The sequence below is a fragment of the Microtus oregoni genome, unplaced genomic scaffold (genome assembly GCF_018167655.1).
Source record: "Microtus oregoni isolate MIOR12 unplaced genomic scaffold, Mior012 000025F_ref0000491, whole genome shotgun sequence".
NCBI lineage: Eukaryota > Metazoa > Chordata > Mammalia > Rodentia > Cricetidae > Microtus > Microtus oregoni.
The window spans coordinates 17,546,294-17,613,211 of NW_024543084.1; the positions used below are offsets into that span (position 1 = coordinate 17,546,294).

General features: G+C 52.3%; 1 protein-coding gene across 2 annotated transcripts; it reads right to left on the reverse strand.

Moving 5' to 3' along the window:
* Positions 1 to 18,983: 18,983 nt before the first annotated feature.
* LOC121462839 (LIM homeobox transcription factor 1-beta) lies at positions 18,984 to 27,098 on the reverse strand. Of its 2 annotated transcripts, none has more exons than XM_041674798.1 (6): positions 26,888 to 27,098; positions 25,100 to 25,281; positions 24,862 to 24,939; positions 24,652 to 24,718; positions 23,073 to 23,216; positions 18,984 to 22,770 (listed from the first exon to the last, which is right to left on the reverse strand). In XM_041674798.1, the coding sequence occupies exons 1-6, from the start codon at positions 27,090 to 27,092 to the stop codon at positions 22,613 to 22,615; spliced, it is 834 nt and encodes a 277-aa protein (XP_041530732.1). In that variant the 5' UTR covers positions 27,093 to 27,098; the 3' UTR covers positions 18,984 to 22,612. The 2 variants fall into 2 exon arrangements, with proteins under 2 accessions (XP_041530732.1, XP_041530731.1); XM_041674797.1 differs by having other exon boundaries at positions 23,052 to 23,216.
* Positions 27,099 to 66,918: the final 39,820 nt, after the last annotated feature.

Below are 66,918 nucleotides of genomic sequence, written 5' to 3' on the forward strand. Positions count from 1 at the left end.
GTCCTGACTTGACCACCTTGGTTTCCCCAGCTGGTGAATAAATCGAGGGGTAAACGCATACTGAAGCGAATGGAAGAATGGTAATGGCGATAGAAATCAGAAAGTGAGCCACGGAGTCGGGAAGGATGCGGCTCCTGTAACTATAGCAACGGTGATGCGGATGCATGATACTGCTTGGAAGATGGTAGCCATGGTAACCTTGATGTTGAGGCGTTGTTTGGACTGACTGGCCTTTCAGCTGCCCCTGTCTATGCCAAGTCTGACCAGTTTACTGTCCTGACAAGATAATGACACAATTACCAGCCACTGTTCCAACACACTGGCCACACCCTTTCTCTTGAGTGGCCCATGAACCTCAGTAGCTCCTGCAGCAGGGAGGGCACAAAGCCTGCGTGGATGTGAGTGCACGTGGAGGGAAGAGAGGCAGGGTGGAGGGCAATGGGTAGGGTGTGGTTTGCGCAAAGGCCGGGGACAGCCAGAGAGGTGGGTGTGAAGCGGGTGCGTGGGTGCGTTCAGCGCAGATAGTCCCAAGCGTGTGCAAGCCCCACGGTCAGACGTATGGGAGGCACGGTGTGTGTGGTCGCTGTGCGGGGTCTCTCTCTGGAGGGTGTGTGCACTCCCGCCCTCGGCTGTCGGTGCAGGGAACTTCGGGGGGCGGGGGGCTGCTCCGTCCCATCCATCACCCGGAGCGCATTGAGCCGGGCGGATATGGCGGTGTCACGGGCGCCTCGGCTCCCAGATCTTATCCTCTTCATTTCCGCCCGAGCCGAGCCCGCCCGCGCCGGCTCCCTGAAAGCTCCATCCATCACCGTGGGAGGGGGCACGGGGGGGGGATGCGGGAGGTGTGCAGGGGGAGGGGCGGCGGGATGCAGAGCCTTCAGGCGGACACCCGGGAAAAGCGCAGGGTACGTCGAGCACAGGCGACAAGGCCTGGAGACGCGTGCGGAGCGCAGGGCCCACAGGCGGGCTTCGCGGGGTGACCTTGCCTTCTGCCCCGGAGGGAGGCCTTATTTCATTTCCCCGCGCTGCTGAGGTTTCTGCGAAGTGTCTCTCTCACCTCTTTAAATTTTACGGCGTTTGGCCCGTGGCCGCCGGGCTCCGCCCCGGGAGGAAGCGGGTGCCGGGGCAGAGAGGCTCCGCGGGCCGAGGGTGGCTCCTCCAGGCAGGGCGCGGGTCAGGAGCGGGTCCCAAGCCCTCAGAGCTGTTTGGACCCCAGGGCGGGGCTTCCATGAGATTCTTTGAAGGCTCCCCCCCCACCCCGCCGCCCCTTTCCCTTGGCCCCTTCCCAACCGCACCCCATCCTCCTGCTCTCGGGGAGGTATGGGTTTGTGATGACACCCTGATCGTTGAAGAAGGAGAAGAGGGAGCAGGTGGGGCCGAGTGGAAGCCAGTCTTAAAGCCCCAGGGGACACTAGACTCCTGGTAGGCTGTTGTTCCGAGGTCTGAATCAGGGTCAGGGGTACTGGGCCAGCCAGACAACACACTGAGTGTGAGTGATCAGGTTGGCACCTGACTGGAGAGACCAATTTGAGAGTTGGGAAATTAAGGACTAGAAAGAGTGAGTCTCTAGGCCTCTGCTATTCCTCCCGTCCAGGATAAATCCATAAGGGAAAGCCGTCTGAGGTGTGGGCAGAAGGCAGTGTAGCCTTGGAGTTGCTATGACAAAAAAGCGTGGGAGGAGGAGCTAGAGCAAACGGAAGGTACGTGTGAACAGTGGAGGGCTTGAAGGGGCCAAGTGTGAACAGATGATGGGGATTGAAGTGGGGCGTTGGAAAGCAGAGGGGCCATGAGAGAGAAAAGTGTGAATAGGGGAGGGACTTAAGGGGGAGGAGCATGGAGAGCAGAGGGAGAGTAGGGAGGGATACGAACGGAGGGGTTGGAAAGGGAGGGGTGTGGAGAGCAGAGGGGACAAGAGGGACGGGAGTAGGAGGAAAAGAGGGGGGCGGATGTGAAGTATAGAGAGGGCTTGAAGAAATGGGTGCGATAAAAGGATTTGGGGTCAGGAGGAAGGGAAGCAGAAGGAAGGGTGCAGGGTGTCCTTAGCTGAGTGTCTTAGGGACTGGGCTGTCAAGTTTGTGCACCCGGGCAGGTGGGGAGGCACTGTCCCAGTGCGAGCAGCCCATTCCAGGGGAGTTAGGATCAGAACACAGTTCTTCGGTCTGCAGACCCCCACTTGGTGTTTGCTCCACTCCAGCTGAAGCACTCACAATTGAGCAGTCATGGACACAGCTTGTGACAGGCATGGAACCAGAACCAGGAAACCAGACACTTAGCCCAGGGGACGAGGGAGTCGGTGGCTGAGGTGTGTCCTGCAACTCTGGAACGCTAGGTGTGAGGCGGGATGGGGGTAGGGGGTGCGGGGCGGCAGAAGGGGACCACAGCTGGAAATGGACACTTAGTTGGAACTCGCTGGAAACCTCAAGGGCTGGATGAAGCTTTGGAACATTCTCTTTTTCTCTATTGAGTCGGAAGGAAATGTCCTGGGTCTCATGCCCTAGGGAACTCAAACACTGGCATCTTGTTAGGAGTGCTGGTCACCTAATCATGACCCAGCAGGAGTCAGCCTCCCTGGCATAGCCTCCTTGCCCACTTCCCAGCCTGGCTGCTGGGTCCTTCCCTCTTGGGTTAAAGTCGCAGTCTTTATTACAGCAGGCCATCTTTTGCCAAGTCCTGTCCATCCACCCCTCTATACATCCCCCATCTGTCCCCTCCTCTTCTCTGTCCTGTGGTCCTTCCTTTTCATTACTGCATAGTTTCCTTCCCCGGGCCTCTGACGTCACGCTCTGGTGACAATGGAGCCCGGCCAGGCCTCCTCGAAGCATTTAAATGTTGCCCGCTGTGCCTAGGCTAAAGCTGGAGCTCCCAGCTTATTCATGGCTCAGACCTGTCTGCTTTCGGCTTGTTCCCCTCACTTTACTAACCAGTAAAGACTCTTTCGCGCCTCTGGAGACTATGGCTCTTTCTGCCTCCACTGCTCTCCTGCCCTTCCTTGACAGGCTAACTTCTCATTACTTCACCTTCTAATCCTGCTCAAATACCCCTGCTTGCCGCGGGCACCAGTTCCGCCGTGCTCCCACGGCCTCCGTGGCCCCTTATCTCTGTTAGGGTTTGTCTGATCTTGCACTAGACTGATTGTTTGCTGAAGGCTGGGAAAGGGGAACTCACCTAGCAGGAACCATAGGACCCGGATAGAGGAGCGAGGAAACTGGCTGGATGTAAAAGGGAACCGGGCACCGAGTGGGCCCAGAGCCAGGCCGACTGCAGCCTGCTCGTAGCCTCCCCTGCGCCTGCGCCTCTAGGGCAGCAGAACTGGGGCGTGGGTGAACAGAAAGGGCCTGGTGTGCAGCTCTCACCTGTACACACGTTGTTCTGAGCACCCTCACGCTGTCGTCAAAGGCCCTGGGACAGCCACCTGGAAATGAGGACTCAAGATTCAGGAATGTTCCACTTACTGCTTGTGGCTTTTGCATCTCATCTCAGAGGAGGACTGGTTGTCATGGAAACCGGGGTGCAAGAAGTGCCAGCTGGCTCTTTCCCAGGGTGGGAAGCTCATGCTGAGCAGGCTGCACAGCAGACTGGTTGAGCTGTGGAGGGCACCTGGTGCTGACTGACTCTTGGCTGGGCTGGGGCTCCTTTCATCCCCACAGGAATGTGAGAGCCCATCCCTGACCAAGCTACAACGCTCTACCCCCTCCTCCGCCTCTGAGTGAGCTTTCAGACCCCGCCCCCAGCTCTGTGTGAGCTCTCAGCTCTGGAGAGCCCCGCACCAGTCCTCGTCAGACTTTTCTGGTCGGCTGTGTAATCTGCAATGGGACATTTAATCAGTTTGCTTCTCTCTAAAATGGGGTTGGCAGATGCAGCCACAATATCCACTTAGGAGAAGATGATGGGCTTTGCAACCAAAATACGAGAATATGGTGCATGAATGATAAGAGCAGAGCAGGAGGAGACACTCTTAGTGAACTCTGGAGCCTGTACGATAGAAAGGAAGAAAAGGAAGAAACGCCCACAGCCAAAACAAACAAGCAACCACAAAACAAAAACACAAACCTCCGTGTGATGGTTAGTTTTTACCTATCGGCTTGCTCTGACCTAGGATCGCCTGAGAAGAGAGGCGCAAGTGATGAACTCTCTGGATCAGGCTGACCTGTGAGTGTGTCTGTGGGAAGATTTGTCTGAATTAACTGGTGTAGGAAGAGCATGCTCATTGTGGGCAGCACCATTCCCTAGTCAGGTGGCCCTGAACTATAGGAGACCGAAGGCTAGACGGTAGCAAGTAGGAAGTGAGGGTCCACGTGTTTGCTCCTTCCGCTCCTGACTGTGGGTGTAAAGCTCTCAGCTTCTACCTTGTCCCCACAACCATGGACTGTAACCTGGAATTTAAGCCAAGTGAGTCCTTTCCCTGAAGTTGACTTTTGCCATTGCATTTTATCACAGCAACAGAACCCAAACTAGGCCACATGGCAAGATGACGTAGAGCTGAACTTTAAGCATGGAGTGGTGGCAAACTGGTATTAGAAAAGTCAAGCCGAGGGCTGGAGAGATGGCTCAGTGGTTAAGAGCACTGGTTGCTCTTCCAGAGGTCTTGAGTTCAATTCCCAGCAACCACATGGTGGCTCACAACCATCTGTAATGAGATCTGGCGCCCTCCTCTGGTGTAGGAGCATAAACAGAGGCAGAATGTTGTATACATAATAAATAAATCTTTAAAAAAAAAGAAAAGAAAAGTCAAGCCAAAGGTTGCCATGAATGTAGCCCAGAGGCTGGGTGAGAGGGGTGGACTTGAAACTTCTGCTCCTGGCCAGAGTCTCTTAAAGGTGACTTAAGTCATCCAGGTTAGTGGCAGTCCCAGCTCCCAGCAGGAGCACATAGAAATGCCTCACTGTGCTTCCAAAATGCCCACAGACTGACCCTCCACAAAAGAGCACAGTCAGTGGTTATCAAACTACAAAGAAAGGAACCATGCTGGATGACAAGAAAACAGGTGCCTAATACTTCAGCGCTTGGGATTAGCAAATATAGAATATAAAATCAAGTATAAAATATTTGAAGAAATTCAAGGTGGACACACACACACGTACACACACACACACAGAAAGAGAGAGCATTCAAGCATGTGCAAACATTGTCGTTGATGGTGTAAGGGTCTCCTTCACTTGGTACACAAGTTTCACCTGAGGTCAGAGCCCCAGAACCCGCGTGACAGCTGGACTCAGTGCCCCAGCAGTGGAAGCCGTTGCTATGCAAGAGTGGGGACAGGAGCTCAGTTCTGTGGAGCCTCGTTAAATGCTGTGTGGGTGTGGTGGTCCCATTGCAATTCCAACTTTGGAAACAGTGATGTGACCCTGTGCTGGTTAGCATTTTTGTTTATTTTTTGTCCCTTTGAAGTAAGGTAGGGTCATTTGGGAAGAGGGCATTTCAATTGAGAAAATGCCTTAATCAGATTGGCATGGTGGCAGGTCTGGGAGGTATTTTTTCATGATTGATGTGGGAGGGCCCAGCCTGCTGTGGGCAGTGCCATCCTGGGTGTGCCGTCCAGAATTGTATAAGAAAGCAGGCTGACTAAGCTGTGGAGCATAAACCAGTAAGCAGAGATCCTCCATGGCCTCTGCTTCAGTTCCTGCCCTCAACTTCCTGCTCGGACTTTCTTTCATGATAGGCTTTAAACTGTAAGCTGAAATAAACCCTTTCCTCCCCAAGTTGCTTTTGGTCATGGTGTTTATCACAGCAATGGAAAACAAGCAATGCAAACAAAAATTTCCACCCCAGAGCAAGTTGTCTGGGGAGACTAACTAGCATATTGGCAGTGTGCCTCACTGAATAGAGGACGAGCTCAAGGTTGGTTCTGATGGCAACCTTGTGCCTCCATATGTGCACTGCAAGCCCATATACGTGTGCCCACGTACATGCAAATGTGCATACACACCACACACATAAAAATGGAAAAAGAGAACAAGAGGTGGACGCAGCAGCACAAGCATTTTGTGCCAGCATACTCCAGGGGGCAGAATCTTCCAGGGAGATGGGAGGTATCTCCAGAAACTTACTGACCAGTTAGCCTGACTTCCACAGTGGCAAAGAGACTCTGTTTCGGACAAGGCAGAAAAAGTAGACACCAGTATCTGAAAGTGGTCCTCAGCCTCCATACGGGTTCAGTAGTATGTGCACATTTTCACCCCCAAGTGTGAACAAGCACCTGCTCGTGCATGTGCGGGTAGACATACACGCATACACACACACACACACACACACACACACACACACACACACACACAGTTTCATCAGATAAGTTCAATAGCAGGTTCTATACAGCTAAAGACATAATCATGAACTAGAAATAGATATATAAAAATTACCTAGAACACAAAATATCAGAGGGGTTGGTACAGGGGGATGCCCGTTGGCAGAGTGGAATGGGAAGGGCTGTTATACAAGACCCACCAGGAAAAGAACAAAGGGGGGGGGCGATGACTGAGAAATTTTCACAACTTATGAGATTTGAGTTCACACCTGAATACATCGTAATAGGCTTGCAGAATATCAAAAACAAGGAGAATATCAGAATGAACCAGAGAGCCAGGACTGGTGGTGTGCACCTGTAATCTTTACACTTGGAAGGGGAAGGCAGGAGAACCAGGAGTTCCAGGTTACCCTTGGCTACACAGCAAGTTCCAGACCAGTCTGGGATATATGATACTATGAAACCTGTCTTCTCCCTGACCTGAAAGAACTGACCAGAGAAAAGAAAAACTTGAGCACCAAACAAGGCCATTTGGAATGACAGCAGAGGCATCCACAGCTCTAGCAGGAATCGTAAGGAAGTCCAGGCTGGAGAGATGCCTTGTGGTTTCCAGAGGACCAGAGTTCAGTTCCCAGCACCCAATGGCAGCTCGCCACCACCTGTAGCTCCAGCTCAATGGAATCCAATGGCCTTTTCTGTCTTCTACAGGCACTGCACTCATATGCATAAACCCAAACACAAGGATATACACACAACACATAACTTAATATGAAAATAAAATCTAAAAAAAAACCCGAAAGTTATCTTTAAGGAATTTCAACTATTAAACCAATCCAAAGTAGACAATGTAACCATCAAGTGAAAGGATTATTAACTTAGATGTTTATACTTGACACAAATCTTTCAAGGACGAGAATGAAGTAAAGCCTCTTTACTTGGACCGAAACAGAAACTTGCCCAGGATTAGAATGCTTGCCTAGACAGGATTCATGAGACCCGGGATCTGATCCCTCATACCCAACCGTGCAGAAAAAAAAGTAAAATTTAAAAGGAAAAGATAAAGAATATTAAATTAAACATTATTATAAGAAATAAAGAAGCTCCTAACAATAATAAATGTTTTAGTACTATAAATGGACAACAATAGCCAGGAAAATAATTTCAAAATATGCAAAGTGATAATGGACAGGAGTCTGGAGTCGGTAGAGCTAAGATCGAGGTGGATCTCAATGTATCTCTTCCCATTGTGCTACTCCAAGCAAAGACACAATGGAAACTGTGAAGGGTTTTTTTGTTGCTGTTGCTGTTTTGTTGTTTTTGATTTTTCAAGACAGGGTCTGTCTCTGTAGCCTTGACTGTCCTGGAACTAGCTCTGTAGACAGGATGGCCTCGAATTCAGAGACCTGCCTGCCTCTGCCTCCCAAGTGCTGGGGCTAAAGGCACGTGCCGCCACCACCCAGATAACATTAAAGTTTTTAAATTACACAATAAACTTTAATTTGCTAAATCAAATTTGTTAGGAGTTCTAAAGGCTTACACTCAACAGTTGGGAAAATAAGTCTTTTCAGGCACATGTGGGGGACTGGAGAAAGTAAGCACACTAGAACACGGTAGACTGTGTTTTACATATCAAAATTTAGAAAGTGGCTCAGGGGGTAAAACACTTGCTGACAAACCTGATGGTCTGAACTCAATCCCTAGAATCTATGGAAGGAAAAACCTAACTCCCGAATGTTGTCCTTTGACCTCCACACTCACAATACGGCAATGTACAGCCCCTCATACACTCACAATACGGCAATGTACAGCCACACAGATACTCACAATACAACATGTACAGCCTCACAGACACCCACAATATAACATGTACAGTCTCACAGATACTCACAATACAACATGTACAGTCTCACAGACACAATACGGCATGTACAGCCTCACAGACACTCACAATACAACATGTACAGCCCCTCATACACTCACAATACAACATGTACAGCCTCACAGACACTCACAATACAACATGTACAGTCTCACAGACACTCACAATACAACATGTACAGCCTCACAGACACCCACAATACAACATGTACAGCCTCACAGACACCCACAATATAACATGTACAGCCTCACAGACACCCACAATACAACATGTACAGCCTCACAGACACCCACAATACAACATGTACAGCCCCACAGACACCCACAATACAACATGTACAGCCTCACAGACACCCACAATACAACATGTACAGCCCCACAGACACCCACAATACAACATGTACAGTCTCACAGACACCCACAATACAACATGTACAGTCTCACAGACACCCACAATAAAACATGTACAGTCTCACAGACACAATACGGCATGTACAGCCTCACAGACACCCACAATACAACATGAACAGTCTCACAGACACAATACGGCATGTACAGCCTCACAGACACAATACAACATGTACAGTCTCACAGACACAATACGGCATGTACAGCCTCACAGACACAATACAACATGTACAGTCTCACAGACACAATACGGCATGTACAGCCTCACAGACACAATACAACATGTACAGTCTCACAGACACAATACGGCATGTACAGCCCCACAGACACCCACAATACAACATGTACAGTCTCACAGACACAATACAACATGTACAGTCTCACAGACACAATACAACATGTACAGCCTCACAGACACAATACGGCATGTACAGCCTCACAGACACTCACAATTCGGCATGTACAGCCCCACAGACACTCACAATTCAGCATGTACAGCCCCACAGACACTCACAGAGACATATAAATGTGAAAAAATACAATTAATGCATTTAGAGATATAAAAATCATCATGAAAAATGTAAAAGTAGTTGGGAGTGAGTGAACACCCGTGTATCAGAGTGTATGCAGTGGAGCAAAAGTGGTCGTTTGAGAGAAGCCGAGAGCCTGCGAGCGGGTAGGCACTCGGGCTGTGAACTGGTGCATTACAGGCTAGCCTCGGGGCTTAAGACATTACTAAAGGAAAGAAAGAAAAGCCAGTAGCAATAGAACCATAGAAGGAGAAAGCCTCAGAAATTAATTAAAAAAATAAAGGTGTTAGTTTAAGACCAGCCTGGTCTATATAGTATGTTTCAGACTAACCAGAGCTACACTGTGAGGCCCTACCCCCAAAAAGCAAAAACAATGCAGCAACAAAAAACCCATATTCAAGCATTTGTCCTTTAAGTATGCTGGATGATGGTGGCGCACGCCTTTAATCCCTGCACTCAGGAGGCAGAGGCAGGTGGATCTCTGTGAGTTCGAGGCCAGCCTGGACTTCAGAGTGAGTTCCAGGACAAGCTCCAAAGCTACACAGAGAAACCCTCTCTCGAAAAAACAAACAAACAAACAAACAAAAATAGATAAGCATGCAGCAAAATGTATATAGAATATAAAGATACAAGAAATAAACAATATCATAATTTTAAATAGAAATATTACTATAGAGATTAGATATAACAAGAAAACATTCAGTATAATTTGTACAAATTGCTTTATTAAAAGGTAAAATGTGAAAAATTACTTGAACTACATAACTTATTAAAGAAAAAAATAAAGAAAAGAATTGATTGAAGAAGAAGCAGAAATCCTGCTGCCGCCCTATAACTCTATGAAAACACCTCACACAGAACACACTGAGCTCTGAGGATCTGAAATGTTTGTGACCCAGCACTACAAAGTAATAAACATAGTATTATTAATCATAACACATTTTAAAAGTTCTTATCTTGCCAGGAATAAAAGGAAATTTTAAACTTGCAAAATTTATCCAGTAATGAGCAAAAATCATCCATTCTCCCTACCAGAACAAGACAAGGATCCATGCTGGCAGGGATCCATGAAATATATACTGCAAGCTCTGGCTAAAGAGTTTAAGAATAAAAGAAAAGAAAGAGAAAAAAGTAGAAAACCTCATCATGCCTTTAGATTGTAGAATTTCCTATCCATAAAAATCTCAGTCTATCTAATCTAGCTAGCTGGCTGCTCAGAATTGTTTATGAAGGTGGCAGGGTATTAGATCACTATTTGAACTTTTTAAAAGATTAATTTAGGCATATGCATGTGTGCTTGAGTATATTATGTGCGCCACGTGGTGTGGGTGCCAGAAGAGGCCAGAAGAGGGCACCAGATCCCCTGGCACTAAAGCTACAAGAGCTTGTGAGTCACCTAGGAGTGACTCACCTAGGTCCTCTGCAGTGAATGTTTTTAACCACTGAGTCATCTCTAGCCCCCAGTATTCAAACTTAAATTGCTTTTCTCCACAAATACCTACAAAAGTATCAACTCAGAAAAAGGTAAAACTGAGAATAGTGGTGGAAAGATCCAAACATAAGTCCAGGAAAAGAGTGCAGAGAATGATTCAGCTTTCCTGAAAAATAACAGAAGACACAAATGCACAGGGCTATTAACCATGATTCATCAACTCTAAGCAGATTACCTAAAATAACCAACCACACTTCCAACCAAAACTTTAAAAGCATTCAACAGGGCTGGAGAGATGGCTCAGAGGTTAAGAGCACTGATTCTTTTTCCAGAGGACGTGGGTTCAATTCTCAGCAACTACCTGTTGTCTCACAACCATATGTAATGAGGTCTGGTGTGCAAACATACATGCAGATAGGGACTGGAGAGATGGGTCAGCAGTTAAGAGCACTGACTGCTCTTCCAGAAGTCCTGAGTTCAATTCCCATCAACCACATGGGAGCCATCTATAATGAGATCTGGTGCCCTCTTCTGGCATGCAAGCATACATGGAAGGCATGTTGTATACATAATAAATAAGTAAATCTTTAAAAAAGATACATGCAGATAGAACATTGTATGCATAATAAATAAGTAAACCTTTTTTAAAAAGAAAGAAAAAAACAACTCAGCTATTGACAGCACTTGCTGCTCTCCGAAGATCTGAGTACTGTCACCAGCACCCACATCAGGCAGCTTACCACCCCTGGAGCTCCACCTCCAGAGGATCCAACATGTTCTGGACTCTATGGGCACCTACAGTCACAAGTGCACATGCATGTATAAAACTAAAAAATAAATACAAGGGGCTGGAGAGACCCAGGTTCAATTACAAGCATCCACATGGCAGCTCACAACTGTCTGTAACTGCAAGATCTACACCCTCACACAGACATATGTGCAGGCAAAAAGCCAATGCATATAAAAGAAAAATAAATTATTTTATATTTTTATTTTTTTCTATTTATTTATTTATTTATTAAAGATTTCTGCCTCCTCCCCACCACTGCCTCCCATTTCCCTCCCCCTGCCCCAATCAAGTCCAGCAATCAGGGTTCCCTGCCCTGTGGGAAGTCCAAGGACCACCCACCTCCATCCAGGTCTAGTAAGTTGAGCATCCAAACTGCCTAGGCTCCCACAAAGCCAGTACGTGCAGTAGGATCAAAAACCCATTGCCATTGTTCTTGAGTTCTCAGTAGTCCTCATTGTCTGCTATGTTCAGCGAGTCTGGTTTTATCCCAGGCTTTTTCAGACCCACGCCAGCTGGCCTTGGTGAGGTCCCGATAGAACATCCCCATTGTCTCGGTGTGTGGGTGCACCCCTCGCGGTCCTGAGTTCCTTGCTCGTGCTCTCTTTCCTTTTGCTCCTGATTTGGACCTTGAGATTTCTGTCTGGTGCTCCAATGTGGATCTCTGTCTCTGTCTCCTTTCATCGCCTGATAGGATGATGCCTATATGTTTTTCTTTGGGTTCACCTTCTTATTTAGCTTCTCTAGGATCACGAATTATAGGCTCAATGTCCTTTATTTATGGCTAGAAACCAAATATGAGTGAGTACATCCCATGTTCCTCTATTTGGGTCTGGCTTAGCTCACTCAGGATAGTGTTTTCTATTTCCATCCATTTGCATGCAAAATTTAAGAAGTCCTTGTTTTTTACTGCTGAGTAGTACTCTAATGTGTATATATTCCATACTTTCTTCATCCATTCTTCCATTGAAGGGCATCTAGGTTGTTTCCAGGTTCTGGCTATTACAAACAATGCTGCTATGAACATAGTTGAGCATATACTTTTGTTGTATGATAGGGCCTCTCTTGGGTATATTCCCAAGAGTGGTATTGCTGGGTCCAGGGGTAGGTTGATCCCGAATTTCCTGAGAAACCGAAACACTGCTTTCCAAAGTGGTTGTACAAGTTTGCATTCCCACCAGCAATGGATGAGTGTACCCCTTTCTCCACAACCTCTCCAGCAAAGGCTATCATTGGTGTTTTTGATTTTAGCCATTCTGACAGGTGTAAGATGGTATCTTAAAGTTGTTTTGATTTGCATTTCCCTGATCGCTAAGGAAGTTGAGCATGATCTTAAGTGTCTTTTGGCCATTTGAACTTCTTCTGTTGAGAGTTCTCTGTTCAGCTCAGTGCCCCATTTTATAATTAAATAAAAATAAATCTTAAAAAAACCTTGTCAAGATGGCCAACATGAGAACGCGTGTTGCTGTTGGAAAACATTGGTTTTGTCTCATCAACTTATGCTGTGCATTGTCCTGGCCACCCAAGTAGCACCTCCCCACCTCCCCAGGTAGAGCGCTGGGAGGTTCTGGCATGTGTTCTTTAGGACCTGTGCAGAGCGGGGTACTCACTGCAGCATCACCCATTCTGGTGAAGAAGCGAAAACAGCTCAGATGTGTCCAGCAGGAGAACGGACGAATGCACAAAACACTGCACAACCATGAATAATAAGGAAGGGGACTGTTGTAGGCAACAGGGTCTCACGGAGGCCAAGATGACCTTGGTCTCCTCCTGTTGTCCTGTTTCTGCTCCTAAGATCTACAACTATAGGCGTGTATTGCCATGTCCTGGCAAAAATAGATGTTTATCTTCTGCATAGAGGGCCCTTGTACATGAGGGCCAGGGAGATGGCTCACTGGGTAAAGGGGCTGTGTGCATTGAGTTTGATCCCTGGGTCCCAAGCGGTGGAAGGAGAGTTAACTCCTGCAACTCTGGAAAGTTGTCCTCTGACTCCACATGTGTTCTGTGGCACATATGCACATGGACACAAAGTAAACATATGAAATATGTTATGTGTGTGTACACATATATACATAAATGTGAAGAAACTGAGTGCCAGGCATACTGAGACATGCCTGCAACTGCAGCATGCTGCAGGCTGAAGCAACAGGGCTAGCCTGGACTACAGTGTCAGAATCCATCTTCAACAAGCAAACAAACGAAAGCAAAGAAACTTTTGGAGTGGCATAGGAGAACATCATTTATATAAAACCCAAAACCAACTATGACTGAGACATGGATCATTTTAGGTTATCAGGAAGTTTTTAAACTAGACAGTCACTTTAACCAGTGAAGCAAGTTAATGATAAACACAGCACAGTAAAGTGATTTTACACACACACACACACACACACACACACACACTACAAACAATAACAACAAGCCAGGACTTGAAACACAGCAGTACACATCCGAACGGCCCATATGGTAGCGGAGGAGTCCAATTGCTCCGATCAGCCTGGATGAGAAATTTATGCGATGTCAAGAAACGACCAAGCTTTGGAACAGATTTACTTCATGAGTTTAGCCAACATTTATACATCGATGGATGGTCGATGGAGAAGATACTGACTGCTGATGGAGAGACCTACACAGATGATCCTAACAGTTCAATGCTCTAGGTATGGGGAGATGCTGTTTCTCTGATCTCCCACCCCCCCAAAATGGATTCTGCATAGAAAACAAAGAGGCTTTCAATGGCCTCTGTAAAATGTAAAGAGGCCTAGAGAGATGGCTCAGCGGTTAAGAACACATGCTGCCTTTCCAGAGGACCTGGGTTCTGTTCCCAGCATACACATGTAAACTCACAACCATCCACAACCCCAGTTGCAGGGGATCTAATGCCCTCTCTGACCGCCATCCATCCACTCCTCCGCAGAGCGCTGGCCTTCTCCAGCAGTGTCAAAAGTCCTTTTTCTTGCTCCCTTCTTCCCTGGCCTGTCTGATAGTCGCTAATTTTGGAAGCTCTTAGTGGGGTGATGGCGAGACTTTCATTCGTGATGATAAACCCCGTGTCCAACCTTCTCTCAACGCTGAAGCATCTTCTCGCGCACGCCCAGTATTTGCAAGCCACTCGGAGCTCTGTGCTCCCCTCTGCACGACAAAAGGTGCAGCTGGTGCCTTGGGGCAGCCTGGGCCGTTCCAAGATGGGGCGGGGCGGAGAGGTCCCTGGGCGGCAATCTTTTCTATGTGTTTTTCTACTCTGTGTCTGAGCCAGTACCCAGGAAGCACTTCCTTCGGACAGGCCACAGCTCTCTGCCTTGGCTGAGTCCTTCCTCACCTGCCCTCCGGCCACCCCGCGTTACCCCTTGGCTTGTAGCCTGGGCTGCTGGAACTGTCCTGCCCCACCTCCCCTGCCCAGAATGCAGAGTTGTAGAAAACTCTTTCTTTCATCCTGGTGCTCCAGGAACGGCTGCTCACTAGCTCTGCGACCTTGAAGAGGTTCCTTCACCTCTCACAGCTGCAGCATCTTCATCCATGCAATGCGGGTCACAATGCTACTTTGAATGGAGTTAAATGAGATAACTGGAGCCTGACTCACGAGCAGAGGAGCCGACATTGCTGATCCTGCCATGGTCATATTATGATTGTTCCTTACCATTGGTTGGGCACATTATAAGCAAAACAGCCAAGCCACGTCTCCTGCTGACCTTGACTGCAGGAGCAGAGGACCCTGCTCCATGCAGGTCTCATGACCCTGAGAGCTGAGATGACAGGAACCTCTCTCTCAGGGATGCTATATATTGTCCATTGTACATGTCCACCACCCACTTTTTTTTTGCTGTCTCTGGATTTGTGAGACAGAGTTTCATTATGTAGTTCAGGATGGCTTTGAACTTACTATGTAGTCCAAGCTTGTCTCAAACTCAAAATCCCCCTGCCTCAGCTTTCTGGGTGCTGGGATTACAGGAGTATACCATTCAGCTTTAAAAGACATAATGATTACTAGCTGGGGGTTAGATCAGTTGGTAAAATGCTTTTGCATAAGTGTGAGGGTCTGATCCCCAGAACTCATACAAAAAGCTGGGTGTGGTGGTGTGTGCTTGCAACCTCAGCCCTATAGAGGCAGAAACAGGAGGCTCCCTGGGAGTTTCCAGTCAGCCAGGCTAGCCTCATCAGGAGAGTCCCAGGCAAAAAAGAGACTGTCTCAAAAAACAAGGTAGCTAAGACATGCCTTAAGTTCCAGCACTCAGAAGGCACAGGCAAGTGAATCTCTGTGAGTTCAAGGCCAGCCTGGTCTACAGAGTGAGTTCCAGACCAGTCAGGGATACACAGAGAAACCCTGTCTCTCAAAGAGTGACACTTGAGGTTGTCCTTTAGCCTATTCACACGCATGCACACATGAACATGTCCACCTGCACATGCAACCCAGGGCCTCTGCATGCTAGACAGGTGCTATCAGCAAGCTACATTCTCAGCCCACATTTGTAGTTTCACTTGCTCTCCAGGAATGCCTGGCAATGTCTTGTTGGAGATTCTTGCCAAGAAAATACCTCCAATTTCTCCTCTTAAACACCAGCTCAAACTCTGTCCCCTACAGAATAGGGTGGCATCGCAAAATTGGGACCTTCATCTACTAGATGGAGTGTGTCTCCTGAGGATGCTGATGCTGGCGTCCATATTCCTGTGGCAGTGCTAGGAGGTGCTGGAACCTTCAGGAGTGTGGTCCTGGGAGAAGTACTGATGTCTCACAGAGCACTGTCCTCCCATAGTTCTCGGGCCCTGATTGGGAGGGGTCACTGTAAGCCCCGTTGACCCTCCAGTTTCTGTGACATGGAATTCTAACAGTTGCTTCTCTATGGTGTGGGGCAGGGAATTGCCAGTACCGTGCCTGACATGGACCCCCTAGTGTCTGGCACTCATCCCTCCCCTGACAATGGCCATCTTCAGGCTTCTTGGCGGTCCGGTCTGCAAGCACTGGGAGCCCACGGATGATGGTCTGCCCAACTCTCGAGTGCCACCTCGTGGCTTGATGAATCACTACAGGTTCAATGAGGAAATTCTGGCTGGTTGGTCTTGGAATTTAGTAGCTCCTAAAATAGAGGGTGAAGAGAGTAGGGAGTTGTCCACAGAAAACCACATGAATGCTCTGTCACACGGGGAGATGTTCCTGCCAGATTCGTTGCTAAGGACGTTTACTTTGTACTTGATGTGAGTTTTCCAAATGAAAATGTGGAGGTTCCTGGGACCCTGGGAGATGCAGGGCTCCAGGACTTGGTTCTTCATCATCATCACCTTCTTCTTCTTCTTCTTCTTCTTCTTCTTCTTCTTCTTCTTCTTCTCCTTCTCCTTCTCCTCCTCCTCCTCCTCTTCCTCCTCCTCCTCCTCCTCCTCCTCCTCCTCCTCCTCCTCCTTTTCTTCTTCTTCCTTCATCTTCGTGTCCATTCAAGAACACAAATGTTTCTTTGTATTATACAGCAATTCACAGTGTGCTGACTTGAACCCTGCTGGTCTGGAGCCTGGGGCATGTCGGTTGTCCCTCTTTTCCCGCCTGACCCTGGCATGCCCTGTGTGGACACAGGTGCCCCCAGGATCTCCCTTCTCCATGTTTGACCTTCAGACTCAAAGTACAAGTGGGGTGTGCCTTACCTCGATGCCTTTTGTGGCTCCTGTGACAGCCTCAATCGTTCTTTTCCCTCTTCCCAAATGTCATTCTACTCTGAGCACTTTGGGATGCTCAAGCCAAGTACTTCCTCTTCTGGGAGATGTCCCTGGAGTTCCAGCACTGTGGTGAACCCTCCCCACATTGAGCCATTATGTCTTTTGAGTAACTAGCTGTTCATGCTTGACCCAGGAGAGCTGGGCTGTGGAAGAAAGAAAAAATGGGGATGGGCACCCCAGGCCCTATTCTCTACCTCCAGCCAAGTGTGGAAGTTGGATTAGAACTCAAAGCAGTGTCTTGGGGGGAAGTCTGCCTGGCATAGTCTGGGGACACTGAGAAGCCATCAGCCTCCAGGACTGGGGACTTTGAGGAAGGGAATCCTTCCTCTCTCACCCGCTAGTCCATGCCTTCACCTGGACTGGGTGAGGGAGGAGGTGACAGGCAGGTGGCAAGGGATCAGTGGATTAGCCCAGCCCCCAGCCCCACATTTTTTAGTGACAGGATCTTAGACATTGCTGTAGGCTAGAGAGTTGGCAGCCCACTGCTCTTGAGTGGAACATGGAATTCCTCCCCACCACCTGCCCCCCAGTTCCAGCTTAGAGCTTGGCCACCAAGGCTCTGTGTAGTCCTGTCTCCCAGCTGCACAGTTTGGGCCATGTGACTTAGATTTTCTGAGTCTCTGTGAGTAGGAGAATTACCTTGTTTCCAGGTGTCTGGTCTGGCCTTGGAGGATCAGATCCTAAGGCTGGGAACAGAGGGCCTGGTAGGAGCCAGCTGGGGTGGGGGAGACGGTGGTGAAGCTGAAACGTTTGCGGACAAAGCTACAATCTTGGTTTTGTCCCCGTGTTAACGTTGTCATAATGAGCTGTCACCTTCTCCATTGAGCCTCAATTTCCCCTCTGAAGTCTGGGATCCTGCCTTTCAGGGTTGTTGGGGGTACAAATGAGGAAATGGAATCTCTGGAGGTGCTTAGCTATCAGAATTACCCAAATATCCCGCTTAGCAGAGGCTGTGGAGGAGCAGGCCTCTAGGGGGCGCTGGTGCTCACTGGCAGAGTAAGATCTCTATGGTGAACCTCAGGTGGCCCTGACAGCCACCGGAGCCACTTCATTTGCTGAACTCTGCTCCCTGGCCAAACTGCCCATCTATACCTCAGTGAAGAGAACCCACATATGGCCAGCTGTGGTCCATGTTGTCCCATTTGGGGGCATTCCTGGCATGCTTTCTGCTCACACGTCTCAGCCCAAAGACACCCCCATTCCATCTTCTCCTCTTGTACCCCAGTAGCAATGACCAGAAACCTAGCTGTCACCTGCACACTTTGAGGGTCTGGATTTTCTTGCTCTCCACAGGTACCACTCTGGTCTAAGTTGCTGTCATTTCTCTCCTCAGTGGCACAGCTGACCTTCTGTCCCCACTCACTTCTCCTAGGTCAATCCCGTATCTTTTCTGCTCAGCAGCGTTCTTCCCCCGGTCCCCAGCCTTGGCTCCCTTTCTGGTTAGGACTCTCAGGTTCTGCCTTCTCCAAGGTGTGTAAACCTGGACCACGCCCAGACACCTCTCTTACCCAGCTCCCCGTCCAACTAGGTAACTAGATCTCAGCTGAATGGCTTCTTCTGGGAAGCCTTCCCTGATTCTCACTGTCGTGAGACAGGTGGCCCTGGCCAGGGCTCCAGTGTTCCTCACCAGCACTGTGCTAGGCTTTCTACATCCTTGGGGGTGACCATCATTTCTCTGCTTTCCAGCCTGGCTGAATGAAGGGCTGGGGTGAGTGAGTGCTGGGTAACTGGACAGGGAGAACGGTGGTGGCTGGCTGTGTTGGGCTCAAGGCCGGAGATGGCAAGGGACTGAGGCGGCACAAGGAGAGAGGGGGAAGGGAATCAGGAGGTGGAGTTGGGCGAGACCAGGGTCCCCCCCCCCATGCAGGTGTCCATGACTCGGTGCTCCTGGAAGCCACTGGGAAGTCCAGCAGTGCCATAGGCAGGCCCCTCTTAGACCCAGCTCCCATCCCCCAAGGAGAGGCCACACAGGCGTGTACTGGTCGTTTATTTACAAATATACCAACATCTCATCTTTTTCTTGTTGTTTCCATTTTCTGCTTTTGTGGGAAGAGGCAGGTGAGTGGAAGGCGGGGGTGGTGATGTGGTAACGCTAATAAATAATTTAACAATGACAAGTTATTAAATAAAATGTATGTGGGGATGGCAGGCAGGCAGTCTGTACAAGGTAAACAGAATAGGATGAGGGGCCTGGCCCCAGCCCAGCTGCAACGTACTCCCTCCAGCGGGACCCCAGAGCGGGCGGTAGTCCCGAGACCATGGGCAACTGCCCCATCAAGGGTCTGAAGAGTCCTTCCTGCTTCCCTGCTCCAGGCCACGTGTGAGCCTCCTTGTGTCAGGTGTGAGTGTGTGCATGTATGTGTGTGAGTGTGGCGGCCCTTCCCCACGGCAGTCAGCCCTGGGCTGCAGCATCCCCCTGGCCCTAGGGGGGCCCAGAGCTCTGAGTCCATCTTCCCCCATGTTCCCTGACTGAGCAGGGGGGATGTCCAGGTAGACTGGGGAGGTGGCCTCACTTCAAAGGGATGTCCCTAAAGGAGGAGAGGCTGTCTTTCGGCTGGGGCTACTCTATCATGGCATTCCTTCCAGTCCGCACCCCCTCCAGGAAGCCTCCACGACAGCAGGCTGCCTGTGCCACCCCGTGGGACCCTCACACCTAGTGTGATGCCTGTGTGTGGCCTCCTGCGAGTCTCTGAGGGCAGCAGAGTATTGGGAAGCTTCGTGGAATGAATCCATAAATAGGGCCGTGACTGGAACAAAGCCTGGGTGCTTGTCACTCCTGTGTGACTCCTGGGAAGGTTCCTTCCTCTGCCTGAGCCTCAACACGCCACATCCCTAGGCAGGAGGTAGGAGCTGGTTTTCTTTGAGCTAACCCTACCCATCTCTCACTTTCTGCCTCCCACATTCCTCTGTTCCTTCAGGCTGCAGGCTAATTCTCCCAGCCCCTCACCATTTCTGTCGCCCTCAACTCCCCAGCCTGAGGGGGGTTGCTAACAAGACCTGGACAGGACTGGGGCAAAGGCTGCCTTTGCCCACAGAACAGTTCAGGGCTGGCATAGGCTCCTGCGTCTCAGGAGGGCAGAGCCATGATGAAGGAATCCTGAGAACAGCTGCCAGGCCATCTCCGGTGTGATGGCTGAGGTACCTCCTCTGGTGACTTAAGGAGTGTCCTGATAACATCTTCTGCCTGGGGATAGTGGTGGGCAGGGCTGGACTTGGGGTCTGGAGGCCCAGAGCAGCAAGGGAGGATGCTTAGGGAGCAGCAGGTGTGAGGCACACTGGTCCCTGGTGGGGCTACTCAAGAGATAAGAAGATGGGGACAAGCCTACTCTCCTTTTCCAGGAAGGGAAGATGCTTAGGGGCCAGCAGGTGTGAGGCACGCTGGTCCCTGGTGGGGCTAGTTAAGAGATAAGAAGATGAGGGCAAGCCTACTCTCCTTTTCCAGGCTGCAGTTCTGGCATTACCAGCTGTGAGGCCTGAGCACAGCCCTGGCCCTCTCCTGTCTCAGGCTTCCTAGCTGCTGCAGAAGGGATGACCTACACAGCCTATTGCTGTTGTGTCTCCCAACTTAAAACATGGTTAAGAGCAGCAGGCCGGACCTCCCAGGAGCTGGTATCCACCCTGGGTCCACCTCAAGTATTCCCTGTGCAATTCAGCCAGGAGCCTATGCCAGAGGGGGCGGGAAGGGTGAATCCCAGGAAAGCGACTGGCTTAGGACCATAACTTCAGAATGGAGGGTAGTGATGCTCTCCTTAACAAAAGAGGGACACAGGAGGGCCATGGTGGCAGCTGCTCTTCCCCGTTGACTCCATCTTGTGGCATCTGAGTGGGTTAAGGGGGTCTGAGAATAAATCCACACAACTTAACCAGCCAGACCCAGGTGCCCAAAATGGGGAGAGAAAGAGAGAGAGAGAGAGAGAGAGAGAGAGAGAGAGAGAGAGAGAGAGAGACTCTCATCATTATGTGCCCATGGCTAGAGCTCGGCAGACATCAGGGTGTGTGTGTTGGGAGGTTAGAATTCAGCATTAGATGAGAGACAAAATCCTGGCTTTCTGGCTCAGACCTGTCGGGGGCCAGTGGAGGTTGCCAAGGAGAGATCCACTATTGCTTCTGCTTTGGGCAGCAAGAGTCCAGGAGACATGGGGCTGGGTGACACAGAGGCTAAAGCACTGGTGGGCTACATACCATGCAGGGGCACTGCGGGGAACCCCTCAGGGCTGACCTCTCACCCGGCTCAGAGTAACGCCCCAAGCTTGCTGAGCCAATGGAAGGAAAGGCAACTAGGTACAGTCCATGGTCTTCATGGGCTCTGAGCAATCAGTGTCACAGCGTATTGAGGGGTTGTGGCTTGTCAGTGCCTGTGTGAGGCCCAAAGACTCATCACAGAGCAAGGGTGGACTTCCAAAGGAGACCTAAACCACCTGCTGGATCTCAGATCTTAGCAGAGGTGCAGGAGCGGGGAGGAGACGGGCCTTGTCGGTGTGAGCTGGCTAACGTCAGGAGGGAAGCTGGGTCACACAGTCCCACATCTGCACAGGAGGCAGGAGCCCTGCCAGCATCCAGCCTCAGCTAAGAAGAGGAGACTAAGGGTCAGGAGGGCCACAGAAGGGCAGCTGGTCCCGTCAAAGAACAAGGGCCCAGGATCAATGCGGGTTAGACTCTTGAGGTCCTTGGTATCTGAATCCTCTGCTGCGGCCTCCTTCTGCCTGCTTCTGTGGGGTCCATCTCTGGCCTGGGACTCTGTGATGCCCTTCTATCCTGGAAGTCCTGATCCATACAGAGCCTGGGATGCACCAGGCTCACCTGCTCACACCCAAAGCCTCCTCCTTCTTTCTCTCCAGTTGCTCTCAGAGGCGGCCCTGTCCACTGACCTCACTACCCCCAGGCTGCAGAGTGGGAGTCACCTCTTATACGCGTGTGTGTGCGCACCCAGGTGTATATGCATATGTTCACAGGTGTGCCTACAGATGTGTGTGCCTGGACATGTGCATCTCTGTCCCTTTGGGTCCCTCCGGGCTCTGTCCACATCAGTCTGCTTGTTTGTGACTCCTAGTTCAACCAGGGCTAAAGAACCTGTTGCCCATGCTTGGTTCCTCCTCTCCTCTGCCCCAGCCTAGGGCCGGGGACAGTGACCCTGGGCCTCCTAGGACCCAGAAACCATCCCCTGCGCTGACCAGAAGCGCAAATGGTCACCTGCGCAGGACACCCGTATATCTGTTTCTCGGGTACCAGGCACTGTCCCAGGGCTGGCCTTGCAGGGACAATAGAGGTTGGCTGGAAACAGAATGTTAAAAAAAAAAATAGAACAAATAAAAGTTTCCCCCAAAAAAGAGGTGGGGCGGGGAAAGGAGGTGATAGAGTCAAAGGGCTGGGAGGCGAGTGGCTGTCCAAGAGCTCTGGGTCCCCAGGGGTCACAAGGTCTCCGTGGGCAGGACACAGTCCCTGCCCAGGCTGCACCCATCTGCCTGTCTGGCTGTGCCCAGCGGGCACTTGAGCCAGGTCCGGCTGGCCGAGGGGAGGGCACCGTATGGCTGTCTGTAGAATCTGAGCGGGTGGCGGGCTGGGGGGCCGGCTGGCTGCAGAGGCCTGTGGTCCCACCCTAGGCCCAGGCCCAAGCGTCCATGCGGCCCAGCTGGCTCTCAGGAGGCAAAGTAGGAGCTCTGCATGGAATAGAGCCGGTCGATGGGGTTCCCCACACGGGCCTGCAGGGAGCCCACGTCAGAGGAACCGAGGAAGCAGTCGCTGAGGCTGGTGAGGGAGGTATCGCTATCGATATCGTGGAAGATGGAGTCGTTCCCTGTGGGGTTCAGAAGGGACGTCAGGACCTGGGTGTGGGCCACGGCACCAGGGGTTCCTGGCAGCCCCTCAGGCTCCATGTCCAGGGGTTATGGGTAGGCCAGCAGGCTGGGGCTAGGCCCTTCCCATCCGGGGCAGGCATGCTGGCAATGTTGGTTGGACTACCCTGGGCCCTGAGCCCTCAGCTGTGGGCAGCAAGAACTGTCAGTCATATAGACTCTGTCTGCCTGGCTAGGCAAGGACAGAGAGCAAGCTGGAGCGGATGCGGGTGGGGCAGCTTACCATAGGGGTTCATGTGGTCACCTGGCATTTGGGGCGGCGTGAGGCCCTGCTGGAAGGGGTCGCTGCTTCCGTAGGGGCTCTGTTCCATGGCCACGATCTGTTGCTGCGGGGGCGCCAGCGGCGTGTAGGAGGCCATCATGCCCTCCATGCGACTTGACAGGACCTCTGAGGACAATGAATGCCGTCACCAGCTGGTCCTGCCTGCCCTGTCCTGGTAGTCCCTTCAGAGGCTCCCCAGAGCCCCGGGACTCCCATTCTAGATGCACCTTCTACCTTCCCTTTCTGGGTCCCTCCCCCGAAAGACTTTCCATGATTCTGTCTTCTACCTGCTCCAGCTACAGGAGCACGGGACTGGAGAGGTGGCAGGCTATGCTGGCAGTAGCCATGTCCCATGGTTCACCGTGCAGAGGCACTAAGATAGAACTCAAGCCCAGGAAGGCTTCTTGGGAAAAGTCCTCACTCCAGAAGAACCTAAAGAATCACCAAGAAGGGATATGGCAGGCTGGGGAGGGGACGGTCTCCCCAGTGGGACTGGAAAGATGGTTGGACAGGCTGCTTTAGGTCGGGATGCAGCAGGCTTCCCTTTGGGGCTGTCTAAAGCAAGGAAGGTGCTGTGGAGAAATGTTGGGTGGCTGGGTCTGTTCAGGGGACCAGGAAGTGGGAGAGGTCCTGGGGGCCCTGTAAACAATACTCAGAGGGAGAAAAATGGGTGGGCGGCAACCACTCCCCAGATGGTGACAGAACAGAGGGAAAGGTGGGGATCAGAGGGGCCGCGGGCAGGGAGGTAGAACCAAATGGACTCTGGAGAGAGAGCAGGGAGGATTCTGGTGGCATCTAGGAGGGAGTAGGGGACACTGGAGAACAAGGGACGCTGTTCTTCAAGAACAAGGACGGGGATTCTGGCGGCTGGAGGCAGAAGACTGGCCTTAGGGGGCTCTAGGGGAAACAAGGAATGTGAGGTTTTGGAACCTTGTTGGTAGGTCCCCAAGCCCAGGCTAGGGTCTGGCCTGTCTGAGGGTGCCTAGCATCTTCCTAGGGCCACCTGCTCCCCTGTCTGCTCCACCACAGTGGTGGTCTCTGGAGCTCTCTGCACCTCCTTCCCTCCCTCCATAACGTCAAAGTCTCCATGTCTCTGTGTAGCCATGGAGACCATCCCTGGCCCAAGCCATTGGTACGAAACAGACTTCTGAGTGACCCACTTTCTGCTCTATGGACTGGCTCTTTACTGCTAGTGGCAGCTCACCAGGGGCTTCCCCATACCCGCCCCCTGATTTTCTGGAGGCGCTCTCACAGAATGAGTGAGCAGCAAGCATGTCACTGCTAACAGTGCAGGTTGGAGCCCTGTGTACAGGCACCTTTGTCCCTTGTGATCCCAGAAGGTCCCTGGATAGCCCCAGAGTTTCCTCATGAGGTATCCTGTCAGTCCCGGCCTGGAGGGAGTCGATGAGTGTGGAGGGATGAGAGCTATCTACCAGGGTGGGTCGGATATGGGGAAAGAGCCTCGCCATGCTGAGCACAAGAGGATAGCAGTGACTTGCACAGTAGATGCCCTGACAACCCTTCCATTGCAACCTCTGCTCCCCATGTCCCTGGGGCTCACCTTGGCCCAGCCGCTGGGAGTTCTGCTGTTCCTGCTGTTGCTGGTGCCGCCGGGCCAGCTTCTTCATCTGCAGGGAGACAAGCCAGGCACCTCCTCAGTCTCAGTCTGCATGCCAGACTTCCTTTATGTCCCTCACCTCGACAGGACTCTTCCTGCCCATCCCCATTCCCAGGTGTGCCCTAGAGCACTGGAGTAGCAGGGACCTCTCACCTTTGCTCTTTGGTTCTGAAACCAGACCTGGACCACACGCACGCTGAGGCCTGTCTCTGCTGCCAGCGTCTCTCGGACCTGACCCAGAGAGAGGGAGACAGGTCAGGTTGGTGTTGATGGCAGCTGGGAGGTGGAGGGATGGAAGGACATTCCTGTCCCCAGCGATAGCAGTGGGTCGGAGAGGAGGAGCTGGACCCACAATAAGCAAAAGAGAGATGTGGGCTTCAGAACTCCTCACCTTCCGACAGGGCTTGGAGGAGACCTCAAAAGAAGCCTTGAAGGCTCTCCGCTGCTGCGTGGTGAGGATAGTCCGGGGCCGTTTGGGTCTTCTGGGGTCCTTCCCGTCATCTCCACTGCCCTTACTCTGGCTGCCTTGCCCCTTTGCCGGCTTCATGTCTCCATCTTCGTCCTCGCTCTTCACTGTGGAATACAGAATCCAACCCGTCAGTCAGCGCTTTGAACCTTTAGGTGAGAATTCCTTCACCACTTAATGACCCCAGGATAAAGTTGTCCATCTTTGCTGGGCCTTCATCTTCTGCTCCCTGCACGTCCCATAACCCTAATACATACTCCTCACTCCCTCATTCTGGGCTCAGCCTGGTCTAACTGCTGACCGCAGGTTTTCCTATGGTGTCCAAAGCGCAGGTGCCCATGGGCTCAGGGAGACAGTGAATCAGGCCCCTGTGGGGACCAGGACCCAGGTGCCTCAGGAAGACATACTAGAGTGTGCGCAGAATGCTGGTGCTCACACACAAGCGCAGATCTGCTCTTACATGTCTCTGAAGGCCAGCAGCCTCCTGTACAGGCATGTTGCAATTATGGCTCAGGCTGGCCCTGGCTTCCCCAACTCATCATATTTGAAACCCACCTTCTGTTGGCCTCTGAGGGTCATGTGTCAGCTGGGGACCAGGGTGAAAAGAGAAGGATATCAGGAGCCTTCTTTCTCGAGACTTTCAAGGACTAACAACTGACAAAGACACAGGGACCAGGCATCCTCACAGGAGGACTTAGAACAACGATGTGCGTGCTCGCTGGTGGTTACACACTCCTGCATCTTGACACAGAGACCCACATATGTGCTGCTTAGAGACATTTATAATCATGGGCCCACAGAGGCCTGTACCCACAGGCAGGGACACATACATGCCAAGACACATGTGGCATGAAAAAACATGTATGTACACCCAGCAACACACATACCGCTTCCATGACCCCAGAGTTTGGGGCCTTAGAGAGTCAGGTACATGGCCGAACTTCCTAACAACCATCAGCTTCCAACACCCCTCACTGGAACCTATTCCCTCCCTAGTTCCACCTTCTTTGGAGGTGAGCCCCAAGGAGCACCGCAATCCTTTCTAGAACATCTGTAAGCTGGCCCAGTGCCCTTCCCTTCCGTGGGAGTGCAGGTGGCCACAGGGATGCTGTCACAGTGTCTTGTCCAGGGATGGCCAGCAGCAGATACATGAGGACTCTGCCACACTGAGGCCCAAACATTGGGACCCTGGCAAGGGCAGATACTCTCCACATGGGCAGAAGCCATCCCTGTGGATTTAGGGTGCCTCAAAGAACAGGCCAGTTATCAGGAGTGACAGGGTGCCAGCTGGATTTCAGCCCTTGCCAGAGAGCAAATGTCTGCACATACAGTGCATGTGAGTGTTTATATAAACATGTATGTGCAGCCTGAGTGTGCTGGTTAGCTTCAGAGATATGAAACATGTACATGCATGTGTGTGTGTGTGTGCCTAGGGTGAAGCTTTGCATACGTGGGTGTGTGAGCACATGTCCCCACATATGGGCACATGGGATGGTGTCTCTATCGTACTGGGTACATGCGTGGTCAGATAGGCATACAGGTGTGTGTGCCCTGGCATTGGCACCCAGATAAGTACTAGGGTGGCATGCAGGGATGGATGTGGCACCTCAGTGCTGGCTGGACATGTGTGGGGGTGCAGGTCTGTGGAGCTCAGAAGCCCCTCTCCAGCATCCCACTGAGCCATGTTCTGCAGCTGCCCCAGCCCAGGCTCACCAGAGTCTGACTCGTCAGGGCTCACGGAGCTGAGAAGATCCTTCTCCTTCTCATAGTCACCCTTGCACAGCAGCTGTCCCTCCTTGAGCACGAATTCATCACCCTTGCGCAGCTGCCTCTCGCACACACAGCAGCAGAAGCAGCCCAGGTGGTACACGCACTCAAGCGCCCGCATCACGAATTCAGTAGGTGCGATCTTCTCCATGCAGCCGCTGCATTTCGCCGCGAAGAGCCTGCAGGGCATGGAGGAGGCACAGGCTGGGCTGAGAGAGTCTGCCTAACCCAGGGCATCTCTCTCTGCCACTCAGGCAGATGGGGGGGGGGGAGGAAGGGGGCGGGGACACACCCTCCTCTTCTGAACCACGGGGACCGGTCAGCTCTGCTTCTGAGTCTTCCCACTCAGTCATGAAGGCCACTAGAGGGCAGTGTTCAGGGTCCGCCTCACCCCCTGACCACTAGCTTCCTTCACTCCCATAGTCAAACAATTCCATTTTGCCCTGCCCTCCAGTCTGGACCCTTCTCCGCACCCTGGGCTCCCAATCCTCAAAGCTTTCACCTTCCCTCTTCTGTGCCCAACACAGGACCCAGGAGGCTCTTTGGAACGCATTCCAAAGCTCATTCTTTCCTGACCCAGTCTTCCATAGCTCCCTCGTGCCCTTAGAAGAACACCCCACCTCACCACCCTTGGCTCCCTGGCTGTAATCCCTCAGGACAGCCATGGGGTCTCCAGAGTACACTCGCAGCAGCCACTGGGCATGTTCTGTCCCTGCCCCTTGGCTTGGTGCCACCTTCTTGTCCCTTCATTTCAGCATGGGCACAGTTTGCCGAAGCAGGGCTAGCGGCCGTACTCAGCATGTTGCACATGCATGTCACCTGATGGCGATGGCCTTGAAACCAGAGAGACCCGGCCCCATTTTAGGGATGAGGAAAAGGAAGAGCAGACTGGAGTTCCTCTTGCTCAGAGTGCATGTGATGTGACAAACAGCTCCCAGTGTGGGCTCATGCAGGCGTTGGTCCCGGCAGGCTCTGTCGCCCATCTATCCAAGGGCCCGCCCGCCCGGATGGGTCTCCATGGCCCTGCCTGGTTTGGGCTGGAGGGTCCTGCTGGTCTGCTGACCACTCCTCCCACACTCTCCCCCTGTCACGTGCCTGCTCTGTGGGAACCCAGCCTCAACAACACTTTGATGGAAAAATTTATGAAGAATCAAATTATTGCTGCTGGGAGGGAATTAAAACCATTTTTCATTCCCCGCATCCCCGGGCCACGTCTGCGGGCGCCACCTTGGGAGCACCGCACATCCCATCCCTCTTTATGGCCCGCCATCACGGGCACAGATTACAGCTGCAATTCTCTGCTAATCGGTTCTGAAGCAGGGACAGCCGTAAACACCAGGCTCCAGCCCTGACTCCCTTCCCGGGGCTGCCATCAGCACCGCCCACGACAAAATGCTGTGGGGCACTGGACAGAGATTCCTCCTGTTCTGTTGCTTCCCTGGCACTGGCCAGAGCACTCAGCCTGGGGGCAACCCTCATACCCACCTCTATTCTGTCTGGCAGACTCCTATTTAACCTGCAACACCCAGCTCCAATGCCTCCTTCTCTGGGAAGCCTTCTCTGATGCTGCCCTATTCTAAGGCACACGGCCTCCCCTGCCTGCCTCTGAACTTCCTGACTGACTGAGGTTGCTCTGCTGCAAAATGGGGACAGCAGAAGACAATCCTGAGGATCTGACAGCACTGAGCATCTGAGTCAGCAGGAAGCCATCGTGTATGTCTTCGAGAGGGTTCAACTCTAGTGGAGTGGGGATATCTCAAAGCAGGTTGTGACTTTTTCCAGGTTCTCAGGGGTGCTCTGGGTACATTTGTGGTGTGGATATGCCAAGTCTGGGTGTGGGACTGAGGGTCAGAACAGGTGCTGGAGGCAAGTGGGAACCCTCTAGAGCCAGCTCAGCCTGTACTTTGAAAGGAAGGCACAGACTGGGTAATTTTGTTCAGGGCCCCGGCCTTCTTCCCGGCCCCTCAGTTGCTCTGCACCTGACCAAGGTGCTCAGTACAGGCTGCAGAGATCTGAACAGATGGGTACCAGCCAGGTCCTGGCCAGCTTGGCAGGCCCAGGTCCCAGGCACATCTCGTGGGCTCCAATGCACACATCTTTTGAGGCTGCAGAGAAGCAGCAAGCAGGGTGTGTGCTGGGGGGTGACCTGCATTCAGTGACTGTGCCACCAAGCTGGCGCTCCAGCATTCAACAGCCACACTAATGCCTTGGCAGCAGGGGGTGGATTGCGACTTTCTCCAAGCTTATCAACACAATCTATTATTAATACCCCTCCAAAGGCTCCAGCAGCCGTTTCCAGGCCGCACAGCCGCTCAGGGCATCATCTGTTATCTAGATTGCAAGAGCCTGGGAAATAAAACAAACGGCACGCACTTTATAAACGGAATGTGCCATCCTTTCGGTCTCCAAGCATCTCTCCTCCCAATAAAACATCGGGGGGCACGTATGAAATACTCACTCCCAATTACGGGGCCGGCTTTGTCTATCGTGCAGGGATAGAGCGAGGGCTTCACTCGGGTACATGTGTATGTATATGGGGGTTCCCTCCTCTCTCCAAATCCCTTCTCTCTCTCAGTCCTTCCACCATGGGCACATGGCTGGAACCAGAAGCCGCTGAGAGCCAAGGAGAAAGCAGACCAGGCACAGGCAGGACACTGTCATCACTGGGAAGCTCGTGAGCAATTCCTCTCTCCCAGCTTCAGCTGCTTTGTGTTTAAGAGGCTCAACGCTGAAGCCTGCCTCTCAGTACAGCAGGCAGGAGCTAAAACTGCAAGCAGACAGGGCTGGGGCACACACCTTGACTCCACAACTTCAAGTGCAAACCCAGGGCTTTGCATGTCCTAGGTGCACACGCTATACCCGAGCCCCATCCCTACCTTGCTATGTGACTTTGGGCAAGACATTGAACCTCTGAGACTCCAGTTCTCCATCTCCTCCGTAGGAGCATTTGGGCTGGGGGTGTAGCTCAGCTGGAAGAGGGCTTGCCCAGCATGCATGAAGACCTGGGTTCCATCCCTGGCACCGGGTTAAACCAGGCTTTGTGGTAAACACTTGTAATCTCAACACTGGCGGATGGAGGGGCAGGAGGATCAAGGTTGAGGCCAGTGAGAAGGTTCACTGGGTGGGACTTAGAGTTCAACCCCTCCAACACAGAAAGGTGGAAGGAAAGCGAGAGCAGGCCTCCGTGTGCACGCTCTAGCACATATGCCCCCCTCCCCCCAGTACACACAGCAACCGAAATAAATGTAAAAGTCACAGGTCATCTTTGGTTATGTGGAGTTCAGAGCTAGCCTGGGCTACAAGGGACCCTACCTCAAAAACAAAAAATAAGCCAGGCAGCTGTAGTGGTGCACACCTTTAATCCCAGCACTCGGGATGCAGAGACAGGCGGATCTCTGAGTTAGAGACCTGCAGAGTGAGTTTTAGGACAGCCAGTGCTCCACAGAGTGGAACAGGGCCCCAAACGTTTTAGCTGGCTGTCCTAGCTAGGTGCAGAGCAACTGGGAAGATTAGGTGCCTGTAGGGCCCTTGGCACCGGGCATGTTCAGGGGGCCTTGTGGTCCATGCTTATTGGGGCCGCCATGATTTCTGGTAGCAGGTTCCTGGCTGTGTGCACAAGTCCCAGCATGCCTTGCAGAACCCCCAGGGCTCTGGCTAGTACCTCCTGCTCTCATCTGCCCCAATGGGTTCTCCTGCTCTCCTGACTCAAAGACAGGGCAGATCTGAGCACCAAGCAGGCTTGGTGGCCGTCCACCTGCATCATCTCTCTAGGTCCTCACAGACCTGGAGGTCAGGGGTAGACACTTGTCCAAGATCACACCCAGCATTGCTCTGACCCTGTGAGTCCAGACAGCCTTGTCTCTGGTTCCTGGGCCTATGCACCTGCCACAAGGCTATGAGTTTCCTGGACGCCCAGTCCACTTTACACCTCATGATTCTTCCTCTCCATGAAGGGTCTGGGCTCTTTACAAACCAAACTGAGGGCTGAGACTACATCTCAGCATGTTTGCTGAATATGCAGGAAGCTGGGTTTGATCCCCAGTGTTGCATAAAGCCAGACAAGGTGACATACACGTGTAATCCCAACACTCACGAGGTGGGCCAGTAAGTTTAAAGTCATTCTTGACTTTATATAGTGACTTTGAGGCCAGTTCGGGATACATGAGATCCGTTCTAAAAATAATAATAAAATAAATATAAACCAAATAGAACATCACTCTACATGCACGTTTTTTCACTGATCACTGTGTAAAACATTCTGTTATGAGGACTTCCCTCTCTGAAAGAGTTCCAGGATATGAAGACCCATCTCCATCGGCAACTGGTTTGGTTTATCTAAAGCACAATTTATTAAACCCATAAGAGGCTTTTTAAAAAAAACCTGAAAACACAATATTTTGTGGAGGGTTTGAATGTAGATCACAAATCTGGCAGACTAACTTCTTAGCCAGCGACTACTGTGCGGTGCATGGAACCCAGTTCTTCAGCTGCACACAACACTGGCCTCTCTGAGATGTCTTCAGCCAGTACCCAGCACATGCCACACTCAGAACCCTGACTCTGTCACTCTCAGGCCCTGGAACCTTGTTTAAGTGCATACTCTTGTGCCTCAGTGTCCCCATGTGTTTAATGGGGACAAAGATAGATGCTGCTGATGCAGGGGTGGGGGTAAGGGTGGTGGCAAGGCTCCTGACTAGATAGGTAAATGGGAACTGTGATTGCTGCTATTAGGTCTTCAAGGGTCCCAGTGCTGGGCCTGGAGAGATGGCTCAGTGGTTAAGAGCACTGACTGCTCTCCAGAGGATCCAGGTTCAATTCCCAGCACCCGCAAGGCAGCTCATAACTGTCTATAACTCCAGTTCCAGGGGACATGATATCCATGGCAAAACACCAATGCACATAAAATAAGAATAAATAAATTAAAAAAATAGTCCAGCACTAGTTTAGCATTCTCGGTGAATGGAAGTTCCCTTTCCTCCTCACTGTAGAGCATGTCCAACTGGGGCACCCCACAGTTTGTGGGTGCTGGGGATAACTCTTATTCCACGTGTGTGCTTGTGACTCTCAGTGGGACCTCCTTCAGCCCTCACTCGGCAGTTTCAGTGGCGAGTCTTAGTCTCTTGGGCCTTCTAACCACTCCATCTCCCCAGAGGACACTGCCATTTCTCAGTTGATAAGGAAACAAGGCTGAAGACGCTCAAAAACTTATTTTCCTTCCTTGTTGTAGCTTGGAAATGTCTCACGAAAGCTCATATGAGGTTAGCTGTAGCACTATTATCAGGTAGTTCCTGGGGTATGGCCTTGAAAGGGATTCGGGGGTCCTGGAAACTGTCATGGTGCTCCGTTCAGCTGGAGGCCCAAAGCCACTAGTTCAAATGATCATGGACCAAAGCCTCTAAATTCATGATCCAAAACAAATCTTCCCTTCTTAGAAGATGATGGCCCCAGGGGTTCTGTGACCGTGATGGAGAGCTGACACAGTCCTTCGCTGAGTCAAATCAGACTTGAGTTTGCTTCATAACACTTGAGAGCACGGAATAATCTCAAGGTAAAGCCCAAGATGAAATCAGGGCACTCTAAGCCACATCCTGGCCTGCCACCAGCCACCAGCCGCCATGTTTTCCAATCTGCCCCTGCCCCGCCCCCAACACAATAACTCCCATCTGCTTCCAAGGTCTGCCTTCTCTCTCCCCGCTTTGCACATCCCCTTCTCTGTGAAGGCTTCCCTGATACATAGTCTCAGCCATTCTCTGTGTGTCCAGTGTCCCCTCTGAGCTAGGAACTGGCTTCCCTGATACATAGTCTCAGCCCTTCTCTGTGTGTCCAATGTCCCCTCTGAGCTAGGAATGGACCCTGGGTCTAACTCCTTTCCAGGTCCAGCACTGAGGTTATTGGTGTTTTGTTGAACGGATGAACCACTTTGGAAATGTGGAAAATGTGACGGCGGCCAGGTTGGCTGAGAAAGAAAATTATGTTTCTTTAAGAGGCTCTAAGAACATCATCAGGTAACAAGACACAGATTTGTTCTCTCTAAAACACAACTTAAAAGAGTCTGTCTGTCTCTGTCAAGACTTCTGTCAGAATGTCACAGTGGCTGAGGCTGATACTTCCTAGCTAAGCCCCAGGGAGCCTGGCCTCTACTGCTGGATTCTTCTCCCCAACAGAGACCACGTGAATGGGTGCTAATGGCTTGTGGCTGTCTGTGCCCACTCCAGCACCTTCCTTGCTTCATCCAGCCACACTCTGGAAGTGACTCTGAGGATGCCTGGCACAGAGCCAGACTGCCTGGTCCCATAGAGATGGTCACAGTGTGGCAGGTGATCTGCCAGGCTGTGCTCACCACAGGAAAGTGGGATGACCAAATGTGGAAGACAACTGGGGGCTTGCTGTGGGGGGCATGTCATGGGCTTAGGGAACTGGTTCTGGGGGATGGAAGGAGGGGCTCTGAATCCCAGAGCTGTCCTACTAGCTCCCCTGACAGCTGACTCCCTGTTAGAATACAGAGGTGCCCCGGCGCCAACCTAGCAACTGTGATAGCCTTCTCTAGGTCACACCCAGGTGGTGGCAATCTCCAGATTCCACTGATGGGACTGAAGATAGCAAGAGCTCCCTGTGGTATGGGGTTCTTACAGTTGTGTGCTGTGGCACCCTGTGGCATAGGTACGGGGTGAGGGACAGGCCCCCAGAGCCTGGCTGGGGACAGGACCCTGGACAGTAGGTAGGAGGGACTGCAGGAGCCAGCCCATCACAGGGACTTACTGACGTCTCCCTGTGAGCTTGTGCATCCTTATCATTCCGGACTTAGCTGTTTTTTATTTGGAGACAAAAAGGGGCCCGTTGATGGAATCCAACTCAAACCAGCTGCAAACATCTGCTTTGATGCGGCAGGAGCCGCAGGCAGGCCCGGAGTGCGTGTCAATCAGGCGGCTGGAATGTGCTGCGTGGCTGGCCATGCTCACTGGCTGAGGGTGTGGTACCTCCTGGCCTGCCAGGGCTTGGCAGGGCCTTGCTGACCTGCCGCCTGCCCAGCCTGCATGAGGGTTGCCCCAGGCTTCTCTTAGCCCTTTGATCCACCTCGGGGCCACAGTGGGAATGCCCCAGCCAGAGCTGGAGGTCACAAGCAACAGGCAGGCTGAGACCAGCCCAGCTTGGAGCCTTAGGTATTGTCATCATACCAACAGGCACACATTCTGGGATCCCACAGATACTGGCAGCTTCTCCATGCCAGGCACTAAATGAGGATGGAGCAGACGAGTCGCCCACCCCAGGCCCCATTCTCACAGTTGCGGGGACATTCTATAGGTTAGAATAGTGTGTGTCTATCCGAGCAAACAGACAGTCACACACACAATGTACCAAAGGACACAACAAAATGACATAGGAGCAAGGAGGCGTCTGGAGGGCTGCAGCTTTAGAGAGGGCAGTCAGAGGCAGCTGGGACATCTAGGAGAGGGGTGCCCGCTGCGGGGACCCTGGGGTTGGAGTGCAGACCTGTGTCAGGACACAGGGCACTGTGGCTGGAGCAGGTGAATGAAAGGAAGGGACCCAAGTGCAGGCAGAACTGGGGCAGGGCTGATCACGTGACCTGGGAAGGCTTTGAGCTAATAGACTAGCTCTTAAAAGTCTTTTTAAACATTTATATTTGTTTGATTATTTATTTAGTGTGTGTGTGTGGGGGGGGGGAGATACACAGCTGTCTGTGTCAGTTCTCCCCTCCTACCATGTGGGTTCTGGGAATTGAACTCAGATCATCAGACTTGGTGGCAAGCACCTTAACCCACTAAGCCATCCTTTTGGCCCTCTAGGCTGGCATCTTAACTGGCCTTCCTTGGCAACTGTGTTGCTCTGATGGATGAGGAGCAGAAACAGGCTTGGGGACATCAGCCCAGTAACCTAGGCAAGGTGAGGTCAGCATCGGTCAGCATCCTGAAGTAGCCCCTCCCCCAGATGTCTTCCTAAGGAGAGGATGCCAAAGGAAGGGTGGGCCTGACCCTCTCAACAAATGTGGGGGGGGGCATTAAAAAGAAAAGCCAAGGCATAGCAGGGAGGGGAGAAAGGGGCCTCAGATCTGGATAGGATATGCCCAGGGGCAGCACAGCCACCTAAAGCTCTGGAGAAGCTTAGATGGGAACACACACATACACACAGGTATGGACACGAGCACAGACATACACAGATATACACATGTGCACACCCATGCAGTTCTACAGAATGTGCTTGTGCCATGTTCCCTCTTTAGTGAAACTTATTTTGGACTGGGGTGGGACACTACTCTGACACTCCTGGGTGATAGACAAAAGCCCTCTTGCCACAAGGAAGAGACAAAGTCCAGAGGAGAGGGGAAGTGGAGGAGCCCCTACTCCACCTCTGAGCACCTTCCCATGAAGCCCTGTGGTCCAGCTCCCAGGATGGTGATCCAGGCAGAAAAACCACAGAAAAGCCAGCTAAGGCAACCAAGTGTGTGAGGGCACCAGGCTGAGGCTTTGTCAGTGTGAAGAGTATGGGTTCTGATCTAGGCCAGCAGAAATAGTATAGCTTGGGTGGGAGAGGGTTTGCCTGGCGTAGAAGGTTGGGTTTGATCCCAGCCCCACAGGAAGGCAGGTGAGTTAGCACATGCTTGCAATTCCGTCACGTGGGAGGTAGAGGTGAGAAAATCAATGGCTTGATGTTACTCCAAACTCCATAGAGAGTGTTGCTGTCACTCACCATGTTTATGTACCTGCTGTGTGCCAGGCCCTGGACTGCTCCTTCCTTTCCTCCTGCTGCCCATCCCTGCCTGCCCCAGGAGCTGACCCAGGTTCCTTCCCCGCCCCCACCATCACTGAGGTCACCGGCTCCTGTCATTGGACCCAATAGCCACTACTCCACTTTAAGTCTTAGAGTCTATGATATATTGAAGTTTCCTATAGACCAGACCCCAAGCATCCTTCAAACATGTTCCTCTGACTAGAGGCACGCCCAGTCTCAGTACTAAAGAGGGGAATGGCGTTAAAGAAGGCATTAGGCTGCAGCCCTCCTGGTCCCTTTGCGGGGCGGAGGTGGGGGTCTGTTCTAGAAGCTCTCTGTGGCTTCCTCTTGCCTGCCTGGTGATAACTTTGTCTCACTCTGTCAGCTCAGAGTATGTCCAGGTGCTGTCCTCAGCTGGAGGTGCTGAGGACACCTGTGGTTCACACTGTCCATGTGGAAGATGAGAAAGCCTGTACCATGAGAGTGGAGCTGCCAGCTTTGTCTTGGGTTCCTCCATGGCCAGAAAGGGCTGGGTCCAGAATCATGTGCCCAGGAAGAACTGTGGGGCTACGGAAAGTTAGGTGGAGGGCAGAGCCGGGCAGCAGGAAAACTTGCTGATGACGTCAAAGACCTCGACAGAGCTGGGGGTGGTGGCCTTATCTGTAATTGAGGGTTGCCCAAGTTCAAAGCCAATGCCTACAATAGTGGTAATGGTTCCAGATAGTGAGGTCTTATCTCAAAAAAAATGCTTAAAAAATATTTCAGAGGTGGAAAGACAAGATAATGTATTGAGTAAGGGTGCTTGCTGCACAAGACTGAGGACTTGAGTTCAATCCCTGAAGCTCAAAAAAGGTGAGAGAACCAACTCCCTGAAGATGTCTTCTAGGGTGTACACACACACACACACACACACACACACACACACACACACACATTTTAAAAAACTGAATAGGGTTCCACCAAGGGAATGTGTATGTTTGTGTGTGGTGGGGAGTTGGCTTGAGGGTTGAATTCCACGTAGAGACAGACAAGCAGAGGGGCCATCCCAGGAGGGAGCAGCTGGAAAGCAAAGCAGGAGGACCAGAGAGGCCATTTGCAGGGCTGGGCAGACAGTGCATTAGTTAGGAACATGTTGGTAAGAATGAAATGTCAGAGAACAAGGCTGAAGGCCCAACACTCAAGATCTGAAGATAAGCACATATTTTTGTCCCGTCCAACAATACAAACATGCACTTATCAGTCACCGAACCAGCTATGCATCCATCCAGTCTCCTATTCACTTATCCATCTTCCCATCCATCCACCATCCCTTTATCAATAACCCATCCATAGATCAGACTAGCCAGTCAATCACCCACTCATGTATCCATCCATGCGATCACCCATCTATTCATCCACACACCAACCCATCCATCTAGTCACCCACCCATACATTCCTCTATTACCATCCATCTACCTCCCTGTCCATTCTTCTCATCATTCATCCATCTACCATCTACCCATACCTCTGCCCACCCATCTACTTCCCTCCATACCTGCATGGCCTCAGCCATCCACTCACCCACAGACTGCCTACCCATCCGTCCCAACCTCACACTGCAATGTCAAGTGTTAGCATTTGCCAGATGTACACCATGGCCAATTGCTATGTCAGGTGACAAGGACTGAGTGGAAATAGGATCCAGGTCACAGCCACAGGGCTCTCTTGGTAAAGGAACAGCAGCATTCAAGGGAAGGGGTCTCTGCAGGAGGGATCCAGGACACAACTGTGGGACAGAGCATTGGCCAAACTGGTGTTGTGGTTTACCATTCTAACTCCAAAGATTTTGGCTTCTTTGTACATAAGCCGTAGCAGAGTTTAATTAGGGTTCTATCAACACTGATAAACTGCCTTTGAGCTAGTATGTTCTAGAAGAAACTCCATTAAGGCAATTTAATTTTTTGATCAATTTTCTTTCTAGTATAGTTAAATAATTTAAAACTTTTTCCCTTTCATTTTTTTATTTTACGAAAATTATTTTTATTGAGATAAATGATTTTTTTCACAGAATTTTTTTTAAAGAGCGCTTGCTCTGCTGTGGGGTTTGTGTCCACCTCGAGTCTTGCTGATGGCCGGTGACCACACATTACACCTGCTCAGCCTCCGCCGCCGGCAGTTGGGCTTCATGCTGACATTTTATTTACTGAGGTAAATCTCCGCTAGGAGCAGGAGGATGTCTCTCAATCCTGCCAACTCAATCACTTCAGTTTGTTTTCACAAATCTTACCAAGCAGCCAATGAAAACATGCCTACCCAGGGACCAAAACATGGGGTCAAGACAGACTTCAAGGTGTCCCCAGAGTCTATGTACTCCTTCTTGTCCTTCAGGGACTCAGACAGCACCTCCTTCTCTTGATCCCCGTGACTTGTGTCTCAGAGTCTGGTCCCTTACTGAATGCATCTGCCCAAGAGGCTTAAGACATTGTGTTGAGTACGGATACTCTGCCCCATGTGCCCCCTGATATAGTCATGGACAGCACAAGGTCTCTCAGTCCAAACCTCCAGCTGCTGTACACATTTCTGGTCCTCTCTGATCTAAACTCACTTTGTGAAGCATACGTAAGGTCCTACCAAACCCGGCACTGTTGAAACCTGCCCCAACCCAGTTCACAGATCTGGGGATCTGTGGCCGGAGGTGATGCAAGCCTTTAATCCCAATTTTCGGGGAGGCAGAGGCAGGTGGATCCCTGAGTTCCAGGCCAGCCTGGTCTACACAGCCAGGGCTACACGGAGAAACAAACAAACAAATAAAAATAACCAACCAACCAACCAAAAACAACAAAAAACCTACCAAAACAAACAAACAAACAGATCACGGGATAATCTTTGGAAAGGTAGGGTTCCCTCCTCAGTGAGTCTGGGCCAGCCGCAGGAGGCAGGGAGCACCACACTTTTCTAGGAGTTGGGAAGGTGGTTGGGGGAGAACAGGACGGAGACGGGAGTTCGAGAAATGGGAGCCTGCGAGTGGCCCTTGGGGTGACTTGTGGGGGGGGGGGACGTAATTATATTTGGTGAGTAGAAGTCCAGAAGAGGAGCCCCAGGATTCTGAGAGGTGGGTGCAGGAGGGGGCTGGCTGAGAGTGACTCTACAGGCTTGGAGGCAGGAGGGTTGGACCTCTCAAAAGCCGGGGCCTCGCTCCTGCAGGCTGGGGGTGGTCGTGGCAGGTGAAGCCTAGTGCCCCTGCAGGGCAGGGTATACAAGGCCGCTCAAGCAAGGCCACTCCTGGGGACCCCCCTCTACTGTTGGCCCGTTTAGTGGGTAACTGATCGCCCCTCGCCCCGCCCCAGCCGCCCGCTGCCCGCGTGAGCCGCTTAATCACCGCCCGCCCGGCTACATTAGCATAGTAATGGCCTTTAAATTGAGCCTCTTTGTTTTTTAATTAAGCTCCCAGCAGGTACAGAGAAGAGCGATTATTGAGGAAGCTGCCAGCGCTAATCGCCCGCAGTCATTTGACAATTAAAAAGCGCCTAGCTTTAACCCTTTCCCTGCGCCCGCAGCAGTCCCCCCAGCGTTTAGCACCGGCTGTGCGTGAGCACGCTTTCGAATGGGATCCCGGGAGTCCTCCCTAACAACTCAGAGAGGTCTTTGCCAACGCCCCCATTTTGTTGAGGGGCAAACTGAGGCACAGAGTAGGGAGGTAACTTGCCCAAGGCACACAGTTCGGGCGTGGGAGACAAGAGTTTGGCAGACCGGTTGCTATGGAGACCCAGTGCCCAGGCATGGCGCCTTGCAGCGCTCTCTGCTAAGAACACCTTCCCACTTAAAGAGTCTGGCAAAAATTTTCTCACCCTTCTAAGCCCTTCCGAACAACCGTGGAATGGAATTCCTAGGCCTCCTCTCCCCACCCCCCAATTCCGCACTGTGTGCTGGCACGAGGTTGGGGCTCCCACACACCTGGGAACAGCTGTGTAAGAAGATGCAGGAGTGGGCTCTGCCCAGATGGATGGCCCACCAAGAAGTGGGACAGGCAAATTCAAAGATAGGCACCACAGTTGCAAGTCCAGTCCCTCTGGGGAGAGGCGGTCAGAGACACCACCCCCTCCCCCTGAAGTTCGGAAGAAAGATTCTGGGGAAGGCTGCAGTGCGTACAAAGAATTAGAGGCACCACCAGCATGACCTAGAAAGAAAAGCTGAAGGGGAGGGGACAAATGGAACCAGAGGAACACGGCAGAGCAGGAACCAGTCAATGGGCGGGTTTTACAGACTTCCCAAACAATTGCACTAATGTTTGCCTGGGTAATGCCTCCCATGATTTACCACTGAAATGGTCAAAGGCAGCGGGCTGCCGCCTCGTCCACCGCATCCCTAGCCTCCAGGTACCCTTCCCAGAGGCAGCCTGTGCCTTGGCTGGGGTCTGTTTCCTGAGAATGAGATAGGTAACATATGGGTGTGGGGATCCATGCACCCCACCACCACCACCACAAGCTTCGTCTTTTGTAAAGAAGACTGGTTGGCGCTCTCTCTCTCTCTCTCTCTCTCTCTCTCTCTCTCTCACACACACACACACACACACACAATTTCCTAAAGCACTGACTTCCAGTAGGCTCAAACTGGGATTTACCTAACCTGCATCCCGCGGAGGGCTTGCGGACCATCTAAAGGATTTTGTCTTGCTCTCGAGAACCATAGGAAGCCATTGAAGGGCTCTAAATGGGGAGTGGCTTGAGAGATTTACATTTTCAAAAGATCTCTTTGGCTCCTAGCTGGAGCCCTTGAAGAACTGCTGTTAGAGTCCCACAGGAGGCTGAGCAGCGTCTGGCTGGGGGTGAGAAAGTGGGAGATGGTGGTTTGGGATAGAGCTTTGGGAGAGAGCGAGGGAAGGTGGGAAATGCACTGGGCTTGGGGCTGGAAGGAGAGTGTCCCGACCCCGCCAACGCTGGGATGGGATGCAGGATGGTGGAAGCAGGCTCTCTGCCATCTCAGGGCAGGCTCCTCCCATAGTGTAGACTCCACAGACACCCAGGAGGAGATGCTGGTAAGCCTACTCCCCCACAGTGTTCCAAGCTCTGTCCCTGTCTGGATCAGTTTCTCAGGGGCTCTGACCCCGTTTCACGTTCTCTCTATTCTACCCCAGGTCGAGCTGAGGGAGCCCGGCACTGGCTGTGTGTGTCTTTCACAGAGAACTATCCCCAGGGAGTGCGGGGCAAGAGGGGAGCTCGGATAGAAAGAGAAGCACTTGGCCCTGGTCACTAATGTTTCTCCGTCCCAGGCTTGGGATTGAACTAGGGTAGCCTGTCAGCACCCTGGAGACCCCCCTCACCCTTAGTTGGGGTGGGGGCAGTCAGGGCCATCCACCGGCTGCCTTGGCCCCTGGACAGAGGCAGGATGCTAGGAGCCCTGGTAGGCAGCTAGGGGTTAACAGCCAGCCCACCCCCATCTATCAGCTAACATCTCCCAAACAGACAGACAGACACGGCAGCTGTCCAAACAGGCCTGTGTACCTGGCCACAGTCGCGGAGGGGACAGGGCAGTGCTGTTTACTCAGCTCCTACCCCTACCACACACACACACACACACACACACACACACACACACACACACACACAGGCATTTCCATGCAGTCTCCCTTGGGTTTGTGCCAGAGGTTCGACAGTTCATAATGCTAATGTTCTGAACTGGGGCTCTCTGGCCACAAGTGCTAGGCTGATTGGTCCAGCCCAACACAGTCACTCACCATGAGCAGAGAAGCAGCATTAAACTGCTCTCAGAGCAGAAACTGACACCTGGAGCATGGGAACTGGGGGAACCATCTCAGACACCCTGGGGGCTTGCCAGGCCTCCTTCTTGTTCCTTCATGGCTCCCTGACCACCTCCTCTTGAGGTTCCAAGGCAATGGTGTTATCAGCTACCATTCACTCCAGTTGAGTGGCCCAGAAAGCTCCCTACCACTATATTGTCCATCACCAGAGTTCCCAGGTCTGACCCTCAGTGGTGAGCTGCCTCCCACCTCTCCACTGGTCCCCAGGTCTGGTGCATCAAGTGCCCAAGTCCACCCATCAGCATGTCCTGTCTCCCTCTGTCGGCTCCCCATGCACTCTGCAAGTTTTCCCCAATGTACTTCCCCTGGGGAAAGCATGCTTCCTGCAGTGTTAAGACTCCTGGTATACCTTGGCTCTACACCTGCTCAGCTCAACTTGCACCTCCTACCCAGAGCCTGGGTTTATCTGCCCCACCCCCCATGGCAGAAGGCTTCTCTCTATTTTACAGAAAGAAAATCAAGGCTCACAGAGGTACTACACCTGTGCCAATCACGACAGCTAAAGCAGAGGCCCCACATAAGCAGCAAGATAGGGGCTGGAGAGTGGCTTAGTGGTTAAGAGTGCTTGGTGGCCTTGCAGAGGACTAGAATTTGGTTCCTGACACCTGTGTTAGGGGCTCACAATTGCTTGGAATTCCAGCTTCAGACTATCTAATGCCCTCTTTTGGCATTCGTAGGTACACAGGCACTTGCACACACAATGAGAAAAAAAAAAGAAAGATAGAAAGGAAGGAAGGGAGGGAGGGAGGGAGGAAGAAGAACAAGAAGAAGAAGAAGAAGAAGAAGAAGAAGAAGAAGAAGAAGAAGCAGCAGCAGCGGGATGGCGGCAGCAAGGTAGGTACAATCTTGCGGGAAGGACAAAGTCCATAAAGCATGTGTAAAGTCCTAGCACCATGTAGCATAGGCCAGCAGTGGGAGATGCCCAACTTGACCACGGTGCCCAGAGAAGGATGCCCACACTTATCAGGGATCTCATGAGCTTGGGCTCCCCTCAGGGACATATGCAGCCCTAAGATAACCTCTCCCTAAGGCCAGGCTCTAAATGGCTCCTCAGTGCCCTTACCCAGTGTAGCATCTTTAGAGCACATGCTGGGCCTGCGAAGGCCTGGGTGGGGTGAGGGGAGGCAGGACACCTCTCAAGTAACGGATTGTAAATTCCTCGGCCCCTGGCTTTCCATCCCTAACAACCTCCTCTCATGGCCACAGCGCCTGTCCCTTCGCAGCCAATTTAAATGAGGGGTCCCAGACCTTGGGCGGAAAGCATTCCAGACTCCAGAGAGGGGGCAACTATTGTTTCTTTGGGAATAAAATAAAATAAAATAAACCGGATCTCTGCGGCGACTAATCACTCTCATATGTGCTGTGGGGTTCCCAGTGTGGACAGCCCTTTACAGTGTGAGAGCCCCTGGGGCACAAACCTGGCTGCCCTGCAAGAGCCCGTGAGGGAGGTTGCTATGGAAGAGACAGAGGCAGAGGGCAGAGCCACCGGACCCTTGTCCATTTCACAGAGGGTACAACTGAGTCTCTCATTTAAGGTCAACAACCAGTGCCTAGCCCTGTCAGCAAGTCTCCTGGCAACTGCCCTGCACTGAGAGGCCTCCCTGTGTGAGGGCCACGCACTGACCTTGTGAAGGGTCCGGTCCCACCAGTCCTGCCCCAGGCAAGCCTGCTGTAGCCACAGCTGGGGCCTTGGAAGTATCAGCGCTGGGTTTTAATAAGGAGGATGAATCTTCTTGGAAGCCTCAGTCCAGAAGTGGGGGGTAGTCAGGCAGCCGACCTTAGTTCTCCTGCCCTTCTGAAGGTGGGGAGGGGAGGCCTGGCCCAGTGGCCTGTCACTGGCTGCTGGGGGCCTGGGCGGTAGGGGGTGGCTGCCCTGGGCCTGGAGGGAGCTGGATCTTCTACTAGAGTAAGCTCACAGGATATTACACAGCCTTTGTGTTCCTGGTGACCCAGCTGCTGGTTATTGAAAAATTCCACCGCTCCGCACAGGGCAGGCCTTCTGACCCCTCATCCCGGGACGCGCCTATCTTTCAAAAGATACAGGATTAGAGCAGCAGGCCTTACCCTGAGCAAAGCCCGTCTGGGGTGTCTGTGTTTTCATGGCCTCATGGGATACTGGTTGGAGTGGGTTCTTGGCGCGGGATTTAATTAGCTGGAATCATTCTGCGATTACTGTGGCGACTATTTACCCAGGCACTCGGCAGTCTGAGCCCTACTCAGAACAAAGATGGGCCCCTCGGCTCTGGGCTGGTCAGTCCAGGGGCCCCAGCTGAGCTTGGACCCAGCTGCTGGGCCGGCAGGGAGAGCTGTAGGCCCGGTCAGGCCTTCTGCTGGCACACCTCATTTAGTCGATATTTGTGGGTTTTCGAAACGCAAAGCATCTACATGGGGCTTTTAAAAAATTAAAGCATCTCGAGAAATTTATGGCCAACTTCCGAGCGGCCCCTCCCCCAGCTCATAGCTCTGTCGTTGTGCTCAGGCAGAGGTAGTTTGCTGGGGTGGGATCGAATTCCTGCAGAAGGATGATGGGGGGCGATGCCCAGAGGCTGGCCTGGCTCCCACTCCGCCTCCTTAGGTGTTCCGTGTGTGTGTGTGTGTGTGTGTGTGTGTGTGTGTGCAACCACACATGTGTGGCAACCACTCGGCTTAGGGAGGTGAGCTGGTGCATGCCACAGCTGATTTCTCTTGCTTGCACCCCTTCCCATACCATGGGAGCTTTCCCAAGACCTATACTGTACTGGGTAACACCAGTACTATGAGTGTACATGTATGTAGTCTCTATGTCCCCTCCTGTGCATGCACCTGCCTGTCAATGTCACATGTGCATGCATGCTGGACTCATACCTACCTGTCTGCAGCCGTTCTGCTCGTGGTATATGACTGATATTTAGCTGGCTGCGTCTACATCTACACATGCCTGCAAATCTGAGCGCGCCCCACCCTGTGCACACATGCTGTGCACATGGACCTATATACACTGACACAGGCCATTGAACCAAGAGCTGCACATGTGTTCAGCCAGTGACAGGCATAGCTCCAAGCATGTTCACACATTCATACACAATGTCTGTACACACATGTGTGTCCCCACGTATGGGGATATCAGCTGCCTGGACCCATGGGAGGCTGCAGGGATAGGTTTGCAGCCCAGAGTCAGGTGTGGCTTAGAGATACTTTGAATTTTGTTTTGTTTTATTTATCTACTGACAGGGTCTCACTCTGCATCCAAAGAGCTGAGATTGCAGATGTGAGTCTCCATAGCTTGCTAAGGTAGTTCTAACATGGGTCAGGAAAGCTTCCAGATCAGACTACAAGGCAGATCTGGGGTCTGACCTTCACTTAGGCAGGACTTGTCCCAAGCTGTCACCAATCTCTGTCCAGCTTGTCCTCATCCTCCCCTGAAGGCTTCTTGGTTCTCACCTCTTCCCTCACCGTAGCCATGGCTGCTGAGGCCTATGTCCTGTTGTGGCTTGGGTCACTTCAGGGTCACTTGCAGGTCAGGGACAAAGAAGCAAACTCTGGACAGAGAAAGCCTTTAGGTATAATGGCTCCCTTTCTGCCCTGTTGTAGAAATAAGTAACCCTGACCCTACTCCGGAGTCACATGGCCTAACATTTGTATGACTGTGAACACCTACACATGCAGAATCTCACACCTACAGGAAGCCACTGGAGTACCATCTACTTGTACCAAGAGACATATGCAGACACACACAGGCACACACAGAGGGACACACAAAACCCTGGTAGTAGACACACAGAGACAGTGAAAATAAGGACACAATAGACACTGGCCTGCACAGGAGGTGGCAGGCACATCACATGTGTTCTGTGAACACACACACACACACACACACACACACACACACACACCCCACAGACCTGAAGGAATCTGTTCTCAAGAGACTGATTCTCGGATGCTCCAATGTTGGCTTGAACGTGGCTTCTGGCTCGTTACTGTTGACCCTTGGGGCAGTGAGCCACCCATATCCAAGGTTGGCTGATGACCAGGCAGGACCCCTGACTCTGCTGATCCCCATCCCCAGCAGTAAGTCAAGGGTCTGCTCTGCTCTGAGTCTGCTGGGCCCTCCTTCAGGCCTCTCCACTTCTGCTCTGCTCATAGACACCATGGAGGGCCCTCTGATGCCCACCTCTGCCCCCTGGGCTTCTGTGGGGCTGGTTTTCTGGCATGCCCTGTACCTGCCAGCTTCACGAGCCACACCTTCCTGTTCTCACCACCTCTCTGCTCGCACCCTGGGACAGACATGCCCGGGGATGACCCCAGGGTGCTGCAGTCTTTGAGTTTATCAATGGCCCACGAGGTTGATGGACCTCTTGTTTATAAAGCCTCCAGAATGGCTCCATAAGGAGAGCTGTGCAGGGCATTTTCTCAGAGCTGGGCAGCGGAGGCCGCTCCCTAAGAACTTTCCTATCACTGCCATCCTGGTTGAGCACCACTAGGGGCGCATGGGGGACAATATAAGTGGGGGACCACAGGATGAGGTGGTAGCCTCTCTGGAGTCTGGAAAATGTACACTCCAGTCCTGCCTCTATTTATCTTTGAGGCCTGGGCTCCTGGCATTCATCCAGGGCCTCAGTTTCCCCTATTTCTGGAAGTCACAATGGTGCTAAAAGCTCAACACAGACTTAGAGGGTGACCCCAACACCCCCTCCATTCCGCTTCAGTTGCTATCACACCCCAGAGGGACCCTATTCCAAAGTCTCTGCAGATCTCAGGGACCTCCATGGGTCTCAGGAAAAAGTCTCTGTCCCAAGCCCTGGACATTATTACTACTTCCTGGTGTCTCTCCCTCCCTTACCTGTTCCAGCCACCATGTTAACAAAACTTTCCAAGCCCATGAACACTGTGTCCCTACCTGCACTTCCTTGCCCAGGGACCTGGCTTCAGCCTCTCTGTTTGCCACAAACTACCACCCACATGAAAGCAGGCTTCACTTTCCCAGGGGCCTCCCTGGGGGCCACTCAGAGGCAACTGGCCAGAGCTTGGTAAGCAGCTGCTGTGGGCAGGCAGAGGACAAGGGGCTGGACACAGAGCTCGCGACATCCCCTTCTCAGCCACTGGCTACTTTTGACTGACTTACTTTCTTTCATTATAAATGTGACACACACACATATACACAGAGAGGGGTGGGGAGAGAGAGAGAGCGCGAGAGCGAGAGCGAGCAGCATGTGGTGGTCAGAGGACCGCTCTGTGCAGCAGTTCTCTCCATCCACCCTTGTACTGGGTTCAGTGGATTGAACTGACAGCTTCAGGCTTGCACGACAAATGCCTCTACCTTCTGGGCCTTTCCACCAGCCCCATGAACCATCCATTTCTTCTGGAAACTCCAGACACCCCCAGCCTGTCTCTCTCCATACTGCAGGTTCCTGGTCTCTGTGCCCTGAGGTACTGGGACCACAGTTCACCTTTCTTAAATGCTGGGAGCCTTGATCAGTGATGGGTCCTCTTGTGGCTTCAGTTGTCACTTCAATCAATACCCAAAGCCTGCAAAGCTCTGTCTTCATTTCCACAGCACTGGATGCTCCTCCAGTCAACTCCATGATAGCACATGACGACCATGACACCTCTCACAGAGGGCAGAACCGAGTCTCTGGTCCAAGGTGACCAGCTAGTATCTGACCAAGGCAGCACAGGCTCCTGAAAGATGTCCTGCAGCTGCTGGGGGCTCCATCTCCCAGGCTGCTCTGTGGGTGCCTCGGGGCAGCAGAGCCCTGGTGTTCACACTCCAGCTCCTGTCAGTTAGCATATGTGCACAATGACAGATGCACTAGGATGCCTGCTGACATGGTGTGTGTGTGACAGTCAAGCCCTGGCATGGAGATGGTTAATAAATCAAGGCTTGCCCATTCCCTGGACAGTTGTGTCTGCCAATACAGGTTAATTTGTGTGCACTGACATGGTCAATGGTCCTCGGCATTTTACTGAGCAGGAAAGGCAAAAGGTTAGCAAAAATACATTAAATGGCGAGCCAACTGGATACACCCAGCACGCTCAGAACGTGCTCTGAAGAAGATGCTTGTGAAGCTCATCAGGAAGGATCAAAGTTCAGATCCCCAGAACCCATGCAAATGTGACGGCCGCCTCCAAACTCAGCACTCTGGAGGCAGAGACAGGCAATCCTGGGGCAAGTTGGTAGTCAGACTAGCTCAAATCAGTGAGTTCTAGTTTCTATAAGAGACTGTGTCTCAGTAAATTAAAATGGAGAGTGACTGAGAAAACTAACGTCAGACTCTGGCCTCCATGCACACACACACAGGCCTGTGCACAGTACATGTGCTTACCCACACACATGTGGACACATATACTCACACTCAAGCCACACATGAAAGAAGGAAGGACACAAGGACGGGAGGATAGAAAGGAGGAAGAAGGGAAGGCAGACAGGCATGTGATCATCTTGGTCATGTGACTCCAGGGAGTGATGGGATAAAGAGAGGGTCCATTCTGTTTAACTTCTGCTTCACAGCAATGGTTTTTATATAGAAAGATAAAGGGATGCAAGAAATAATTTAAAAAATAAGAAGGCATGAAAAAAAGAGAGAAAATGACCATTTCTGCCTGAACCTGGAGCTTATAAAGGTGACACTGCTTTCCAAGGCTGAGGTCCCTAGAAGCCACCTACCGGGTCTTCCACTGTCTCTTCAGCCTCACCCCTTTCTACCAACAGCAATTCTTTGGGATGGAAAATCCAGCTGTGGGCAGGGGCAATGACTTTGTAGGTAAAGTGCTCGCCACACCAGCGTAAGAGCCTAAACTGGGCTGGGGGGTGGTGGCACACACCTTTAATCCCAGCACTCAGGAGGCAGAGGCAGGCGGATCTCTGGGAGTTCCAGGCCAGCCTGCTCTACAGAGTGAGTTTCAGGACAGGCAGGGCTACACAGAGGAACTCTGTCTTGGAAAAACCAAAAACCAAATCAAATTAGCCAAACAAACAAAATAAGACAAACATAAAAAGAGCCTAAGTTGGGATCCCTTTCGCCAGCATAAACAGTGGGTGTGACGGTGTACCTGTCACGACAGACACGCAGGTCAGAGCACAACTTTCCAGGGCCGCTCCTCTCTGTTCACGTTCATGTGAGGTTGTAGGGATCAAGTTTAGGTCTTTGGGCCAGGGAAGCAGAGATGGGGGTCCCTGGGGCTCGCTGTCCAGGCAGCCAAATCTGCTAGTTCCAAGTTCCATGAGAGACTCTGTCTCAAAATGTAAGTGGAAAAATATTATAGGAAGACACCCAGGGTGGACTTCTGGCCTCACAGGCACTCACATACATGTGCACATGGATCTGTTCACACACGCGCACACATGCATGTGCATACACACACATGCGCAAGAAGAAAATCAAACTGCTATTCATGCGAACAAGGTAGAGAACCACAGAGTCCCCTGAGCTGGCCTCAACTTGCCTTCTGTTTGTGTGTGTGCGTGCGTGTGCGTGTGTGTACATAAAGTGGCTGGTGCTAAGCATGAAGGGCATAGGTCTCTGCCATTCCTGTCACCTCTGCCATGACTCTCATACCTGCTCCTCACAGCTCCTTCTGCTACTCTCTTTGCCCTCCACTCTCTCTGTCTTCCCTGCCCTTTACTTGGACAAAGGCTGCGTAGCTTTGGTCACACAAACACATGCTGTCTGTCACTGTCCTGAATTGGCGCTGCTCCCTCGCCACCCCTGCACTTCTCTCTCAGTGACCTCTCTCCCCTGCCTGCTCATGGTCTGTCCAAGCCTTGAAGGCTTTCCTTCCATCAAGGAGCTAGATTCTAGAAGTGCTTCCTCCAGGAAGGCTTCTGGGCTCCTGCTGGGCCTCTAGAAGAGGATCCCTGTTTCTGATAGATTCAGGTTCAAGGCCTCCCATCAAGTGTGTCCAGCATGTGAGAGGATAAAGATCACAGCCAACCAAGTGCAGGAATGGGTCCTAGGTGACCTGTTCGTGGTAGGTAGCTGGGACATCATCCTTCCAAGTCCCACCTTTGTTTTATGGTGGGTACACATGCAGCCTCCTACATACTGCCTTCTGCGTCCCCATTTGCATTCACCCTGGAGACAATTGTGAAGGCCTTAGGGAGTGCTCAAGCCCCCCCCCCTTGCTCATCAGGGGGACACAGCTGAGATGCCCCAGGCTGGCATGGGCTGGTCCCACCACCGAGGAGGCGGGCTACCCAGGGACTGCTGCGCTTGCGAGGCGGGGGCAGCTGGTGTCTGCTCTATTCAAAGGCCAGCAATTCTCCACGGCTGGTGAGGAGTGAGTGGGGGTGTGCCCTGCAGGCTCCCCTCCTCCAGCACACATGCCACCCAGGAGAAAGTGTGCCCAGATCAGAGATTTGGCCACCCATCCCAGCAGCCCAGCACTCCCTGCAAGAGGCCGCCCCTTCCTCAGGTCCGTCTGGGAATGGCCCCTATGTTGGCAGGCGCTGAGCTCACACTGAGTGAGCATTTTCTCCAACACGCGGTGACTACTCAGTACTGTATTAGCGCAATAAATACTCATTTTTAAGAAAACCGAGACTCAATTTAGCCACCAGAGTCAGGAACAGCAGTTAGCAGGGCTGTAGAATGTCATTACACAGCTGGCAGCCCCACCCCCACCAACCCTGTCATGGCTGGGGCAGGGTGGGGAGCGGTCATAGGCCATACCAGGCTGCACCACTTTCTCTCCCAATTCAGACTTCAGCGGGGGCGGTGGGAGCAGACAGAGCTAGGCTACCTGCTCTGAGGAGTCATGGTGGGTCCCCACACCCATTGGAGAGCACGACAGCTTCGACATGAACAGGAAGGAGTGCCCACCTAGTGGAATCTGCTGGTGCCGAGCTCCATGAAGGTGTCACTCACGTAGTGTATCAACCCTAATGATGAAGTAAATGCCTTTTCTCGGCTGAGGCCAAGAAAGGTGAATTACTTTGATGAAAGCCTCGTGCAACATGTCTAATGGTTAAGCCTGGAGTCGGGCACGCGCTGTCTTCACGGTGCATCCCATCCTTTAGACAGGGACAGAGACCTGCAGGAGGCCACACCTCTTGCCCTTGCCTCCTAACCTCGGTGGGGATAAAGGGATAGACTGCCCACCCTCCCCACAGAAATCATGGGGTAGCCCATCTGATCACCAGGGCATTGGGTTGGACCGGATAGGGAGCTTGGGGGAGCCTGGGGCTGTAACTAGGTCTCCCAACGTTATGCAGGCAAAACAAACAAGGCCCCTCTGTGAAGGGCTGGGGGATTCATGCTCGTTGCCATGGAAACAACACAGAGCACGGGGGTGGGGGAGATCATGGCCTGCCATTGCCTTTACAGATGTGAGACCTCTGCAGCCTCAGACAGGCCAGGCCATGGATGGCCAGGAGGCTGCGGGAGCCAGGGGTAACCAGAAGGCATCTTATCTCCCTGATGTCCCCCTGGGTTGGGTTTGAGAGGCAAAATCCTGGTATAGACCTTGGGTCTGGGGCTCTGTGGGTATGGTGGCTGGTACAATGAGGGCAGAGGAGCCTTCTGAGTCGCATGTGCCAAAAATACATGACAGAGGTAGGAACACAACTCCTATCCACCTGCCTAAAAATAGCCGCATTCAGGAGGCAGAAAAGTGTGTGGGGTGGGTTCCCAAAGAAGGCCTGGCCTGCTGTGCCTGCTGTGCCTGCTGTGGGTAGCCAGCTTTGAGAAGAACCTGTTCCTTGGGGAGAGCCACCAAGACTGGGGCCAGCCCTCTAGTGTGCATCTGAGAAAAAGCATCCTTGAGCACCTGGGAGGGATAGTGCCAGCCGCTGCCTAGGGAGCCACTGCTGAGCCAGGTCCCATGCAAACACTGAGAGCAGAGGTGGCCAATGCTCACTATCCCCCTTCTGCAGGCCCCACACTGTTGTACACATTTTGTGGGCTTCATCTCGTCTTGGTAAGGAAGAAAGGGTTCTTATTGCCAGTTTTAAAAATGATGAAACTTGACCGGGCGGTGCTGGCGCACACCTTTAATCCCAGTGCTCAAGAGGCAGAGACAGGTGGATTTCTGTGAGTTCAAGGCCAGCCTGGTCTACTAGAATGAGTTCCAGGACAGCCAGACTGTTACACAGAGAAGTCCTGTCTTCAAAAGCCAACCAACCAACCAAACAAACAAACCCCCATACCAAAAAACAAATAAAAATAAATAAATAAATAAATAAATGAAGGAGAAGAAGAGATGAAAAAACTCAGGTCCATAGAGTTCAAGGTCATAAAATAACCCAATGTTAAGAATTACTGAATTGAAATTTGAACCCACATCTGGTAGAGTTCAGAGACAGGCATTCATTTGCCTCAGATCACCCAGCAAGGACCAGGATTGGAAATTAGGAGTTTCTGGCTCCCAAGTTCAGTACCTTTCAGGTTCTCGGCTCATCTCTGGCCAAGGCTGGTAAACCCTGCCTTTACCCCCAGCCTCTTCCTCTGTGTGTTGGGCGTCACCTGTGCCAAGGGCACAAACCCCAGACATCCCCGGGAGCACAGTCCAGCACAGGGCCCGGGGCTGCCTCATCTAGACGTTCTGAAACTCGGCAAGGTTATCCATTCTCGTGCCAGGCTGGGCCCAGCAACAATGAGCCCTCTGTGCCCAGGTCAGGGCCTGCTCCAACAGGCCGCCCACCGGCTCCCAACAAAGCCACACACACTTCCTCAGGCCCCCGTGCCCACCCTGGGAGCAGGCACCCTTCTTCCCAAGATCAGGGAGTGGGAGCTCACCATGCCAGCCAGGGAACTGGTTCTGCAGAACTTTCTAGGCTGTCAGTACTTGGACTGGACAGAAGCCAAGAGGACTCAGGGCAGGAACCAGTCCCTGGCACTGCCCTCTGGCAACAAGGCTCCAACTTCTCAGCTGCGGAAACTGGGGTTTGCAAGAAATTTTCATGACCGTTTCCTGGGCCAATACAATAACGATAATAACGAGCTAGTTATTAGGTCAGTATCTGCTGGGAAGGCACGAATTCCAGGCCTGTGCTAAGCACGACACATAAGCCCCCTTCAGATGTGAAACCTGAAGCCCAGAGAGGTCAAGTCATTTGCAGGAGACCACACAGCAGGCAGGTGACAGCATGGATTAAAGGAGTGTCCAGGCTGCCCTGACTCCTGCTCCTTTTCCTCTGCCTCTGCGGGATAAGGCCCTTCCTGTGTGGAGGTGGGGCTCAGGGCTCCACTGTCCTGCAGGTGTTGTGCCCTGTGGGCCTTGCTGCTCAGCCTCCACAGTCCCTGCATTGTTGGTCCGTTAGGTAATTTCCCTGGAAGCACCAGCTGTTCCCAGGATGGGGAGATGGCCGATGAAGGGGCTGCTACGGCAGCAGGGAACACTGGGCCAGGGGTGCTTTGGCTGCCCTAGTTGGTAGAGGTCGCTTTGGGCCCGGTGTTCCCCACTTGCTGTTGCAGTGACCACACCCTGAGGGAACCCTTGGGCCTTCAAGGACAGCCAAGGGAAGGTCTGGCCGCGCCCACCAGGGCCTGGCATTCCCAGGTTGCCTGATCAATGCAGTGTGAGGCCACAGCCTGCATAAGGGCTGGCTGTGGGGAGGGAGGGGACGCGCAGAGCCCTGGCTCAGTAGGCCCAGCTGAGAGGAGGCAGTTGGGGAAGGAGGGACTGCCCTCATCCATGGCTCCTCTGAGGCCTCCTCTATGTGGCCTCAGGGCTGGCCCATTAAACCTGCTCCACTGCCCAATAAACAGACAGCAACCATGTGCTTCGGGTCAGCTTCAGTGCCCCCCATGACAGCTTCTACCAGCCACAGCCGGAGCAGCTGTGGGAGGCATCAGCCTGCCTCATCTGAGCTCCTGGTCTGCTGCACTGACTACCCCAGCCCAGGGATTCTTTATAACACTGGGGGGCATGCAGGGGCTCCCAGGTCACCCACCAGCCTCAGAGGCTGCCCAGCATAGGTTAGAACTGGCTGAGCATGAAGCTGTTCACTAGCAAGGCGCTTTCCCGTGTGCCAGTTTTTCAGTCCTTTCTTTGGGGATCTGGTATCTCTTGCCAGTGTCAACATTGCTGTTACAGGGACAACTTCTGCGGATCTTTGACCATTAGGAACTCCTGCTTTGACTTTCCATGTCTGCCTGTGTCTCCAATGTGCACTGTACCTGCATCCCCAGGAACCATGGCTGGCTCCCTGTGCACAGGGAACGAGGACATCAGACATAGGAAGCAGGAGGGGCAGGTAGAACACTTGTGCTAGCATGGGGACTGAGTTTGGGTCCCCAGGGCAGGTGCAGGGGTTCATGCCAGTACTCCTGATGCCAGGAGGCAGAGACAGGAGAATACCTGGGCTTAGCGGTCAATCCAGCTCCAATGGCAGCTCCAGGCTCAGCAAGAGACAGACCCTGTCCTGAAATAGGAGAGATGACTGGGAAGGACATCCGACCTTTGGCCTCCACATGGGTGACATGAACATGTGCAAACACACACACACACACACACACACACACACACACACGCACACACACGAGGATTGGCTGGCAAAACAAGAACACGAAGTGTACCCCAAGTGTTCATGCCAGCCTTTGCAGTACCCTGACCTGTGGGCGTGCAGCTCTAGGCTTCAATATTTTGCAAATGTCAACCCTCAGAGATGCATGGAGGTAGGTACTGTTGCCACCCTAGTTTACAGAAGGGAAAATGGGGAGAGAAAGAGAGAGAGAGAGAGAGAGAGAGAGAAAGAGAGAGAGAGAGAGAGAGAGAGAGGAACTAGCTTGTCCAGTTTCACGGTTGTCAACTTGGGATATGATTCCAAGGTACTTGGTTCCAGTATCCAAAATAATCATATTGTATATGCCTGTGTGTGTGCAGCAATGAGTGTGTGCATGCAAATGTGTGTGTGCATCCATGTGCAGGTGTGTGCGTGTGTGTGTAGGTGTGTGTGTGCATGCACATGCAGGTGTGTGTGCAGGTGTATTTAGGTGTGTGTGTGTGTGTGTAGGTAGGTAGGTAGGCAGGTAGGTAGAAGCCAGAGGATAATCTTGCAGTTTCTGGTGCTGTTCCTCAGGTCTCATCCACCTTTTTTTTTTTTTAGAGGGTCTCTCACTGGCCTGAGGACTTCCAATTAGACTAGGCTAGCTGGTCAGTGATCCCCAGGGATCTGCCAGTCTCTGGCAAGATCTTTACCCAATCTTTACCACAGCAAGCTCTTTACCAAGAGAGCCATCTCCTCAGTCACTGTGCTCTTCATGCCGGTGCAGAAGTTATAGCTACACTGATTACACAACACTGGAGCAACTTCCAAGGCTGGCGCAGAGACACTCCCTCAACACATACACACGCAGGATAATAGCTAGACCAGTGTAGAGACCTCTACTCCTCTCAAGGCAATGGCGAAGGCTCTCATAAACACCCTCCCATGGAACCATCCTGGGAGCTGAGCCCGTGTGTCCGTCCAGAGCTGCTGGCTGGGTTCTTACCCTGCTTGGGCGAAGGCGGCTGCAGGGGTTGGGGTGAGTGCCCACAGAGACAGCCCAGCTCTCGTCCAGCTGGGACTCAGAAGGATCTCCAGGGGACAGCGTGAAATTGCCATTCTCCACTCTGGGACTGCTGTTAGCGGGAGCCTCTGGGCCCAGCTGGGAGGGGGTCAGCGGATGCCCCTGGACATGCTCAGCCCAAGCCTGGACGTTCCTCACCACCTGCCCTGCACTGGTGGCAGAAGAGAAGCCAGACAAGCCTGGGGCAGGAGTTACTTGACTGCTGTCATGCTTGGTAGGGGTAGGAGTTCCATTCAGGCCTGTGACAGAGCCCTTCTGGGACCAGACAAAAGGCCTTGGCTCTGGCTGCAACAGACAGCAGAGAGAGAGGGGGGGGGAGGGGGAGGGGGACGGGGAGGGGGAGAGGGAGAGGGAGAGGGAGAGGGAGAGGGAGAGGGAGGGAGAGAGAGAGAGAGAGAGAGAGAAGGGGAGAAAGGGAGGGAGGGAAAGAGAGAAAGAGAAAGGGGGAGAGAAAGAAAAGAGAGAAAGGGAGGGAAGGAGGGAGGGAGGGAGAGAAGAGACACAGAAACAGACAGAGAGAAACAGGAGGAGGCCAGAAGAAGAGAATATGAATGTCTGCATGTATTTGTATGTCTCGGTGGGTACATGCCAGAAGACTGAAATTCTTTACAGGGTCATTCTCAAGCGCTCAGTTCCAGGCCCAGATGCCTATTCTAAATCTCAACCCCAAGCCGACCCACCTATGCCATGCAGCATGCCTGGACACCCTGGATACCTTCTGCTTCCAGACTGGGCCTCCTGCTCTCACCAGGAAGCCCTCCCTCCCTGCCTGCCAAAAACTGGCCTGACAGGGGCAGGGTCTTTCCAGATTTGGACACCAGGGCCTCTCTGGCTGCAATTTATGCAAATGACTTAGCGAGGTTTTGGCTTCATAATTCGATTATTTGTTCAGCATTTATCTTAAGCAAACTGGATGACAAAGAACTGCAAACTAATGTGATAAAAACCATTTATAAAGCTGCCTTGTTCGGGGGCCTTCCCCTAAATATTTGTGACAAGGTAATAACGCTGCTGCGTGCGTCCGCCTGACTTTAAATTGGTTACTTAGCTGCGTGATGGATGAGGGGCGAGGCCACCTTCTTCTGAGGAGAGCTCCTGATTTCTGATCTCATTTTTTGAGGATAATGAATTATATCTAATTAGTCCTTCCCAAATCTAATCAGGGGGTAGGGATTTGGTACCCAGAGGGAGGGGGTTGGCAGGTGGCAGGGAGGGCAGAGGGGTCAGCAGGCGGGGTGCCCTGGGCCCTGAAGAAGGGGGCTGGGCAGTTTTTATCCACTGCCACACCTGGCTGCAGAAGCCTTGACTTTAGCTCTTCCTACTTCTTTCCCCATGATTGCCTGCCAATATGTGCTCTCTGCAGGCTTCCCCCTCCTAGCTCACTTATCCTCCCTCTCTCCCCCCTGCTCTTCCATGGCTTCCAGATCTATGCCTCCACAGGTTTTGCTTTCACACCTAGTTAGCTGGGCTCAGGCCCCTCAGTTCATCTTCGGGGGTCTTCTTCCATTCCACTCTCCCCACTCCAAGTGAAGACCCAATGCTTCTTGGTCATTCTTCTACGGGGCCTCTCACTGCTGAACTGCCAGCTCTGGCTGGACCTTCCTGGGCAACATTCCTTCAGGACGGATGTGGGCTTGAGACAGGTAAACACGGTGGACATCAGTTCCCATCTCGCTCTGTAGACCAGGCTGGCCTTGAACTCAATCTGCCTGCCTCTGACTCCTGAGTGCTGGGAGTAAAGGTGTGGGTCACCAGGCCCAGCTCTGATGCTCTCTTAGCTTTGTGTGGTCCATTCCTGGTATGCCCATGACAGCCCATGGCACAGCCTCATTAACTGTTTGCCAGGTGCCTGCCTGATTAAAATAATCAAGACCCTCTCAGCCCCAAACTCTGGCCCGGGAGCTGCAGGACTGGGGCAGCCACCCTTGCGGTCCTCTCTGATGAGGCTATGGAGTCTGAAGCCCATGGGTCCCTCTGATCTAATCGTGGCCCAGCGGTCAGCAGCCTCTCCTTCCACATATGAATCGGGTGATCCTGGATAGGAGCCACCCTGCACCACTGCCATGGAAAACAAGATAGGGCTCCCGAGTGCCACTGGCTGTGGGTGGAAAGTGGCCACGCATGCTTAGTCACAGGAGTCACCCACCTCGCCTCTAAACGCGCTCCAGCACTTCATGCGTGGCCAGCTTTTCTCTTCACAACTCTTTACACAAAGATAGGGTCTCTAAGTCATACTATGTACTTCTCTTTTTCCCACTTCCCTTGTAAGTGTGTGGCAGGTGTGAATCTGCATGTGTGAACAAGGCCAGATGCCAACACAGTGCTACCCACCTTGTTTACTGACACAGGATCTCTCATCCGGACCCAGAGAGTCCCAGGGATCTGTCTACCTCCACCTCCCTAGAGCTGGGATTCTAAATACAGACCTGGTACTACATCTACCTTCCTGGGTTCCGGGGGTCGAATTCAGAAGCCCATGCACCTGTCTCCCCAACCCGTTTTACTTTTTCAAAGCCCCAGGAGGACAGGGGAAATATTCAAAGCCTCACACCATGCTGCTACAAAGGTGCAGTTGGGCCGAGTGAGTAGAGAAGCCAGTACTCACGCCCCAGCGCCTCTCCTCTCAGCATTGAAGGTCCACAGCTGGTCTGAGCAGGAGGCTGTTTGTGAACACACCAGAGAGTGAGGTCAGAGGGTCAGGGTAACTTCTGGAAGCATCTTGGATGGTTATGATAGTGAGAGGTACCAGTGACTGTAAGTGGAGCCTGCTACATGTCCTGAAATGTCCAAGACACCCCCTTGTGTGATAAGCCACTGCAACCGAGCAACTCTACACTCCCATCTGAGGACCCAGTGCTGTCCCTCAGAGGGCATGGACACTGAGGAAGGAGGAGGGTCAAGGGGCATCCTTCCTGGGTTCCTTGGCTCACTGCTGCCCTCCCTACCATGGCACCATTTCTCCAGAGCTGTAAGGGATTCCTCCGTGCCTGTCAGAAACCATGAGCCCATGGAGAGGCCTCTGAGGATCCTGTTCAGTATTTGAGTTTATCCAAGTCTTAACCAGATCCTCTGCTGAACAGAGACTGAGCAAGGGCTGGAATCTGACACCTGCCCATTTTCCTTTCTCACAGGATGGATTTGCAAAATCAGTCAGTTTGCTAGCAAGACCCAGAACTTTCCCAGTGCACTCATCAGGCGTCTGTGCCGGGTAACTCATCCAGTTCGGTCATTCAGACTTCTGACACATCTTACTTCCCCTTCTGCCTTGGCTGCTTGAGAGTTTAGCTCAGGTGCCTCTGCCTTTGCCTCCTCTCTGAGAAGGACTCCTAAATACCCTTTTGGGAAGGAGCACCATCCACAAAGTGTGCCATCCAGGAAGGGCGCCATCCAGGAAGGGCACCACCATCCAGGAACTACACCATTCAGAAAGAGCGCCATCCAGGAAGTGCCCCATCCAGGAAGGGCGCCATCCAGGAAGGGTGCCATCCAGGAATGTACCATCCAGGAAGGGCCTTGTTTAGGAAGTGCATTATCCAGGAAGGGCACCATCCAGGAAGAGCGCCATCCAGGAAGAGGGCCATCCAGGAAGGGCACCATCCAGGAAGAGTGCTATCCAGGAAGAGTGCCATCCAGGAAAAGAGCCATCCAGGAAGGGCACCATCCAGGAGGACCGGAAGAACCAGCACTCACAGAGAGCCAGGCTGTACTGTTTGGACCCAGGCGACATTCACTGTCACAAGAGTGAGCTGGGACCTGAGGTGTGGTGGAGGACTTGCCTAGCTTGTGCAAAACCCTGGGCTCCAACCTCAGAAGAAAAAGAAACTTTACAAAGTTAAATTATGGCCAGTGAGCTACCTGTGTGAGTAAGGAAGCTTGCAGTCGGGCTGGCAACCATGAGTTTGATCTTAGGTTCCCATGTAGTATAAGGAAAAGGATGACCCCTGTGACCTTTGTCCATGCCTATGGCATGCAGGGCACACATGCATAAATAATATATAAAACATTAAATTAAAAGAGGATTTAATATTATATGAATGAAATGAAAAATAAAACAGAACCGCATCCCATTTCTAGCTTAGAGGAGAGTCACGCTTTGCCCAAAAATTATTCATCTATGTGGTAAACACTTTCCTTCGTTTAGATTTTTGAGATGGGGTGTCAGGCAGCAGCCTGCTTTGGCTGGGAGCACTGTGCAGCCCAAATGGCTGTATAACACCATGATGGGCTCCATAGGTGTTTGGGGATTGCCCCCTGTGTGCCAGGCGCAGGTCCCTGGTGAGAAAAAAAGAGCAGCCATTTCTCCCTCTTTGCTGGTGTGTTGTAATGGACTTAGCTGGGTTGGGTGGATTTCAGTCCATGGGGCTGAGCATCCTGAACCTCACTTTCTGTCTTGTCTGTTCTATTGGGACAGAATTCACCCTTGCCAGCAGGTATTCCTGACCAACAAAGCTGCTACATCAGGGCAGAGGGGTGGGGCTGGGGACACCTAACTATGGCCCCAGGCCAGGGCATCTTTGGGAGCCTCCCCAAAGTTGACCATTCTGCAAGAATAGCTCTTCATGGTTCCTGCACCTCTGTGTTTCTGTCTCCTCTAGAGCTTGTAGTCCTGCTCCTGGTACACAGTTAAGGAACCCACCCAGAGTCACATAGCTCGGAGACTGAGTTTAGGACTGGGTCACCATTCTTGTCCTCCCTCTTCCCAGTGGTCCTGGTCCTTGTGGACTGATCAGTGTCCAGCATCCAGCAGGGGCTCTAATGTCCTGTCTACGGGGCCATGAGAAGAGGACAGGCCATGTCCCTCCTCCCCGGACAGGTGCCTACTATCTATACCAGAGACTAACAAGCAGTCCCCTCTGGCCTAGCCCTGTCTGTCCCCATTCTATACTGGCACAGAAGGCTGACCTACCCGCCTACCTCCTTCCTGCCCTCCCATTACAGTCTAGATGGGGTGCTTGCTACCCCCACACTCCAAGACACAGGCATTGCAGACAATATCTCTGCTTTTGAGTTATTCCTGTCTGCAGGAAAAGTCTACACAGATGAGGCAAGGATCAGGAATGGAATCGACTGAGATGGAGGCCATCAGGGACTGTCAGAGATTGCTCCTTTGGTTAGGATGCTTAGGCAGGCACTGTACCACAGCAGAGCATGGCAGGACCACACAGCATCCCCAGAGCAGAATCACTCAACATGCAGGCTCTAGAAAGGCACCAGGCCCAGCTACTGGTTCTGGAACACGGCAGGGGTGTGACTCTTGCTGCATAGAGGCTGAGCTGGTGGAGCCAGGCCCAAGGGCAGAGAGCAAAGTAAAGGTAATCGAGAGATGCAGAGAGAGGGAGAGTTCCAGAAATGGCCAGGCCGAAGGATGGGATGTAGCCAGTGGGGAGTAGAGATGGGAGCGACGTGATGGCCTGATTCTCACCATAGGAGCCTGGAAGATGGAGGTGACCTGAGATTAAACAAGATAAACAGCACAGGAAGGAGGGAGGGAGGGAGGGAGGGAGGGAGGGAGGGAGGGAGGGAGGGAGGGAGGGGTGTTTAGAACCAAATGCAGGGATCCTTATGCTAATGGACTGGGTCTATGTCTTATGTGGAGGCGGACATGGCAGCCTACATGTGTGATCAACGGCACAGAGACACATGCGCGCACACACACACTCACTCCCCCCATTATTGTACAAATGAAGTGAAACCGGATCACTAGGCTGGGGTCAACATCCAAGGTGACACGGTGATACATGTTAGCACCAAGGAAGTGGGGTGAAGGTTACAGAGGGAATCTCCATTTCTGACAACTGTATATGAACTCACAATTATCTCAGAAGAGATTAATTATCAAATGTCTTCAAAAATGCAACAGAGAGCATGGGTTAGGGATGGGATGAAGCTGAATGCATACCCGGTACAATCTCCCAGTACACCCCACCTGGCCGCTGTGCAGCCTGTCTTGCTTTCCCACCTGTCTGCTCCTGGCCCCGGCCCTGCCCCAGTCTCTTCCATAGGCTCCTTCTCCGTCCATTTCCTCAGCTCCCTTGCTCCTCTCCCTGCAGAACCTATGGTTTCACACAGGCCTTCGTCACACCATTTCCCACAGTCCCCCAGGGGGAGGACATTTGTAGTGTTGGCAAAGACCAAACGCCAGGACAGAGCAAGGCAGTGAGGCTCAGGTCTGAGTGCTATGGTACCCGCTGACCAGGTGAGTTTGCTGTACCTGCCACGCACACAGGTGGGTACACAAACTAACCCTAGACGTGTATGGAGAGCGGACTGCAGGCATGCACTTGTTTGCGACATTGTCCAGCCACATTTCCCTGGACACACACCTTGGAACCTAGGCCTGCTGGGGCTGCCCCACTGGACACCCTGCCCCTAGGAAGGAGGCTCTGCCAGGTGTGGGCCCCCTCCACTGCACCCCAAACAAATCCACGGCTGATAAGGAGGCTTTGAAGAGAAACCCCTCCCTCTTCTGCCATCAGATAAACAAGGAAGAAAGAGAAACCCCTTCTTTCTCCTCCTCCAGCTCAGAAACTTACACTGGGCTGCCCCAGGCCTCAGCCCCCTCCCCACTGCACCTCCTTCAATCATGTGGATCACAGGCGTCTTGACAGGTGGCTCCTCCGGTTTGGGTTTCAATCCAGGGAGCCGCAGCCTGGGGCGATGCAGCAAGGCCTTACACCTGAGTCTGACTGTCTGCAGGGCCTCTGTTGTGGGGATGCTTTTCCAGGGTTCTGGCTGTAAGGACACCTGAGGCAGGGGTGTCCTGCCTGAGACCTCACCCTTGCACCAGGCACCCTGGCTTGAGCTTTATTTGGCTTTTATTTTTGTCTCGAGGGTTCTTACTTAGAGTGTCCTCCCACTCAAATTGGATCTTTACCTAAGGCCCCCACTTCCTGAGTCCCAGTCTGTGGGATTCCTGGAGTAGACCCCAGTTCGGTGAGCCACCAGTTCAGGCCCTGGTCTGTGTGTGTGTGGGGGGGTCCTCATGTCTTAGACCATGTGGCTCAGACCCTGTTGTCAAAGACATTGCTGTGCTCCCCAATTTCTTTTTTTTTATATTTATTTCTTTATTATGTATACAATATTCTGTCTGTGTGTATGACTGCAGGCCAGAAGAGGGCACCAGACCTCATTACAGATGGTTGTGAGCCACCATGTGGTTGTTGGGAATTGAACTCAGGACCTTTGGAAGAGCAGGCAATGCTCTTAACCTCTGAGCCATCTCTCCAGCCCCATCCCCAATTTCTTAACCCAAGTCTAGTACTAGAACCGTGGAGATCTCAGGAGGCGAGGTGGACAGGACCTGGAGGAGAGGGGTCAGGCAGGCAGGTGAAAGGACAGCACTCCACAGCTCTGCCTGGGGCCAAGGCATAATTACAAGGCTTAAGGTCTCAGGTGTGTGTGCTGAGGGGCAGGCTGACAGGCAAGGCCATCATTCTGTTTATCCTTCACAAAGACCCCCTGCAGGGGACCACGGGTTCTCCCTGCGGTCTCTGCTCTAAGCTGACCCCAGCCCCTTGCACCTGCCAGCTGCCTAGTGAGGAGGCCTGAAGCATTTGGGGTGGGGGCAGGGGGCTGGCCCTGGACCACATGGGGACCACAGGCCAGACTGGGCCCCCTCTCCTACCCTTCTTCCAGGTGCCTCCCCCGCCCAGCTGACTCAACAGAAAACCCTATGATTTATTTATGCCCAGGAGCAGCCTTTGCCCAGGCTGCAGGAAGGAGGATCCATTCAGTCCCAGAGAGGGAGGAGAGGGGGAGAAAGGGGAGGGAGAAAGAGATACAGGGAGGGGGAAGGGAGAGGCAGGCCTCTCTCCTCCATCCAGGAGCCCCATCTAGGCCCCTGTCCTCAGGTCCCCATATCCTAAGGAACCTTTCCCATCACTGCTTCATCTGGGCCGTGGAGGACCCAATTACTTATAATAAACAATTCCGTTTATCTTTATCAGAATCATTATCTAAATTGGCTACATGACACATACTGCTCTCTAAGTGTGCCCCGGGGAGGAGGGGCCATAAAAGCTGGGTTCTGCACTCCGTAATTATCCCTCTATGGGCCATAAACCATTACACTGGTGTTTAAAATAGGTACGGTGAGCAGTTTCCCTGGCCATGAGAGCTGCCCAGGGCACCCACGGAAAGGACGCGACTGGAAGTTTCGCTGTGACCAACAACTTCCAGCTGCTCCGAGGGGGCTCCTGCGAGGACCTAGCCTTGCTGTCCTCAGAATGATAAGGGGCCTGGCTGGAGGGGTGGGCCGCATGGAGAAGCAGGTGAGGGAGGCAGCCATCAGCCCTCTCTGGGGCTTTTCCATGTCCTCCTGAAATAATGAATGGCTTTTGTCCAGCACTGCTGTCCTCCTGCCCCACTGATGCTGACTTGAGTTTCCCTTGGTGTTTGGAGAGGTGCCTCCACCGCTGGCCCTCCCCTCCTCATCCTCAGGGAGGGACACATGAGCATCTCACCCATGATTAAAACAAAACACAGGCTGCTCTTGGAGCTACTCCCTCCCTGTCGCCTCTTAGCTGATGGGTCAGAGCTGTGGCTGGCTCTGGCTTTGGTTTCCCAGAGGCCTCTGCTCCCTCTGGCTTCTATGAGGGTTGGCCAGAGGCTGTGTCCCTAAAAACTGTTCCTTTTCCCAGTACCCAGATCCTTTGCTTGACAGGGAGCAGGAGCCAGCCTGGCAGTGTAGGGTGTACATTCTCTGAAGTCATTTGTATCCAACTCCTCCTCAGTGGACTCAGTCATAGGGACAGACAGGTATAAAATGGTACTGTTCCTGAGGGGCTTCCTGATGACCTCTGGGGGGTGATGTCAGGGCATTGGGGAGGGAGATGGCAGGAGCTCTCTGGGCTGGGATAGGGAAGAGGACCATTTGCAGCAATGGTTTCCAGCAGGTACAAAAATACCATGCATAGGCACAAAACAGATGTTTGAGACTAGCACCAAGTGCTGAGCATTGGGAACAGTGTCCCCAGAGGCTTGAGCATCTCTGGGGACCTTGGAGAACTGCAGATTCTCCCAGCCTGGACTAGCTGATTGGAAAGCCTAGGCAAACAGCAGCAGCAGATCCATTGGCTGCCCAAATTTGAAAAACTCATTCTGGAGCCCACATCAGAGAAAGAGCATGCTGATGCAGCAAGTGCAGGAGGGGAACCTGGGACAGTCCTAGAGGTCTTAAATCCCTCTAGAGGGATGCTGGGGACCATACAAGACTTTAAGCCAGGGGCTGATGAAAATCAGAACCTAAGAGCTTCATTGAGACTTTAAGATGAGGTGGGGCACAAAGCAGGGTGATGGGGATACCAAGGGGACAGAGAAAGGGCAGTAAAGGGGTCCAGTGGAAAGACAGAGGTGGTGGGGGAGGAAGGATGCAGGAAGACACAGGTGGCTCCAACCAAGAACCTGGAAGGCGGGGCTAAAAGATGACAGTTCAGTGGGTAAGAGCACTGACGGCTCTTTCATAGGAGCTGGGTTCAGTTCCCAGTATCCACATGGAGGCTCACAACCATCAGTTAGTATAATTTTAGGGGCTCCAAGGCCTTTTCTAACCTCTGTGAGTACCAGGCACACAGGCAAATGCTATTAGACATAAAATGAAATAAATAAATAGAAAAAAAAAAGAAACTTGGTGGATGTGTTACTCCCCCAGAGTACAGAGTAGAAAAAGGCCCAGGTTCTGGATGAGTGAGGTTGGGAACTGAGACTTCAGATCTGACCAAAGGACCAGAAGGTGCTGGAGTCCCAAGCCTGGAGGCGTGCAGCATTCCTAAGCTGTCTGTGCAGCCAGCACCTCCCTCCACCTCATGCATGTCCAGCTTGCTATCCTCCCAGCCACAGCTTCTTCGATTCCAGTTACCCCGAGGGTCCCAGGCAGCCTTGTCAGCCCTGGTGCCTCCAACTGGCAGCCAGCATCTTCCTTATTCAGGCCATCACCAGCTGTACAGGCATCCACCTGAGTCCACCTCTCCATCTCTGCAGCCAGCACACTGATCAGCGAAGTGCCGGTCTGTGCACTCCTTGCTTAGAGATCATCCTCTCCCCCTCCACCACTCTCAGGCACCCCCCAAAAAAGATGACAATGAAACACTAGGACACAGAGAGCCCAGGTCCCCTGCCCAAGGTAACATAGCATCCAGGAAGGAGTTGATGTGAGGGCCCAGGTACCTCTTCAGTGGCAGAACCTGGCCGCCTTCTCCCAGGGCAGGAAGGAGGCAGTACCCAGGGCGGGCAGACCCGCAGGCTGGAACCTACCTTCAAGGGAGGCCCTGGAGGCTGGAGGCCTTCTTAATGTGCCTATAACTCATTCTCTGGGTTCACTAATGCTCCCAGCTATTAGTGCCGAGCACAGCTAAGCAAACTACAAAATATTCCTCCGCCTCAACAATCAATTTCCATATTGTTACAAATGGAGTCCATGCCTGCTGCGGTTCATTTTTCTCCAGGTTTTCCCCCTTCCCTTTACCCGGAACTGTGAGGAAGTCATTATGGGGTGTTATGAATTTCACAATGTGCTAAAAAAATAAAATAAGATAAAAATGCAAACGGTGTGGAGTCCACGTACTGGAGAGCAGCCCTTCCCACCACCCAGGGAGCTGCTGGGGTCAGGAGAGCAGGAGGGAGGTGGCAGTGATGGCTGCTCCCTGGGGACAGAGGATGGAAGGCAGGGGTAAAAGCCACTTCTCTGGGGGAAAGAAGTCTATGTCCCTGAGAACCGCTTTTCCATTTTGTTGAATTTTTTTTTGGGGGGGGGGAGTCGGGGTCTTGCTATGTAGCCCAGGCTGTCTCAGACAGATGATGACCCTGCCTCTGTCTTAGTGTGCTATGTCTGCCATCATGGCTGTCTCGTTTGACTGCTCCTGAGCTAGAGAGTCCCCAAAGGACAAAAGGACACAGTGTGGTCTCACACATGGGCCAAGGCACTGTTCAGGCTTAGAGGGGCCAGGGCCACCAAGGCTTCCCAGAAGGGTTTCCTGAAGGGAGGGAATGCTGGGGCAATGATTTCCCTTCAGGCACCCTTCAGCTGCCTTGAGTCACTATCATTCGCTCCCCAAAGTGCGGGGATCTGAGTGTCAGGCAAAGGCCCGTCCTTAGGGGACTGGTTAAATACGGGGCGGGGGCGTTGTCAGTGGACAGCCAGGGTGGAGTGTGCTGCTGGAGAAGGAACTGTGCGATGAATGACACACCCATTCCATTTTGTCACAGTAAGCGTGGAATTGTAGGAATGGCATCAAAGGTGATTCTGGGACCTGCGTGGGAGAGGCTTTTCTCCTTCATTCAGACATTCTATATTTGACTTCTCCCTGCATATGTACTTGGCTAATACTTTCTATTTACATTTCATTCTTTTCACTTAATTTATGGCTATTGTGTGTGAGTTTAGACACACATGTGCACAGCGTGGGTGTGGTAGTAGTCGGCTTCCTTCTTCCACTAACGGTTCCGGGACTGAACTCTGATCTCCAGGCTCCTCTGGTAAGCGCTTTTACTCACTGAGCCATCTTGCCAGCCTGTGCTCAGCTGAGGATGATTTTGAAAAGGCTGTTTGTCCAAAAGAGTTAGCACATATGCATTTTCTTATAGAAAACCTTTCCTGATCTAATAAAGCAAAACATGTCCACTTGACTTTGAATGCCTGGAAAGTTCCGTAGCTATGTGAGTCCACTACACTATGTTCTCCTTCAGACCATGATCTCAAAATCAGAATCTAAGTACTCAGCTTGCCTTGGTAACTGTGGAGCCTGAGCCCGGCAGGATTTGTCCACTGTGTTCTAGCAGAGGGATGGATTGGGCACAGAAGAGCTCAAGAGAGCATTGGTGACTGGGCCAAGGAAACTCTGGTTCTAAGCACCAGACCCTGCTCATCTGCCAGAAGATGAACCATCTGCAGTAGGCCCTAACCTCATAGGAGATAGCACACCTCACCAGCCACTGTCCTGAGGACATGGGCCTTACATAAGTAGGCTTT

Coding starts and splice junctions, on each gene's coding strand:
- LOC121462839 (XM_041674797.1), bottom strand. CDS start 27,092: ATGGAGAAGATCGCACCTACTGAATTCGTGATGCGGGCGCTTGAGTGC. Junction 24,940..25,099: donor CCTCCAAGCCCTGTCGGAAG/GTGAGGAGTTCT, acceptor TCTCTGGGTCAG/GTCCGAGAGACGCTGGCAGC. Junction 24,719..24,861: donor TTCAGAACCAAAGAGCAAAG/GTGAGAGGTCCC, acceptor GTCTCCCTGCAG/ATGAAGAAGCTGGCCCGGCG.